Source organism: Zootoca vivipara, chromosome 9, assembly GCF_965207765.1.
Source record: "Zootoca vivipara chromosome 9, rZooViv2.hap1.1, whole genome shotgun sequence".
NCBI lineage: Eukaryota > Metazoa > Chordata > Lepidosauria > Squamata > Lacertidae > Zootoca > Zootoca vivipara.
In genome coordinates, this window is record NC_142592.1 from 37198596 (window position 1) to 37270684 (window position 72089).

The following is a 72089-nucleotide window of genomic DNA, read 5'->3' on the forward strand; positions in this document are numbered from 1 at the left end:
TGATTTTGCATTTCAAGGGACGGAAGGTTGTCTTTGAAGTCCCCCATTGTGTCTTAATTTAGCAGTTTATAGCACCTCTGTCAGTATGAAGCCTGGTGAAAAGTTCTAAGGGACACAGCTGAAGTCCAGACACCCTAATCAACAACACAGAAAATGCAGAATATTTGTTGCTGCTTACACTGTATTAGTAAAGATATTAACACATGCATGCTTATGAATAGAACTCTCTTATTGTATAATTCTGTTAACACAGCATTTAACATGCAGATGTGTGCATGTGGGGTCTCTCTGCTCGGGTCTGCAAGAACAGTTAAATGACTCCAGCTTGCTGTTATCCCAGCATTTTGGGGGGAAAGCTGGATTATTATTTTTCAGCTAAGCCACCTCATGTTTTTAGTAGCTGTGGCTGATGAGCCAAGTTTGTTGGTCTTGTTTGAAGCTCCTCCCCGGGGGTGCAGAACAGGAAGAGGTGGAGGTCAGAGGGAGCTGCTGGAGTTCCTTGGTTCGTGTCTGCGTCTGAGTGAAGTTGCCATTACCCTTTTACTATGTGTGTGTCTTATATTACAGCAATGCTGCACATCAGTGGCCAAAGAGAGGGGAGAAGGGAGGAAAAGCCTGTTTACACAGACTGCAAACCGCCTGGGGAATAATGCAGGAAAGGAAGTGAGCCGGCTCTCTGTCTGACTGCTCCAACTTCCTGCTCTCTCTCTCTCACTCTCGCACACACACCAACCGGGGGTGGGGGGTGGGGGGTGGAAGAGAGAAAGAAACAAGGGGGGATCAGGATCTCATTACAAGAGCAACAGAGCGTTTTCGAGGACTGTCAGTATGGAAAACTGGGGGATTTTACGCAGCTCCCTTTAAACCTGCGAGGAGAGATCGGAGAAGCCCACCAAACTCCGGGTATGTAAGCTTTTTTAAAGTTGGGCAGAGTTTGGAGTGGGGAGGCAGAAAAGGGCGAGGGGCAGACAGGTGGGAACTGCATGGGATGGCGCTCAGGCGGTTTCTCTTTCTCCCCCCACCCCATCTTCCCTGATAAAAGGCGAAAAGTATCGCGCCACGGGTGGGGGGTGGGGGAGATCCCTGCCCCGCCACTAGGCATCCGGTCGGGGCTGCCGGGGGAGGCGGGAGAAGAGTCCCGGGTGCCGGGAGCGAGTGGCCGCTCCAGAAGCCCCAGTTGTAGCTCTTTGCTGTGGGGCAGAAGTGCCATCTGTCAGGGGGGTTGGAAAATGTCTGAGAGGGAGCAAAGTGGGTTGTGGAGGGGAGGGGGGGAGAGAATGGCGAGACGTCGCCCTTTCGGACTGTGCGAGAGAGAGGGAGGGCAATGGGAACTCCCGGGATGTGGGGGGCAGAAAGGAGTCCCTGGCTTCTGCAGGAGGGCAGCCCAGGAGGCGCGTGTTGTGTCAACTACTTGTTGTGCATATGGCAATGTGTAGGAGTCTCCACCTGCCGTTGACAAAAAAAAACGCTGGGGGGCGGGGGGGGGCTAAAGATGGGGCTCCCTTTTCGAGCGGGGAAGAGGGGTGTGAGGAGGGGCGTCCAACTTGGCTGGAGAAATGGGAGTCTGGGGGTGCTACTGCGCCTCTCGAAGCGCGCGCCTGCCCGTGTTGGTGGCGGTGGGGAGGGGTCGCCTTAGGTTTGGGGAGACGGCGTGGGGGCCAGTGCCTTTGTGAAGCGAGTGAGCTGGAAGGGGCGCGCGCCGCCTGACAGGCTCGAGGAGACGAGAGTTAATCTCACCCCGAAGGCGCTGCGTCGCCATGAACCGCTTTAGGGGTGTGCGAGGGAGAGGGAAAGACACGAGTTTGTATGTGCGCCTTTTATGTGTTTCCACAACCTGGGAGCGAGGTGGTGGTGGCGGCGGCGGCGTCCCTGCTCTTGCTGCCACATGGGCCGTTTTATTAAGACAATGAATTTGAGTGTGTGCGCGCAGAAGGAAGGAGCGGGGCGAGATGGGGGCCGGGGGGGGGGGAACCGCACTCCAGACTGTAGCCCAGAGGAATTAGAGCAGTTTGCTTAAGGGCAGCGCAAATTGCTGGGGGCTGCAAGGAGAGGAGGAAACGGCCAAGGGGCTTTGGAGGAGGAGGGGGGAGGAGTGTTGGGAGAGTTTCTGGCTTGTCTGGAAACAGCAAGACTAATTGCCATGCGCTTCCGGTTTGAAACTGGCAGCAGACAACATCTTGAAAATGAGTCACTGCAGCTCACAAAGAAACTCTGTGGTTTTCTCCTTCGCAGGTTTATGTATTTGCTCTTTTACAGTTTCCTTTGTAGTTTTGAGAGAGAGCGAGAGCTGGAGAGTTTCCTTCACTCTCACCCTCTGCCTCCACCAAACCCCCTCCCCATTCCATTTTTATATTTTACACCATCAGTTTAAAAAGGGGTGGGGGTGGGGGGAGACTGGAGAGTTGTTTTTGGATCTGGCTGTGCTGAAGGTTAGAGGGACTCTGATGCTGCAGGAGGAAAAAGTTCCCTGAATTTTCCACTGGCTGCAGGAAGAGAGCCCATTTAGTCATGGCTAAGTAATGTCTGCACACACCAACTAATCTCATTAGGAGTTTCCGTTCCCTAACACAGGAGGGTTTTGTGAAGCCCTCTCAGCTTTTCTGCCCACTACTGTTGCAAGCAAGACAAGTTACATCTTTATTTAGTCAGGGTGGGGGGGTGGGACCTACTTAATTTAATGCAGCATCTTTTTATCATGTGATCTTGAAAGGCTTTTTAAACGACAAAGGACACAATGGTTTCATTTTAATGTTCCTAAAATAAGGGCTTTACCCTTTATTTTGCCTTTTTATACTTTATTGGTTTTAGGGCTTTGTTGTGGAATATTTGAAAATGGAGTCTACTGTATCTTATTAGTTCCCGCCTCCTTCCTTCTATCTCTTTAAGTAAATAGAGGGTGATAAAATGTTTATCTAAAAGCAAATATATGCTAACTGCATTTGGCCAAATTATCTTGCAACCAATGTGTGCAATTATGTGATTATTTTAAAATATTATATGACATTTGCATCTGAACTTGTTTTTGTATTGAAATAACTTTCGTACCCCGAATGCAAATGATTGGAGGCTGTCCTGTCTAGGGCTGAATGCGTCTGTCACATTCCTGTGTACCACTATCAAATTTCTAACTGATGAGGTTACCAGGCATCTGGGAATTTCCCTAGCCATAATTGCATTAATACCCAAAAACATTTTATCCAGGATTGGGACCCTTTGGATACCAATGGAGAATATCAGGACCATTGTGTGTTTGAAAAAAAGTGTAATAGGTATTGGTTTATTGCACTTTTATTTTGGTTTTCCCATGTTCCTGCAAAACCTGATATGGGATGGCTTAGAAATTCAACAAAAGAAAAAAATAATTGGTGCCCACAGCGGGAACATTATTGGATTGAATTTTGCTTGTAGAATTTCAGGTGGCTGTAGAGGCTAGGAGTGCTTTCTATCAATACCGGCAGTTGTTGGCATCCGTCTGCCTTGGGAGACAATGGAGGGATGCACCTTTGGGGGGTTAAGTCAATTACATTTTCTGTGTTCACTTCACTATTTACCTTTGAGTAGTGGCCTGGGAATTACCATCCAGGCTTTTGTAACTTCAAGGACTGACTGTTGTAGTATTGCTGAACATGGATGCCTTCAAATAATGTTTAGAACAGGCATAGGCAACCTTGGCTCTCCAGATGTTTTGGAACTACAACTCCCATGATCCCTGACCACTGGCCCTGTTAGCTAGGGATCATGGGAGTTGTAGTTCCAAAACATCTGGAGAGCCAAGGTTGCCTATGCCTGGTTTAGAAGGTCTAGGTCAGGCACCCCCAAACTTCGGCCCTCCAGATGTTTTGGACTACAATTCCTATCTTCCCCAACCACTGGTCCTGTTGGCTAGGGATCATGGGAGTTGTAGGCCAAAACATTTGGAGGGCCGCAGTTTGGGGATGCCTGGTCTAGGTACTGGACAATGTGATAGCTCATCTCCTTCCAGGAACAGGTAGGCATGGCCATATTCAACAGGCATTTCGGCACTTTGCTCAATCTTGGGCTGCTAGCACCTATGCAAAGTGCTGGATTTGACCTTTAAAATCCTACATACAGTGAATACTTTATCAGTGTCTGCTGTTTTCTGGAGAAGTTATGCTCAGACGCTTATGATCATAGACGTTTGATGAGCGGTGGGATGGAGGTACAGCCTTTTGAATAGTGGTGCATAAACTTCAGAATAGAGACAACCAACTTTGCATCCTCCAGATGTTGTTGATTGGACTCCAACTCTCATGAGCCATGGTTGACTTGTCCAGTGTTCAGTGACGATGGAAGATGTAGTCCCAACAACATTTGGAGGGTACCACTTTGGCTCTAGAACATTATTCCCAAAGAAGCACAACTCCAGATGGGTGGTTTTTGCAGGTGTATTCTGCAACATGTCATGATGCAATAATAGTGGTGGATTTATAGTGAACCATCCATATATCAGGGACCCAGGTGGCGCTGTGGTTAAACCACTGAGCCTAGGGATTGCTGATCAGAAGGTCGGCGGTTCGAATCCCTGTGACGGGGTGAGCTCCCGTTGCTTGGTCCCAGCTCCTGCCAACCTAGCAGTTCGAAAGCACGTCAAAATGCAAGTAGATAAATAGGAACCGCTACAGCGGGAAGGTAAACGGCGTTTCCATGTGCTGCTCTGGTTTGCCAGAAGCGGCTTTGTCATGCTGGCCACATGACCTGGAAGCTATACGCCGGCTCCATCGGCCAATAATGCGAGATGAGCGCGCAACCCCAGAGTCGGTCACGACTGGACCTAATGGTCAGGGGTCCCTTTACCTTTACCTATCCATATATCATCCCTCTTTTAGGGCCGGACAATATATCAATATATTGTCTTATATCGATATCAAGAGCAAATAATGATAACCATTTTAAAAAATTATATTGTGAATCGTGTGTGTCCTTGTGTGCGATAGTCAAAAAGCATGATACAGTGGTACTTCGGTTTAAGAACAGCCCTATTTACGAACTATTCGTGTCCCAGTTTGTGAACTTTACATAGCTCTAAGAACGGAAGCCGAATGGTAGAAGGGCACCGGCAGTGGGAGGCCTCATTAGGGAAACCATGCCTTGGTTTAAGAACAGTTTCGGTTTAAGAATGGACTTCTGGAATGGATTAAGTCGTAAACTGAGGTACCACTGTATTGTGAAAATTGGGAAGCCGACGCTTCTTCCTGCCCTGTGCAGCCGTTGCCATTGCTAACTCTGCCTCAGTTGCTCTTCTGTGCCTTCTGTAGCAGCAGCAACAGCAGCAGATTGACGCAAAATTCGCTCTTTGAGAAATCGTGTGTGCACTGCAGGGTAGCTCTCTGCCTTAGATCTCTGTCTCCCCTGCCTGCCTCCTCAGCGGCAGGTAAAAATCGTCCTTGGAGATATTGTGTGCATGCGCATGCATGCAGCCTAACTCCGCCTGAGCGCTCTTGTCTCCCGAGCAGGTGGAGCTGGACAGTCTGCAAGCAGGAAATTCCCTCCACCAGAGATGCCAGGCTCTTGCTGAAAGGCAGGCACCAGGCTGGTAAGTGACTTAGGTAGAAGCATGGCTTCTGGAATCTGGAGCCACTTTCCTCCTCCTGTTCTCACGTAAAAACATAAACTTGGGTAACAGGAAAAAGAAAAAAGAAAACACGCTGCTCAAACATAAGAACCACTTTCCTTTCCCCCTCTTTCCCCTCCTTTTCTGCTGTGCTTGTTTGATGCAGGTGGGTGGGTGGTTGTCTGTATACACCTAATCTGATTAGAACCCAGTCAAAATAAAATGTGGTATATCTACACCAGGCTTCCTCAAACTCGGCCCTCCAGATGTTTTTGGCCTACAACTCCCATGATCCCTAGCTAGCAGGACTTGTGGTCAGGGATGATGGGAATTATAGTCTCAAAACATCTGGAGGGCTCACCCTGCATGGGGACCACAAGGAGGACTTCATCTGTTGGTTATGGGCCAGTCAATATGGAATAAGCCATTCTTACAGATATTTGGATCCCAAGGTGTTCAGGGCTTAATACTGTACAGTGGTACCTCTACTTACAAATAACTCTACTTACAAATGTTTCTACTTACGAATGGAGCTCCGTCCGCCATCTTGGATGCGGTTTAGATAGGATTTTTTCTACTTACGAATTTTTAGATAGAGTTGCTTCTACTTACGAATTTTTTCTCCCAATGCATTCCTATGGGATTCGACTTACAATTTTTTTCGACTTACAAATGTGTGTCCGGAACACATTAAATTCGTAAGTAGAGGTACCACTGTACCTTGAATTGGGCCCGGAAAATAATTCGCAACCAGCATAGCTGTTTTTAAAAGAGGGTAATATTATTGTGACCTGTTGCTTGTAGGTACCGCATTAGCATGATTGCTGCATTATTTTATACTAGTTGTAATTTCCGGAACATCTTCAATGGTAGACCCATGTGAAATGCATTATAGTAGTCCAGTAGAAATCCAGCTGCTTCTTGTAGCATTGGAAAATTTGCCTGGCATTGCACAAGCGCATTTTAAAGTTACCTTTGGAGGCATAAGGACTGCACCCTTTTTGAGTGATTTTTGGCTGGCTGGAATGTGTCCTTGAACTTTGATAATGTTTCTTGCTTGCTGGCATAGATGGAGGGTAGAGAGCTGTGAAGATGGGCATAGAAACCTCTGACTTTTATATCACCTGCAATGTTAGGAGTATTTTTAAGCATAAACTGCAGAATTACAATCATTTCACACAATTTGGGATTAGAATTTCCTGATTAGAATGCATGGATTTCAGGGAAACCTGAGTCCTATAACATCTCATAAATTAAATGGTTCAGGCAGCATTCTTATTTATACTTACTGGTAAGTCCCATTGATCTTTCTGTAATACATTGTAATACTAAGTAGGCATATACTGTATGATGGACCACCTTTTGTTTATTGGTATTTGTACCAACTTATAAACAAAGGAATTAACTTCAAAGATTACTGGTTTTTCCTCTGTTTTTAAATGAGAACCTGGTTTTAATTTGTTCATGATTTAGAAATATGCAGCAGGGCTTTCGAAATATTTGCTGGCCCAGGACCAAAGTATTTAGGAGAGGGCATGCCTACAGAATGGGGATGCATACAGAAACAAACCCCCCAAAACATGATGCTGTGTGTGGGTTGAAGTGACACTTTGAGACTAGGAGACAAGTGGCTTTGACAGTTGTAGCTAAAGCTGAGGGGAAATAGCTTTAGAAAAGTTTTGTATTACAAGATTGGCATGAATCAAGGTGATTCTTATATTAATTTCCTGGTTTGCTTATTTGGATATTCAGATACATGTGAATGTAAATGATGTAAATAATGTAAATGTAAATGATGTAAAGGATGTAGATGTACAGTGGTACCTCAGGTTTCAAACACTTCAGGTTACAGACTCCGCTAACCCAGAAGTAGTACCTCGGGTTAAGAACTTGTACCTCAGGATGAGAACAGAAATCGTGTGCTGGTGGCGCGGCAGCAGCGGGAGGCCCCATTAGCTAAAGTGGTACCTCAGGTTAAGAATGGACCTCTGGAACGAATTTAGTTCGTAACCAGAGGTAGCACTGTATAGCTGATGTTCGGGGAGGTGGTGATAGGGTTTGGCAGCATGCCCTCACTTATCCTTACATGTTTGCTTACACCAGAGGAGACTCGTGTCCACATAAGGCTAGAGAGATCTGGTACAAATGTAAGAACACTATGAGAATGATCTTTTGAGTAACCTTGCACTTTTGTACCGCTGCTGCCTCCTCGCCTTTCTTCTTAGCATGAAGCAGTCTCTTTCCTGGTTTGAGTTAAACCATAGTTTATCATTTTGTCTCAACTGGGGAAACTATTTTATATGCTTCCCCTGCAAAACAGGATTGAAAAGCAGAGCTGGATCCTAGTTTCTGGTTCTGATTTATAGGGCAAGCACAGCTATATCTCGCTGGCTTGAATGAGATGGCAGAGTATGCGTTGCCTGAAGCCAGGAAAGGAAAGAGTTCATCATTGCACAGGATGGTAGGAGGAAGCAGGTGTGCCTGAAGCGGCTTAAAAGCTGATTCTCATAACACCAACTGTGGTGTGGCGTTATGTCTGGACTACCCGAAACAGGTGGAGTCCTTTGCTACTAAGTAGACTATCTGCTCCTAATTATGCATCTTGAAGGCCTAATGTACATGGGATCAGGAAGTGCACAATTTATTCTGATAGATTGCCAAAATGCGAAGAAACCAGCTGCACACTTGTATGTAAAACATGGTACTTGTAGAAAAAAATAGCTTCTTAGAGAGAAAAGTATGTTGTTAAAATAATCAATGTTCTTCAATCCATGTGTGCCATGGTGTGCTGCTAGATATCTATCTTAGAAATAAGAGAGAGAAAATAATTTCTCCTTGAAACGTAAGTGATGAGACACAAGGCACTTACGTATACAGTGGTGCCTCACTAGACAGATTTAATTCGTTCCACGGGTCTTTTCTTATAACGAAAAATTCGTCTAGCGAATCCCATAGGAATGCATTGAAATTTTTTTTGACATTTTTTTGCCCATAGGAACGCATTAATTGAATTTCAATGCATTCCTATGGGAAACCGCGATTCGCTAGACGAATTTTTCATAAAACAAATTCGTTTAGTGAGGCAACCTCCACTCGAAAAATCCTTTCGTTAAGCGGAAATTTCGTTAAGCAGGGCATTCGTTAAGCGAGGCACCACTGTATACTATAACTTCATGCTCCATGATTTCCTCAAAAATTGTGCAGTCAGTTGTCCTGTAGTGTTTCATTCCCTTCTTTGCAATTCTTAAAAAAAAATAGTTTAACTTACAATGCTATTGTGGGTCCAATTCACCACTATTAAAACAAATAAGAAAGCAAAACTACCAAATGTCTAAGCTAACTGGCATCCTTTCTATCCCCAGCAGTGTGTCGAAATAGAGTGTGGTACGGATGATCTCAGGGCAGCATTCACTTATGCAAAGACTTCTGCTTGTACAACAGGGTTTGCCTCCCTATTGCCCCCTATATCCCCCCCATATTGGCTTGGGGTTGGGGTTGGAAGAATCCTAATAGCAGCGCAGAGGGGGAGCCGTGGTGTAGCTAGCCGCTCAGGTGCCTGGTGCGGGGGCGTGTCCTGCAGTCGGGGGCAGGGCGATCCACCTGTGGGGGTGGGGCAAGCCTCTCTGACACTTGGAGCCTCTCTGCCGCCTCCCCTTCGGTTATAGTGCGGCTGAGGGAGAGGCAGTAGGCAGGCGCAAGTCCCACGCTGCTGTTTCAGGCAGCGCGGAACCTGCAGGCACCTAAGCCACCACGTCACTCCTAAAAAGTTTTGTGAGCCCAATTTGTTTTTTTGAAAAAAAACACCTCATTTTGTCACACACCCCTCAGTGATGACACCCCCCTCACCCCCTTCCTCCGCCACTGAGGGGTACAGGAGTGGGCATTGTTACGGCTGGCAAACTGGAATGCTTGTGCAGATGGAACAACTGGAAGAACACAATGTTGAATTTCTGCCCTTAGAAGTTTGCCTGTATCGTAAATTCAGTTTTTATGAACTTGCACCACTTCAACAACACCAGAATAGAGTCCCCTCTGGTTTTGTACTTTTTTTTTTTGACCTATACATTTATCTTTGTACCAAAAACATCCATCACGAGAGGGACGAAGGGGTCCTTTGGACACCAGAATTAAATTTTGCTGTAGGGAATTAATTATTAATTAATTGATTGGCTTCATCTTGGTGCAGGAGCAATGCTATACAGTGATGCCCCGCAAGACGAAATTAATTTGTTCCGCGAGTCGTTTTATATTGCGAAAATTTCGTCTAGCGGTTTTCCAATTTAAACAAATCAAAGCAAAAAAAAAACGTCTTGCGAAGCATGGCCATAGAAAATTTTTTGTCTTGCGAGTCAACAAAAAGATCGCAAAACGCTTTCGTCTTGCGAGTTTTTCGTTGTGCGAGGCATTCGTCTTGCGAGGTACCACTGTAGTTGTAAAATTTGAAGCAAAGGAGCTCATCATGGCTCAATAGTTGAGGACATGTTTTGCATGCAAAATGTCCCAGGTTCAATCTCTGGCATCTCCAGTTTGTGCTGGCAGAGACCAGAGCCTGGGGCACCAGAGAGCTCCTGCCAATCTGGTTGGACGACACTGAGCTAAGTAGGGACCAACGCTCCTATGTCCCTTTCAGTATCACCTCCTTAGCCACATGCCCAAGGAGAGTCTTAACACAGGCAGCTGTACTGTTCCACTATAATATATAAATACATATACTCACACGCGGATACACCCATATACCAAAGAACAGCAGTACGTAGCCTTGATATCCATTTCTTATTTGTAATTTTCTTTTAAAAACAAAGACTCAGTTAGACTACTGGAATACTTTGGATATTTATTCTGAGCTCAGTTTCTCATCTAAGCATTTTTTTGCTTCTGTTTGTTTCTCCCATTAACATTATGGGGTCAAATGTGCCCCAATAGCTTTTGTGTGAGACTATCTTTCGGAATGTGATATACCAATACATTGCCCCCCTCCCCTGTTCAGCTGAGATCATTTAAAAAAAACAACCCGTTTATTTCCAGCCAGAACTTTAAAGGGACTCGGGGAACTCCAATCACAGATCAACACTGTTAAAAATGATGGAGGATCATTAACTGATGGAGGGGCCTGTATTCAAGAGAAACCTCTGAATCTCCCTCTTGCCGGGGGGGGGGCAATGTATACCCTCTGGGTATCAGCTGCTGTTGACAAAGAGCAATATCTATCTGCACTATGTCCTGCTTATGAGTTTTCTATAAGCTGGGCTATATGGATCTGTGGCCTGATACTTATTAGAGCAATTATTATGTTCTTAATGGTTCCAAACAAGGAACCGTTTGTTGCCCTTGCATGGTTTAGGGAGCCAGGGTTTGCTATTGGATAATATTTTAGATCCTGATTAAAAAAAATAAAATAATCTATGGCTGCTTGGAGTAATGCCATTACAGTTTAACTACTTTAAAAGTTAAAGCAAATCAAGTTAGCTTGCATTGCAGATAATGCATTTGAAGAAGGGAAATCAGCGTAGAGCAGAATTGTTAAAACCCCCCGAGATGTCCTGAAAAATCGACTGGTACGGGCCTCCATAATTCTTATATTTACATTTCCTATGCTTAATTGTGGTGTCCTTTGGGTTAATTTGTGTTGGGACTACTCCAGGATACGTTTCAACTGATTCATGTCAAAAGTAGCCTGTATATTTACACTATACACACCCTTCACTTCCGTAAATGCTGACTCATGGCTTAGCTGTAGTGGAGCGCTGAGCACTTTGCAAAGTGGTTTGTTATTTATTTTTGCTTTTGCCACGTTTAATAAGGGCACCGCTTGCATGCCAGAAAGGTATCTGTTGGCCTTGAGCTCTTCTCTGTCATTGCAAGCCACGCCCAACGATGACATGCTTGCTTGGAAACGCATACTTTCCCATGCCAACTCTTGGTTTATTCTGCTGTTTTCTGCGGTTTGCTCCTTCACTATTTTGCACAATAAACATATCGCATAGATTTGAGTGATGATGCATGTTTATTTTATTTGAAGCTCTTTTTTGCTTTAATGAATCAGCTAGTATTTTGGAGACTTTAGAGAAAGACAAGAGCATATCTGTTCTTAAGAATTTTGTTTAGTTATGTATGACTTCAGAATTAGTCATGATTTAGAGTGGAATGTCAAGATGTAGGAACAGAAAGTCAAGCTTAATAAGCATTGAAATAAAACACTAAAGCACAAACTGTTTTAAAATGTATATACAGTAGTTTGGATTGTACAGGTTCTTTCTTGAGAACAGGATTAATTTTGATGTTGGGATACACTTTCTCAAAGTATTTGTTCAAGTGCTGACACTTAAAAACTCTTCCAGCTATTGATGATACACATATTTGTATGACGGGAGACAAGGTGGGGGACATATGTAGCAGATGGATAAACTCAGGCTAGTGGAAGAGTTATCAAAAACACAAACACTTCAACCTGTTCCCATGAACACAAATTAATGGACGTAGCCTGGAAAAAGCTACACACTGACTAATAGTCAAATATGGTTCAGTTTATGTACATCCTGTACCAGCGGCACTCTCATCACTACAGAATACTGAAACGCAGCTGAACGCTAGAACAGGCAGTTGCAGGATGTCTTAGCAGGAGGAGAAACAAGGAAATGGAAGACACTCCAAGGAACTGGAAAACAAGTATGGAGCCAACATAAATCCCAATTAGGGTGCCATGTCTTCCTTCAAGCCCTTCACAGCAGGCACCAGAACTCTAAAGGACGCACATACAGTAACCTAGTTTGGAACAAACCAGTGCAATATTCATTTGGCCATAGGTCAGAGAAACCTGTAATACATAGTACAGTAACCTGCTTTGAGACATTATGGAATTGCCTTTCTAGGAATGCTTTGAAGAAACACTGGGCATGAATTTGCTGCAAATTATTTAGGCATAGCTGCCAAGTCCGGATCGTAAAGATCCGGGATCGGCAGTGCGCGCATGACCGGAAGTTGCGTGACGCGACTTCCGGTGGCGCTTCGCCCTTCTATGGGCACCAGAAAATGGCGGCGCCGGAAGTCGCTTCCACGCATGACCGAAAACACGTAAAAGCGACTTCCGGCGCCGGCGCCGCCATTTTCTGATGCCCATAGAAGGGCGAAGCGCCACCGGAAGTCGCGTCACGCAACTTCCGGTCATGCACGGAAGCGACTGCCGGCGCCGCCATTTTCTGGTGCCCATAGAAGGGCAAAGCGGCACCAGAAAAATGGCCGCCGGGAAGAAGCGAATTTAAGGGACAATGCCGGGATTTTTCGCCAAGCGGGAGACCGCCGGGAAACGGTGAGAAAAAAGGGGTTTTCCCGGCGGATACGGGATACTTGGCAGCTATGTATTTAGGTATGAGAAACCCAGAACTTACAAAGCACATCACTACTAGCATATAGTTGGTTTATTTGCGGCTATTAGACCCTGAATAATTTATTTTAAAATTTGATAACGTGCATGTGTGTTTGTTTCCTCGAGCGTGTTTATTTGAGTTTAATGTAAGCTTAGTTCTTTTGCACATAATGTATTCAGTTTTATATTGTTTTATCCCATGAGCCCCTCTGCTGAAACAGGCACAGTAAAGCTTGTTGTAAAACCAAATAAGGCTTACAAGAGGTTTCTTTTACGCACGGAATGGCGCAGGAATAGATATTTATCTGAAACCTATATTACATTTTTATAACAAAGGATCTGCCGTTTTCCTCAAACTTTGTCCCTTAGTGTTAACGCTGCATATTAATACATCTGCAAAACAGATTTCTGTTACAGTAAAGGCTTCTCTTAAATGCGATGACAGTATCGCGCTATAGAATCTGTGCATGCTTATTTATCATTAGCCTGCTCAGCACAGAGTGGTTTTACCCATGTGTGTCAAATCTGCAGTTCTTTTGCTATTGTTTTCTAGGCATGTAAGTCCTCGCTACGCACATAGACACCCATGCAGGGTGGGTGGGGAGTTCATATCCCGCCATTTCTAGTATGCTGTATGGAAATGATTTACCAGTGACTAGCAGCTGCCTCCCCCACTCCTGCGAGCGTGTTTTTGGAATTAATGTCTCTGCATGTGCACCTGTATGGGTGCTAAAGTCTATGACACCTAAGAAAACACAAAGGTTCTATTTACTGTGTTTCAGTGGATTTCTATTCCACTCTTTTATCAAGTTCTAAGGTGGCTAACAATCAAATGCAACAAAGCTTAACATAATACCAAAATATGTGGTAATCTGAAGGCCGTACTTCAGCAAAATAAGCAAACGTGTAAATATACCCTGATTTTTTTACCTTTCTCCCATACCTGTCTGATTTTACCTTTTTGAGAATCTTTCTTCAGAAAGAATTTACCATTGTGGAATAGTTAGGCTATGGTAATTTCACAGTTTATTTTAACTATCTGGAGCACCTTTCCCCAAGGAAATTTGGAAAAATTCCTTAGTAATTATTATTTCAAATTAAAACAAATGTTTTTGTTTTTTTTACAGAGGTGGTGCATAATTATAGTGGCGAAATGCTGAACAACTCAGTCAGTCCAATTAATTCTTTGCCAGAGACCTACGCAATTTAGGTTGGCAGTATGGGTGAGAGCCAACTAAGTTGTGCCTTAAGGTCATTGGTTTCAGTGGGTCTACTGTGGGTATGATTAATGTAGGATATCACTTTATACTGCTAAGTGTAGAAAACTTCAATTCTTTCTCTCAGTTCTACAGCAATATGTCTTTTGTGGGTTGCATTCCCCTATAAAGTACATAGTCAAGGAGTCGGTGTGTTTGTAGAAGCACAAATACCCAGATGAAATCTATGCAAGGAGGGGGTGCCACATCTCGATAAATGCTGGGGAATGCTGCGTAAATGAAACTACCTTTGAAATGATGGGGCAACTCCTACTTGACCAAAGCATTGTGTGTACATTAGAACCCCATAGAGCTTTGGCTCATGGTTGAGGTGCTGCGTGTTATTAGTGCAAACATGGAAAACAGGTAAGGTACCAGCAAAAGAAGCATGGCATATTAAACTGTTGGAAGATGCGGAGCTAGCAGGGATGACCACTAGAATAATAAATCAAAATGACGAAAGATATAAGGAGGACTGGATATTGTTTATTGAATATATGGAAAGTATTATAAGCAAACAATCTACCTAGCAGGATGGTAAGATTTTCAGCAGTGTAAGAAATAGCTATAGTTTATAAAAGTGGTTGCGATAGGGTGCATCAAGAAAACACAGGAGAAAGAGAAGATAAAAGGAACCATGGAAGGAGAGGATAGGAAGCCAGCTAAGTATTTTGGGGTGTTTTTGGGGTCAACTCTTTGAAATCATAAAATTGCCACTTCTTTTTTTACTTCAGAGTTCCTTCAAACAACTTTTGTTTTCAACTCTACCAAATTGTTCTAGAGCACAGCCAGGTGCTTGTACCCATTCCTACACTATTTATTAGGACTTGCATGACCTGATTGGATGACTGTTGCAGGGCTAGCCAACAGAGTGACCTCAAGGTGTTGTACTCCGACTCCTATCATCCATAGCCAGGATGGGCAATGGTCAAGGATTGTGGGAGTGTAGTCCAATGGCATCTGGAAGGCCACAACAGGTCAGCTATGCCTGCTGTAATGTTCAAATGGGTGCTGAGAAAAATGTGGACAATCACATGAAGAGAATTGTGTTACATTTGCTTTCTTTCTTTGTAACATGTTTAGATAGCAGGAAGTTCTTTATTAAATTTCTATATTGACCTTCATCTATGGATCACAAGGCTGCTTACATATCCTATAAAACATACCATATTTTCCTGCTGTGGGTAGTTAATTACCTCTTAGGCATAAACATATTAAAACTTTTTACTTGAATGCATTATCCATCCCCATTATTGCTTAGATATCTGCATACTTTTGCATTTTGTTGAACTATATGTTCAAAATCTTCCCCTTTATATTAGAGAATTTCAGCTTCTGGTATTGAACTCTGTTTAAATGTGAATTCAGCTATGGCATGACTTCATTGTATAGCTTGTATATTAAAGGAATGTCAGAAGAATTGCAAGGGGCTTGTTCTTCTTTTAACACTTCTAGAATAATTTGAGCAGAGGAGCATATGAATTTTGTACAAGCTATGCCTGGAGGTGCAGGATAAGGCTGTCTGTAACCTGAGAGCTGTTATGATGTGTAGTGCCCGAAGTGTTGAACTAAGATTGGGGAGACACAGGTTCAAATCTTCATTCAGCCATGAAGCTTACTGGATGACCTTGGGCCAGTCACTATCTCACAGCCTAGCCTACCTCACCTCACATATAGAAGGACCTTGTATGCCGCCTTGAACTCTGTGGCAGAAAGGTAGGATACAAAAGCAACAAATGAAAAAAAAATCCTATTGAGAAGACCATCAGCTGTAGAACCCCTTTGTTCTCTTGTATTCCTGTGCTCAGGAGATCTACAAGCATCAAGTCCCCCTACTCCAGAAGCAGAAGAAGTTTTGTGTCCTCTTGTATTTTGTAGTAGTAGTAGTAGGGGTTTTTGGGGGGGGGGCAGCTGGCTCTAGCAACTTGTTAGCATATTCCTAGGCCTGTAACCTATGTAAACTCAGTGTTACCTATAATGCTTCCAAGTTCAAACAAAACTTGTAGGACTCAAGGTACTGAATACTGTATTCTGAACAATTCCTTCATGACAAATACCTCATGAAGAAACTAACGGTTTCTTCTGACCTATAAAATATAAACAAAACTGTGGCCTATGCCCTTTTTCTGTCTGCAGTTGGTGTTTAATGAGAGATTAAACTTCATTTAAAAATCCGGCCAAATAGGATTAGATTCATGTCCAAACGGCCATGTACAGGTGCCCAAGTGCTTCTGTGTGCTCAGCAGGGCTCTTTGAACTTTCCCTTCTGAATACTGCACCTTGTTCTTCATTGGGCCATATTTCAGAGTGGCCTTTGTACAGGGAGCTGTGTTGGAGAGGGAGATTCAGGTGTGTGTGCTCCTGTTCATGCCTGCAAGCACTGCCCATAACATTTTCCATCATTTCTATAGGGAAACAGTGAATGTGTAACACAAACCCAAAGAAAGAAAACCTCCAAGGCTCACTTCTTTAATCGAATCAAAGATGGATTTTAGTTTTGCAGTACTAATACAGAGCTATTTGGCTTCTTGCAGTGCAATCCTGGCCATGTCTACTCAAGTTAAGTTCTGTTGAATTCAATGGGGTTTAGCCTCAGCTAAGTGGGGTGAGGACTGCAGCTTTAAAGACTAGCTAGCCCATTTGTTGTGTGAGCTTGAGTAGGCAGATGCAAAACGTCTGAAGCAGTGTTATATTAGGTTTGTTCACACGTTATGCCAAACATAGGTGCGAGCTGTCTCTATACAGGTACACCTGCTCGTGTGAAAGAGTATATACATTTGTTGATTTGTGCAGCTCGGATGTCGTGTACACAGGTACACAGACTGTACACATGTTGAACATTGTGTGTAAATCACTTTATGAGTGTACAACTCAACTATTTGTGTACACTCGTTCAATCCCAACAGAGGGCTTTGCAGTGGCAGCCAGGAATATAAAACTTAAAATGCTTTCATGGGAATTTCCCCTTTACATGCTTTAACAACCCTTGGGTTGAGCCTCCAGTGACACCAGGGATGTTATCTATACTTGAAAAGTACAGCCTACACTCTGTAATATTTCTAGCACTGATGGATAGACTTGTAAAAATGTGTTGCCCCATTTAGCACATTTACTGTCAGTGTTGCAAGCCACCTTCCTGGTGAGAAAAACAGTGGGGAGGAGATTCCAGAGGGGGTGGGGAAGATAGAAGCTTCAAAGTCTATTCGAAGTATAGATTTGTCAGTGAGGAAGGAGGGTAATAAATATTACTCGGGGAACAACTGAGCAGTCATATACAAGTAACAGTTACTGGTTTCTGTTTCATCCTGATCACATCTAAGTTTTCCATGTTTAAAAAAGGGGTAGCCATCTCAAGTTTTATGTAAGTCAGCAAAATAATTACGGTATCTCTCTGCCACATGGACATGAGAAGAATACAGCAGAGGTGCATATGGAAAGAATAAAGATACAGGCTGGCTTTGAACCTGGAACCAAATGCTGTGCCAATATGCCACAGATGCTCACCACATGAGTGGGGCAGGAAACAAGATGAGCCTGTGCGCATTTTTATTTCCATCCCATGATAGATTTTTGGAACCAGTATAGATTTACGGGTCTTTTGGTTACCCTTTGAAACAGGATGGATTTTAAAAGCCTTAATGAGGAGGAACTAGCAACATTCCCTTCCTGCTGCTGAAGGCAGTTCCTCCAGTGTAGGAAGAATAATCCGTGTGCAGGCTCAAGCTTTTATGTGTGGCTTGCATTGCTCGAGGAGACCTGGAATAGCAAGGATGCATAGAGTAAGAAAAGAAGCAAACATTCAGCATCCTATAGCAGCGTTTCTCAACCACTGTTCCACGGCACACTAGTGTGCCGCGAGACGCTGGCTGGTGTGCCGCGACGTGCGACGACGAGAAGGGTGATTTGCATTGTCACGTGCCTGGCGGCCGCCAATAACCATAACTGACCCGCCGGAGAGGAATATTGCTCCTCTTTCCCAAAGCTCAGTGCAAACGAGCCTGGCGGCCGCCAATACACACCACTAACCCGCCGGAAAGCAATATTTGGCAAGTGTTTCTTACAGTCATAATTATAATATAGGGCGGCACAGAGTTAAATTTTTTAACTTTTTAAATGGTGGTGTGCCTCGTGATTTTTTTCACGGAACAAGTGTGCCGTGGCCCAAAAAAGGTTGAGAAACACTGTCCTATAGGGTGGTATGTGGGGCAATTCTTGCCGGACTGGGTTTGCTGCACATCTCCTAAGGGATGACTCATTAAGTGTGTGATTATTTTTGTTAAATTAAGTGGTATAACATTTTTACAAATAAAAGTACTGGTGCAACAAACCTCAGTAGAGCAAAAATGAGCTGCTAGGATGCTGTAGAACCAGGACACTCACACAGACTCCACTTCCACCACCTCCCGGCCAACAGGGATCTGGTATAGTCAACATTAACAAGGCTGACCATCTAACTGAGGCGCATTGTTGGAGGTGATATTGCAACAAATATAGCTATTGAAGCTATCAAAACCTTGACTGAAACTATCTGGAGGCAGAAGAATTCAAAAGGTGGTAGGGGAGAAGAAGAAGAAAAAGGAAGAAAAACTAAAAGGAAGGGATGAGAAGATAGTAACATGGAGGGGGGGAAGCATAACATTTAGAAATACCAGTGAACAAATTTCAAGCATGCCTATGAGATTAAGGGAGAGGGGAAATGTTATAGCTAAGAGGAAAGTATGTTCAATGTTGAATAGGGCAAGTTTAAACTGGCAGAAAATATAAAAAAGAAAATTTGACAGGTACTTTAATTGTCTTTAAAAGCAGCTCTTCACATTTTGGAACATTGCAGCTTTGACTATGGAGGGCAACTCAAAAGCCATCCAGTACCTCTTTGTATATTAAATCAAAACTCAAGTTACCCCTAACATTGATGTATATGAGCAGAGCAATACAGGGGCATTTCGTACATACGTAAACTGCTTCATCTTTGACACCTGGTTCTTCTGCCCCTCTCATCTTTTAAAAGTGTTATGCAATAGGGGAACTGATGAATATTTTGAATTTCTAGGGTTTAATCCAGGGGTCAGCAGACTTTTTCAGCAGGGGGCTGGTCCACTGCCCCCCCCCACCTTGTGGGGGGTGGACTATATTCCTATGCCCCACAAATAACCCAGAGGTGCATTTTAAATAAAAGGACACATTCTACTCCTCTAAAAACACGCTGATTCCCGGACCGTCCATGGGCTGGATTTAGAAGGTGATTGGGCCAGATCCGGCCCCCGGGCCTTAGTTTGCCTAGCCATGGTTTAATCTCTGCACTAGCTTTTTAAAGACATAGCATGGGATTTATAAGATTTAAGTCTCATACCTAATCACTCATTTTTCACAGCAGTTTCCCTGAAAGGATACTGTGATGCATACATACATACATGATTGATGGGCTCTAAAGTGCTACAGGCAATGCATTTAACTTCTGCCTAGAGGAATTCAGTTCAGCTTGAAAGTTTACTGTCTTGCTTAATCAGTTGCTCCAACGAAAGACAATATTCCAAATAGCTCTGGAACCTTTCTGTGTTGTTGCTGGTTTTTTGAAGCCATCTTAGAAAACAACAGGAGTTGTAAAAAATTCTTTAATGTTTCCACTGGGTGGTGCTGCAGGAATTCCTACCTTTTAACTAATATCTGGCTTTCCCAGAAAGAAGCCTCTGAAATATAATAGGAGGAAGTCCTGATTTAGATTATACAGTGTCATCATATTGGGGCGGGGGGGGGGGCATGAGGATGCACTGACTGGGAAATGATGCAGTTCTGGGTATAGAAAACAGGATCATCAAATATTGTGTCAGTTACCAAAAGAGAAAGAGAGAGGGAAATTTGCTAAAACTCAGTGAAATCTTTCCTAAAACCCGCAAGAGAATTACTGGTTTAGATGAAAATCTGCATTAATAATAGAGAGATGTATCTGCTTAGGACTCATTTTATTTTGTTATAAACCAGTTTTTAATGTTATATTTTAAATTGTTGTGGGTAGTAAAATCAAAATATAGTAGTTATATACTGCACACGTTACACATTTCCTTGCAAGTCCAACTTTTAAGAACAGTTGAATTATACAGCGTGTCCCCTCCTCTTGTATTTTGTAAAGCACCCTGAACATTGATAGTGAGATGAAGATGACAATTTGAGCCATCACCCAGCAAAAATCAGTATCCAATAAAGAATAAATACCCTGTGACCTACGATGCTTACATGAAAACTCCCATCGGATCCACAGACTGCAGTGGAGTTACATGGGAAATGCCCCCGTCCCCAAATCAAAATGGTAGCTATTCATTTGTAGTCAGCCATTCAGTGTGAAAATAAATGGTCCCTCTATTTGCTTTCCTTTAGGGATCTCATTACTTACCTTAACTATTTATTCACTACTGGAAGGCTTTGTCTTGCAGAGGGTGTTGAAAATATCTGAGAAATTATTATCATATGCCACAGTTTCCCATTCAAAAGAAACTACTGTGCCATTAATACTCCCGCTTCCATACTATCAAAGGAAAATCTGTATTTTGGATAACTGTCAGGTACATGGGTTTTTTAAATATGCATGTACCCACAGCAATAGTATTTGCTGCTGTACAAGGTGAGAAAACGCCAGAACAGGAAAGATCCAGGAACCAGCATGGTCTGAGCAGTCTGCATTGTTGACTTCCTCTTGCCGCAGTAGGAAAGCCCTACCTTTTCCTGGGGATATGCTTTCCATATGCTTGTATGAGATTGTATCCAACTGGGAATATGGGCAGCTGTCTTGTGGACATGTCCTTATTGTGACATATAGATATTATGCAACTGCCACAGGATGCATCACATATATGAAGAGGTGTGTGTGTGTGTCTGTGTCTGTGGAAAACACTCCATGCATCTAATAAAATGAGATTTTGCCCATGAACACTTGCATATGCTCAATAAATCGCTTAATTTTTAAGGAATCACAAGCCTCTTTGTTAAGTTTACATAATTTTCTTTTTACAGAATAAGCATTAATCCTACTCAAGAGTAAACCCCACTGAACATATTGGACACAACTAATTTGGATCCATTAATTTACCTGGGTTTACTCTGTGTATAAATCAACACAACCCTGTATGTTATTCCCATCTGTTCCAAATTGAACATTTTCATACTAAAAACCTAGTGCAACTCTGTGAAGAAAAATGTATCCTTTTTTTCATTATTCACCCTCATGTCATTTTTCCCATTCTCCACCCCACCCCAATTTCATCTCTTAATTCATAAAATCTGTAAGCCAGATTTGTAAGATCATTTCCTCTGTGCTCGTTTGTCCAGATCAATAAATGTTAAAGGGAGTGGCAAATGCTATTGAAACATCTGCGCAGAATATATATTCAAGGAGGAAAGCAAGTGTCTGAGCCATACTTAAAACTATGTTTCTCTACTGAGATGCTTCAAGGATGAGAAATAGGAAGTGGTTGGGGAAAACCCAGCATTTCTGCCAGATGGGGAAAACTTATTTACTTAGATAAGTGATCAAACATTCAGCAAAGGACATTTGGCTGATAATTTATTTTGGGCAGGCATCCCCAAACTTGGCCTTCCAGATCTTTTGGGACTACAACTCCCATCACCCCAGCTAACAGGATCAGTGGTCAGGGATGATGGGAATTGTAGTCCCAAAACATCTGGAGGGCTGAGTTTAGGGATGCCTGATTTTGGGGATGAGGAACCTGTGGCCTTCCGGATGTTCCTTCAGTAGCACCTTAAAGACCAACTAAGTTTTTATTTTGGTATGAGCTTTCATGTGCATGCACACTTCTTCAGATACACTGAAACAGAAGCAACCAGACCCTTATGTGTATACAGAGGGTGGGGTGTGGGGATGATGGGAATGGGTGATGGGCTGATAGGAGTGGTAAACCTGTTGATGACTGTTAACAACTGTTAATGACTGCAATTGGTCTTGTGGGGGGGAGCAAGGGCTGAGGTGCTAAGGAAAGCTTGATCATGTATAATGAGATAAGAAACCTATGTCTTTGTTCATTCCAGGTGGCTCAATGGTTTTAAGCTTGCTAATGAGTTGCAATTCAGCAACTTCTCTTTCCAGTCTGTTTCTGAATTTTTTCTGTAATAAAACAGCTGCTTTGAGATTTTGTATAGAATGTCCTGGGAGATTGAAGTGTTCTCCTACTGGTTTCTCTGTCTTGTGGTTCCTGATGTCAGATTTATGTCCATTTATCCTTTGGCGTAGGGGTGAGCTTTTTCTAAGCTTGGCTTTTAAGTCTTGGAAACACCCTAGTACATGATGTTTTTGCATATTGATGCTAAAATAAAGGGGGAAGACATGCTCCATTCAGTTACACATTTGTAAGCTTATTGGCATTAGGGCATCAGGCTCCATGCAAAATTTGAGTTTTGTTTGATTAGTTTGAAGGTAGTAAAATTGTCTGTTTTCCCCCTTATGTAGCCCAAATGAGAATGACAAACTCGGTAGAAGCTGGATTGGCATTTAAGGTGTTAAAAGAAACCTGCGGTGCTTTAGCAAAATAAAGCCAGAGCTGAGATTACAAACAAGGACAGATGTAGAAGGCCAGGTTTCCTCTGGTCGTTTTCCCCCTGTTTCCTGCCTGCAGCCTGCAGAAAAAGAGGAAGCAAAGTGCTAAGGAAGCTAACAATGCCCCACGTCATTCAGCTGGGGGGGGTAGGTGGGGGAAGTTCTGCTAGACACAGTCGAGATCTAGCAGCGATAAATGGATATTCACACACTAATACCCGAGGGCTTTTTAGAGCGCTTGGAAGAGGGAAAAAAGAGTGAAAAGTTGTGTCCTTGGAGAGATGTGCACATACAGACACTCATGCACACAGACAGACATTAGACGTGCACTAGGTAGCTGGAGAAGTCATATTTCCTTTTGCAGATGTGCATGTAATAATGGCTCATTGCATCAAAGTTAATTTACCTGCCCTGGGCAGATCATGGTGGGAGGAGAGTGTCTCCTGCCTCCCCCTTGGAAAAGTTTTGGCTGGGAGCATGCTGGGCATGTCTCTTCCTCACATGGCTAGGATGGGGAAAGCTCCCTCACCCAAGGTATTTAGCTCTGGGACCTCTCCTTGGGAAAAGGAATTCCTCAGCCCAGGTCTGTGGCGGCTGGAGGGAGAGATGCTACAGAGGCACATCTACAGCAAGCCTATTCCAGAGAAACTAAGTTGAGAAACTGCAGAATTGAGCTTTGCCCTGAGAATCACTGTAGTAAATCAGTGAAAGTAGGTCTAATATAAGCTGGGCCAGCCCAAAGGCCACCACCCTTCGTGGGAAACCTTTGGGGGACAATGTGCTAGTAGTATGCAGGACCAAATATCTCCCCCACCCCACCCCATGTGAAATCAGGGTAAGCAATGAAACATTCTAGCCACAAGTGTGAACAAATCTGCATAAGCTTAATGAATCCTCTCACATACCTGGTGTATGTTAGCACCTCTAATTTGGCCATTTATTGCCCCTTGAGAGCGGATGGATTCAGTCCAGGAGACATGTTCCACTTTAATTTTTAAAAATGCAAACCCCGGTTTGCATTTCCTGATATATCCAAGTTCAGCCCTTGCTGGAAGCAAAAGTTGCCCATTAAATCGTGTGATCTAATTGGTTAAGGTGCCTGTGTGGCAGGAGGTCTAATCGCCATGACTCATAGCAGCTCATACATGTGCCCTTTTATATTTAACATCACCTGTGCCGGGGAGGACTTTGGTCTTTAAAATTTGCAACCTGTGCAAGGCCAAAATCCCCCCCCCTCTTTACCTTCTGTTCTGCTCAATTCACCATGTCATAGTTGTGGCATCCCCAGGCTTGGTGGCCAGTGCAGTGGAACTGGTCACACTGCCCTAAATCTGTCTACCTCTGCCCATCCTGGACATTAACAAGATCACTTTGCAAATGTAGGGACTTAACCCACTGTTCAAGTCTTTTCCTTATAACTAGAGTCCCAAGTTCTTCAACTTTTGGGACATTTCCAAAAGGCAGCTCCATGCTTCTCCTTTTAAGATGCTCCGACTCCATCAATCATGATGGGAGCACACGCCCCTCTTCTCCAGCCTTGGTTTAGCACCCCCTCTTTACCCTTCAACCCCCGCCCTTGCTTTCAAACCTGTGTTTGTTTGTTTGTTTTTTGTGGACTAAGAACTATTCCTAACAGGGCACACTGGCCGGTGTCCTTTTACAACAGTTAGGTTCATTTAGTCTCTCTTCAGTTCTGCTGGGTTTAAAACCTGCTCCAGAACTCCATATTAGGCATATTTACCTCTCTCCATATGTAATGTTGGAACTGTTTAAATGTCCTACCCAAGCAGTTTGGAATTGATGGCCCAGGCATCCCCAAACTTCGGCCCTCCAGATGTTTTGGACTACAATTCCCATCATCCCTGACCACTGGTCCTGTTAGCTAGGGATCATGGGAGCTGTAGGCCAAAACATCAGGAGGGCCGCAGTTTGGGGATGCCTGGGATAGCCTGTGTAATGTATAACAACCAATAATTTCATTTTAAAAAATATACTCCTTAACCAATGCTTCAAGCCACAAAGCTATGTTTGCTCTGTCATCTATTCCATGTCAAGAAATAGTCTAACCATATCAAATCGAGTGATTGTTGCTAATTCACCCGAGCAAATTGGGTAATGCTGGTATTTATTGGCTATTGCTAAACTCCCATTAAATAAGCAAGGGAAGCGTTGGATGTTTTTGAAAAAGTAATTGTGTCCATTGCAGTAAAACCTGGTGTGCACTAATCTCCAATAAAGGTCCCCAAATGACACATGATATGGGTTTACATGCGCATCAGTATAAACATGCAAGCAAATCTAGGAGCAAGCCTCAGCCAGGATCTGTGGGGCGAGGTGCCACAGAGGCCTATATGGCTGTGGGTCATGCCTGGGAAATGCAGCCTGGAACCTGCCCCCCCCCTCTCCAGGGAGGTTTGCTGGTGCCCATCTATTTCACAGACTTTTCAGGTACGATGTTCTGACAAATGGACCTTGCATTTTCTTTTCAATTTCATTTATTCATCCCTCCCTCCCTTGCATTTATAACCTGCCTTGCTTCCAGGATGATGCCCATACATGCTATTTCCAGAGGGTCACCCATCCAGTTACGGACAAGACCCAGACTTTCTTACCTTCACCCAGGTGGTGGCCTCATGTACCATCAGGCTATATCCTAGGACTTCTAAAAGTGTGTGTTGTTTTCTGCTGTGTTACAGCCAATTATTGTATCATTGGTTTATTTGATAACAGGATTTTAAGCCATTCTGTAGAACCTTCATGATTGAAGAATAGAACAGAATGATACGGAATCAGAATACAGTAAATATCTGGATAGCCTACCATCACAAGGGAATCAGTTTTCCTTGTTTACGTGCAGTTTAGGAGGACTGCAGAAATCTCTGCAGAGCAGCTTTAAAGTGGCACATTTTCAGGTGCTGTGTGCAGGGAGTGGTGAATCATTTCATGATATTCAGGCAAGCTCGTAGCTACTGTAAGAGGTTGAGCAGGGAGAAGCAATTTATATGCTGTCCCCTTAATATAACAGATTAGAAGTATAAACCATTAAGCATGAAACAATAATATTAGCTACAAGTGGATCCAGCAACAAAACGTTGCAGTAAGAAATGTTCCTGCTCAACTGCTCTGGCCCTCCTCCACAATATTTCAGACCGATTTCCAATTTGGCATTTGTATTTTGGGAGTTTCCCCATGGTGGGCTGAAATTAAAAAGCTTGATAAAAACCTGAAAAGGGTAGCAATTCTGTAATGATGGCTTCCTGGTTCATGGCAGTTGTAGTTGGTCATTATATCTGAACTGGTCAGACTCTAGTTACTGCTTCCTTTTGCTTCCAAGCCAGAGAGGCATTGTGTGAGTCCCCATCTTCCCCCTCACCCAGATGTATTCCAGAGTGTTGTGAGGACCTCAGAGCAGGTTTGGGGCATGTGGGTGGAGAATTCAGTTGAGTGAGCAGAAGTCATTCTATTTGTGAAATGACTTCTTTGGATGCTGCTTCACAACTGGAAAGCCAGTTTGAAGCACCTATTCCAATTCTTGTTTGGAGAAAACAATGGGTTAAAGCAGGGATGGGAGAGATCTGGCGCCCTACAGGATGGAAGCCACAGATCCCCCCTCATTGTGACAAGGCCATTTTATTTTTATGTATTCCTTACCAAAATCTATGGCTGCGCACCCACTAACTACTGTAGTTTGTAGCACGAAAAGGTTGTGTTTTCCCCCTCAAACCAGAATTGTTTGTGCACATCCTCAATATGCAGCTTTGCATCTAGATTGATTCCAGATACAAGGGTGGGTGGGGTTACTTGATAAGCCTTCCCTAGATTCTGTTATCCACACCTTTTGTTCCCTGTACATGCCCCAGGGGGAATGAAGAAGGAAATGGTGATTGTGATCTTGGTTTATATACTCACCCACAACAAAGTTGGTCAAGTGTGGATACACCCCTCCCCCCCAGCTGTATGGACCTCAAACATCTTTTTACTTCCGTTTTCAAATGGACACACCATTTGGATCAATCTGCAATAAGCTTTTGTTTTTGCAATGAAACCAGTTTCTCAATAAGTGCTTTTCAGAGACAAAAATATGCAATAGATCTATATTGTTTGTGGACTACATAAAAAAGTACTTGTTCTCCGTTGATTCTTCGATAAAATGTTGCATGTACACAGCCTATGATTGCTTCATGCATGTTTACAAATTAATATGTGAATGTAATAACATAAGATGGTTAACAAGAATCATATGGGCAAGGTGCATTTTCAAATAGTACCTTTTAAAAAAATGACAGGGATTTTTCTTTGAAAGGATCTACCAGCAAAATGTTAAATGGATGCATTTATACAATTATCCTGATTTTATAATACACCAAAAAAGGACTTAACTGGAAACACTTTAAGATGTGCATAAAAACATTGTGTAACATAATGAGTGCCTGAGCTTTACAAGTGCCAAAATATACATATAGTTGAGCCTAAAAATACATTTTACATACTTATATGAGTTTCCTCATGAGTATGGAATGGCTCCCCATGAACCTGTGCCCTGTCCCACAATGAACTAAGAAGTGTTGCATAGATGGGAATTACAGAATAGGCAGGCAAGCAAGCAAGCAAGCAAACAAACAAACAAACAAACAGAAAATGAAGTGTTAAATCTGTGGTGTGCTTCAGACGGAAGTGAACTGCCCTGCACGGAAAGTCATGTAGCCACTTTCACTAGTTATCCAGATTATGTTCTGCCATAATGAGATAATAGTTGCTCATATTGATTAAGTGGTAGAGAGTTTGCATGCCTGCCCATAGTGAACTACTTTAGAGTTGAGGAATTAAGAACGGGACAATTCCAAGCTGAGGGCCCCATAGGGTGGCCTTTGTTCTCATATTGGTGAAATTGGAATAGTAGCAACCCATCTCAGAGGAGTCTTTGATTCATATCTTGTGATGTGGCAATATTATGTACCCCATGTCTTCCACAAGGCTGTTGCTATGTGTGCACACACCTCAGGTTAATAAACCTGTGTCTGTACGTGAGTCTGCATAATGCAGTTACAAAATTTCTCAAAAGAATTAAAACGTTTAATAACATAGAATGTGTTTTTCTAGTAAAGAAAGAGGGGTTTTTAAAATTCTGCTTATAAGGCTGCACTAAAGCCTGATCAGTTTGCAAACGGAATCCTGTGGCATGATTCCTTGTGCACGGCTTCATCTGGAACTATGCAAGGAAGAGTTTGAAATTATTCTGTGCCAATGTGGAAGAGTTACAAGAAGACTCAGAAGTTGTGTGCCACCTAGTGGCAGATACAGAAAATGTGCACATAAGACAGCTTTATAAAAATAAATATTTCAAAATCTACAACAGAGCAACACCTTTATTGGGACCAGAGAAAATGTCACAAAAGTGTGGCAAGCTTCCAGGTTCTCCTGAATAACCTTCATTAGGTAATGTACACAAAGAAGGGGGAAGCAGGGAAGTACAAATATTAGGCTTAATTAGTAAGTCTTGCTGTTATCATTTGATATTATAATGCGAGGTCTGGTTGTATACCTGCCTGGAATCCACATCGGATGAAGGGTAATGTGTACATGTTTTAAACATGTTTTAACAAGGTGCAGCACCGATGTACTGAAGATCCTAAGTTAAACTATAATATTGCATAATTCTTTATCGTTTTTAAAAATAAAATAAAAAACAGTTATTTTCCTATCACTGCTCAAACTATTTGCTTAGACTTCCTTGAGAAATGCCTTAAATCTTAGCACAGAGATGATCGGCATGTGTATCTGTCTGCCCAGGTGTGAAGGGTGAAGTCCCAAAAATGTAATGGCAAAAAGGAAGAGAGGCTATGAAAAAGAAATATTACAACAATATCCAGCTCAGAACTAAGCCCAGCATTTTCTAAACAAAGTAAACTGTGAGGAGTTCTGGAAACAATCTGTGACTTTTTCACTTTTATGTGTATAGGGAGTATTCAGACATGTATTGTCCCTATATAGTAGGTGTGTTGACACCAGTCCATTTTTACAAGAACATCACTGTAACTTTGATGTTCTCTGTCACCATAGTATAAAAGCAACAGCAGGAAAATGAAAACCCCAGAATTACAATATTATTCTTAACAGAGTCAGGAGAAAAATAAGATTAGAGTTAGGCAGTCCTTTTGTGTCTACACTTGGAGAGGGAGAGAGAGAAAGACCAGGCAATGGCAGCCTGGATCCCATTGACTATTGCAGAGGTAAGCAAGAGGGGGAGAGAGAACAATGGTCCATTGTGCAAAAACAGTAGCTTAATGGAAAATCCTTGGGACATTTGATATTCAGAATAAGATGTACCGGTATCTCAGTATATGCTAAATGTGAAAAATGATGTTTTAAAAAGGATGCCTCAATCCAGCATGGAATAATGCTAAAGCCCACTGAAATCAATGGGCTTCACTCTTTGCTGGGTTTAGGCTAGAATATTTTCTCTCTCTCTCTCTGGGATATTACTACAGGATTAGCAAAAAAATGATAATCTTTACAGAATAATTTCACAATAGGGTTTATTGGGATATTTTAAAATGCATTTTCTTCAGTATTTTGTACATCCATTTTTTTATTTATTTTGTACTTCCATTTTAGTATTTTGTACTTTCCTATAGCACGTGTAATTGCCCATATGATCCTACATAAGTGTTGTGGTTGAAACTAAGATGAGCAGGTTAGGCAATGTTTACATTGTCTCTCTCCCCATTTTTTTCTGTCCATTGCAGGCATGGAGAGTGCAATCACATTGTGGCAGTTCCTGTTGCAGTTGCTTCTCGATCAGAAACATGAGCACCTAATTTGTTGGACATCTAATGATGGTGAATTTAAGCTACTTAAGGCAGAGGAAGTGGCTAAGCTGTGGGGACTCAGAAAAAACAAAACTAACATGAATTATGACAAACTGAGCAGAGCGCTGAGATACTACTATGACAAGGTAATTTTAAAAATTCTATTTGCACAGTGCTTAAACAAGAAAGCAAAAAGTATTAACATGCTTGTTAAAGTTGGAGTGCTGCCTTTTGGCTAAAAAGAGCCTCGCAAGGCTGTTCACAAAAAGTTAACACAAATACAAAATTCAGACAGTAAAATACCACTTACTTACAAAGATTTCAGCCAGCCATATATATCAATAATATATTTTAAAGTCTTTATTTTTTTAAAAAAAAAACCTAAAACCCGAACGCATCATTTTCCTTGCCTAAATGCAAAAAGCAACCCCCTCAAAAACAGTGCAGCAGTAAATTCCCCAGCAAACTGCTGTCTTGAAGTAGCCACCTAAAGGCAGGGCAGCCTACAGACAGTTTATAAGGAGGAAGCATTGTCAATCAGATTGCACATATTATATTATGTTAGGCAGTTGCCTTTATAGAATGTCAGACTATTAGTCTGTCAGACCCAGAATTACTCTACTCTACTCTAACTGCCGGTGGCTCTCCAGCTTCTCAGGCTGAGGGTCTTTCTCATCACTTGTTACCTCAGGGCCAGATCTTATCTCCTCTAGCACATGCAGGCCAATTTTGACAGGTGGGTGGGGTCTGCCCACCTGTCAGTCACCTGATGTCACAATGATGTCAGACGATGGAGTCCCCACAAGCAGCCAATCCCAGCTGGCTTCCTGATCAGCAGGGACAGCAAGGATTCCTTTGCCAGTGCATATTTACGAGTGCACTTAAAGGCTCCCAATTGGTCATTGGCAGCCACATCGCCACCTGCCTCTCACCTGACACCACAAGGGGCTTCAGGTAAGACACAGGTGGGCATGGTTTGAGGGAAATGGACTTGTGGCCTAAGTAACCATGCCAGGCCTAAGTAAACCCACAAGCTACCTGATTTTTTTAACTGGAGATGCCAGGAAGCAAACCTGGAGCCTCCTGAATCGTAGAGGAGATGCTTCGCACTGAGCTGCTTTGTGAAAATACTAACGAATGTCACCCTTGGTTTGCTGTTTAATGCAGAACATCATCAAGAAGGTGATTGGGCAGAAGTTTGTGTACAAGTTTGTGTCATTCCCTGACATTTTAAAGATGGATCCTCATGCTGTGGAAATCAGCAGGGAGAGCCTTTTGCTGCAGGACAGCGACTGCAAGATACCTCTTGAAGGTAGAGAGCAACACAAGCATGGCTTGGCGGCCCTGAAAGGCGCAAGCCGTAATGAATATATCCATTCGGGGTTGTACTCCTCTTTCACCATCAACTCCCTGCAAAACCAGCCAGAAACTCTCAAGCAGATCAAAACAGAGAAGCTGGAGGAGAAACTGGAGAGCCCCACCCCTCTGGAAGAAGTCCGAACTGTTATAAGATTTGTGACAAACAAATCAGACAAGCAAGTCATGAGGCCCATAGTGTCCCTGCCATCAACATCCGAGGCAGCAGCCGCTTCTGCTTTTTTAGCATCCTCTGTCTCTGCAAAAATATCCTCTTTAATGTTGCCCAATGTTGCCAGCATCTCGTCGGCTTCGCCATCTTCCTCCCGGTCACCGTCTCTGTCTCCGAACTCACCCCTCCCTTCAGAACACAGAAGCATCTTTTTGGAGTCCAGTTGCCAGGATTCTGATTCCCTCGAGCCACTGAACCTGTCGTCAGGATCCAAGACAAAATCTCCTTCTCTTCCCCCAAAGGCTAAGAAACCCAAAGGTTTGGAGATCTCGGCACCTCCAATGGTTCTTTCAAGCACTGACCTCGGCTCTATTGCCCTCAACAGCCCAGCACTCCCCTCAGGATCCCTGACTCCTGCTTTCTTCACTGCCCAGGTAAGACTTTGACACTTGGACAGGGGAATCCTATGCATGTTTACTTAGACGTAAGCTCTGCTGAGTGTAGTGGGACTTACTCCTGTGTGTAGAGGATTGCCGCCTGAGTTCCTTTTAGTGATGCCCATGGCCTGCCCTTGGATAAAGTGCCTTTTTCTTCCAAGGACAGAAAGAAAAAAAGCAGCATGTAGTTTATTAAGAATGTATGAGTCCCTTTTCTATTAAAATGTTCCTTAGATTAAAAATACAATCAAGTTACTTTTTTTTAAAAGCAGCTATTACAAATAAAACACATACAGCAGGAGCAAAACTCAGGAGAGCAGCAGTCAGTAAAAAAGCATATGCAAAAGCATAGGCAAAATTGAAAGAAAGCCAGTGTGGCATAATGGTTAGAGTGTTGTACTATGACCTAGGAAACCATGGTTTGAATCCCCACTCAGCCATGAAGCTTACTCTCTTCCCTTAACCTACCTCACAGGGTTGTTGTGAGGATGAAATGGGGGTGGGGAGAACCATGTACACCACCTTGAGATCCTTGGAAGATAAAAGTGGCATGCAAATGAAATGAAATAAAATAAAATAAATAAAACACTGGAGAAATGAAAAGGTCTTAATCTGAATGACAGTAGTTTAGGCACCTCCCAAATCTTTTTGGGGTGTTCAAATAGGGGTACCACCACTGAGAAGACCCTTCTCAGTAATGCTCTGCCTGCCATGTAAATTTCATTCATGCATTAACAGCTTTCCAGGATGGACAAGTCACCACTTCCAGCTATCTGCTAGAAACCTATGCATACGTTCCCCATGACAAATCTTGCATAGCATTGGGGCTTTCGGGTAAATTTGCAAAGTGGAGGTGCTGTTGGGGGCATGGCACGCACATGCACACACACACACACAGCGAGAGAGCAATCAAATACATGTAAACCCACTATTGCCCATCTGCTCTCAGTTAGGCTTTTGCTTTTCTTCAAGCCAAATCTTGGGTGGGTGTGTTGATCTTGCTGGAGAGTGCAGCTAGGAAGCAAGAGACCACACCCCTCCACAACACTTAGGCTTGAAAAAAGCCTTCTAAGAAAGTGGACACTTTAGATGCCAGGAAATCTGGGTGCTTCCATGAACAAGAGGCCAGACTGTGGAATAGACCGTTAGCAGCTTAATTACATTTTGTAGTTTGCTGGCACCGTGGCCTTTCTCAAACAAAATATGAAATGACATGTTTAGGTCAAGCTGTTTTCTTTAATCATAAAGTGGTTTTGCAGTATTCAGAATAAAAAAGGCTGACTCCTTAAGGGCAGAATGAGTGTCTATGCAACTGTCTCTCCCTTTTGCATTAAGCATCAGATGGGCTTTAAGTCTGGAATCCTCTGTCACTGAATCCCAGGCATCATCTGCTTACATTATCCATTTGGTAACAACAGAAGGTTGGTGCTCTACACTAGCACTGAAAGGTACACATCGTGCTAGTGAGCCCTGGCTGCTCTCTTTGTTGTCTTTGGGAGCTTGCTGATGGAAATCAGTTGCAGTCCTCCTCTTCCATCTTGCAAGAGTTGTGTGTTATTCAGTCCAGCAGCAGTTCAGAAACTGCTATTTTAACATGGTAATGTGAATATGTGTTTTAAAGTAGCATTCTTTTAAGTATTAAGCAGCCTGGCCCTTTCTGGAAACAACTGAAGACACTTTTGTTTTGACGACCTTTTCTGGCCTTGATGAAAAGGTGTCTCTGCCTAGCTTTTAAAAACTAGCCTTATTAATACTCTATAATGTTGGACAAACTAATTCTCTGCAGGGAACACAGACACTGCAACTTAAAGCATCCATTCTCTAAGTGTTAAAACACATAATAACCTGGCTGGCATGTTAGCCCATCACATTCTAAATCTACCTCTTTTGGGGTTAAAGCCTCTTGGCTGGGACAGATGGGAATTGCAGCCCAAAACATCTGGATGGCGCCAGAGTAGAGAAGGCTGGCTTAAAAAAATGCTCTTTGCTCAAACCTTGTATAGAACAATAGGATTCTGACATTGTGCTGATGAGGGAGCGGAGCTTAGCCAAAATACATGTGGTAGAACAGTTAACACTAAGCAGCGATCAACTCGGTCTATGATGCTAAAAAAGGAAACCTACTTATTTTGGGTATGAAAGCCTGAGAGTTTGCAGTTCTTTTAAAAATAAATGACCTGACAGTTGCTTTCTGAGCTGTGGGCTGCTTGCAAAAGAAATCTCAGATTTATTCATGAGTCATGCTGCTGAAAATAGCATTTGAAAATCTACACAGGCCTAGCTAGGTAGATTTGGGCTATAAACTACTAACCTGGACCGAAGTTCCATGGAGTTCAACAAAATGCACCTCGGCGGAAACATGCAGAAGATTGTGCAGGAAGCTTCAGCAGGATGGCTGGGTTGGTCTGGTGCAGCAAAAGCATCAGTCTTCCAGCATGTTAAATGCCAATTCATAAATTGTGGCATAAGCTTTGAAATGGATTCTAGTCCATGAAAACTTGCTGTAATAAATGTGCCAATATTTAAGGCACCGCTTGGCTTTTTGTAGTTGTAGCTGTAAAGTGGCAACCCTATACAATTTCTTGGGGAGTAAGTCCCAGTGGCTAGGAGATTTCAAAGTTCTCTGTAGGAGTTGCATTCTGTGGGGTCTTATTCTGTCATCCTACAGTAAATATACATTTTATGGTAAATACACCATTTATGGTATAAAAATAGGTCCAGTTCTACTCTTCTTCAAAGATTAAAAGTGAGAACAATGTCTGATATTTATGGAAATATTTGTTGGCTTAATAAAATAAATAAATAAAAATTTGTGGATCATTGCAAGTACCAATTTCTTTTACGCCATGTGAGCTAATGATGGCAAGCAATGAGGAAGAACCATAGTTCAGTGGTAGAACATATTCTTAAGGGTCCAAGCTAAATCCTTCATCATGTGATAGTCAGTATGGAGCTGTCCAGAATATATGCAGCATGGGGGGGGGGAAGCAATATTCATACTTTTTTCTACCTTCTCTGTTAGAAAACAAAATGCCTTCTTATTCTCAGCTGGGCAGATGTATCATGTGATTGTGGCAAAACTAAACTGAGCATGATGAGGCAGTGAAACTGCTTCCTTATTAAGAAAAGAGGTACTTTGCTCTAGAGAGATGTCATATCCTACAAGGGACACGTTCAGCAACATTGACTTGAAGTGTTAATAAACAAAGAAACTTGCAGAGTAAACAAGCAGAGGAAAATAGAGTATTATGCTCAAATATAATAATAATAATAATAATAATAATAATAATAATAATAATAATTAAATAAATAAATAATATCAGCCAAGAGATTCTGCAATGGCCAAAAAGCAAAAATGAACTAAACAGTAGTGATTTTTGTCATGTATTCTGGAGCAAGGGCTGACTTAGTTTAGACCTGTACAGCTTTAGCACTTAGTCGCTATAGAATATGCAGAGTACCGTACATCAGTTTTGCTCAGTGCTTTGGACTCACACAGTAAAGATAGACCCAAAGGATTGCAAACATAGGAAGCTGCCATATACCAAGTCAGACCAGTGGTCCATCTACATCAATATTGCCTATGGTGACTGACATTGCCTCTCCTGGGTTTGAGAGACAGTTTCCCCCAGCCTTAGCTGGAGGCGCCTGGAATTGAACCCATGACCTGATGCATGCAGAGTAGTTGTTCTACCGCTGAGGTATGGCCCAATCCTTAAAGGGAATTGACAGGAGGAGTGTCTTGCAAATGCTTAAGCGTCCACACAGTGTGATAATAGGCAGATTCTATAGCAGTCCATGTGCTTTTGCTTACACACACACGGCTTTGGATCACAGAGTGCTCTCTCGTGTGAGATGTAGAACAACCCTTTTGTGAGTAGAAGGGCATATTTGGGCCCAGCTTCCTCTCTTTCTCCATCATTTTCTGCTCATAGTTCCCCTTTCCAAGAAGATGTAGCTAGAAAGAAGTTGCATAGGAACTCACCCAGAGAAAGCACAGTGCATGTAATTACAATTCTTACATCAAATCCCTGTTGAAATGCTAATGTTAAAAATCCCGAGGTTCAGAAAGGAAAACAGTTTCTAAGCACAAAAAGGCTATGGGACGAAGCAATGAGGAGGGGCCCCTGTAACATTCAGCCTGGCAATCTGAGTCAAGACATGGCTAAGCCAAAGAGCAGATGAACGTCGGAACACATGTCTTTGTCTTTTGTCTTGCAGACCCCAAATGGATTGCTGTTGACCCCGAGTCCACTGCTTTCTAGCATCCACTTCTGGAGCAGCCTCAGCCCTGTCGCTCCTTTGAGTCCTGCCAGGCTGCAAGGACCAAACACCCTGTTCCAGGTAGGTTGGAGCAATGACTCTGCTCTCTTAGGTGGTGCATTCTGGCCAGGTAGCCAAAGGAACCTTTTTGTGGCTGGGGATGGGGGCATTTCCATTCTGAAAAGAGATAACATTAGATGTGCAAAAACAATACCTTCTCTCAGGAAAGGAGCTTCAGTAACAGGGTGAGAGGCAAAGCAACGAAGGTGCCAAAAGGCAGGAACTGTACACAGTGCACTGAGGGAGGTTTACTGCTTCTCTGGAGTCAGCCTCCTAAAGGGGCAGGCGATTGTTATCACTAGGGCAGCAGCAGAGGTGGCTTCGGTTGATAATTATAAGCCAAGCTGAGATAGCTCAGTTGGTAGAACATGAGACACACAATCTCAGGGTCCTGGGTTCCAGCCCCAAGTTAGGCAAAAGATTCCTGAATTGCAGGGGTTTGGACTGGATGACTAAGTCCCCCCTCTGTCATAGTTAGTGAAAACACATGCGCCAGACACGATGATATCTTGATGAAGATGTTGACCCAGTGCGCTGCACCTGTGCAAATGGAAAAAATCCTTGCTAGGGATCATTAAGAGTGCAAAATATGGTCTGAAGCTCAACATAAAAAAAAACAACAACTTAAGATCCTGGCCACTGGTCCCATCACCTCCTGGCAAATAGAAGGGGAAGAAATGGAGGCAGTGAGAGATTTTATTTTCTTGGGTTCCATGATCACTGCAGATGGTGACAGCAGTCACGAAATTAAAAGATGCCTGCTACTTGGGAGAAAAGCGATGACAAACCTAGAAAGCATCTTAAAAAGCAGAGACATCACCTTGCCGACAAAGGTCTGTATAGTTAAAGCTATGGTTTTCCCAGTAGTGATGTATGGAAGTGAGAGCTGGACCATAAAGAAGGCTGATCACAGAAGAATTGATGCTTTTGAATTATGGTGCTGGAGGAGACTCTTGAGAGTCCCATGGACTGCAAGAAGATCAAACCTATCCATTCTGAAGGAAATCAGCCCTGAGTGCTCACTGGAAGGACAGGTCCTGAAGCTGAGGCTCCAATACTTTGGCCACCTCATGAGAAGAGAAGACTCCCCGGAAAAGACCCTGATGTTGGGAAAGATTGAGGGCACAAGGAGAAGGGGACAACAGAGGACGAGATGGTTGGACAGTGTTCTCGAAGCCACCAACATGAGTCTGACCAAACTGGCGTGCTCTGGTCCATGGGGTCACGAAGAGTCGGACACAACTAAATGACTAGACAACAACAACAACAACAACAATGGGGATCATTAGAAAAGAAATTGAAAACAAAATTGCCAATATCATAATGCCGTTATACAAAGCTATGATGCAGCTGCATTTGGAATACACTGTGTGCTGTTCTGGTCGCCTCAACTCAACTCAGAAAGAGGTTCAGAAAAGGGCAACCAAAATGACCAAGGAGACAGAGCAACTCCACCAGGAGGAAAGATAACAACAGTGGTGTAGGGCTTTTTTAGTTTAGAGAAAAGATGAGCAAAAAGGGACACGATAAAATGTGTAAAATTATGCATATGGATATACTTTGGGACATCCAACAAAGTGAAATGCTGGAGGATTCAGGGCAGATGAAACAAAGTACTTCTTCAGCCTGCCCACAGGAGGCAGTGATGGCCACCCACTCAGATGGCTCTGAAAAAATAGACAAATTCCTGTAAGCATGGTGGCTGCTAGCCATGATGGTTATGTTCTGCCTCCACAGTCAGAGGTAGTATGCTTCTGTATACCAGGGCCACACAGTGCTGAACTGGGCGGGCCATTGGCCCAATCCTGCAGGCTTCTTTTATGTTTTTGTAGCAGCTCTGATGTTTCAGCCAAAATATGTCAAAGAGACTGTACATCAAAATTTATCTGCGCATGGGAAAACATAAATCCCCCCCCCCAAAAGAATATGAAGATTTCTCAAGAGGATTAGCATGCCCTATCTGAGGCTGTGTTAAGGGAAGCTGCAGGAACAGTTTAAAATCACAAGGATTAAAAATGTAGAGAAAGTGCTCATGATTGCAGGGGCATCTTGGCTCCATGAGTCTAGTATCATGTGGGTTTTTTTTCCAATCCTTATTTTAAAAAGGGAGAAATTATACTGGGTATGAAAATATTAGCATTATCACCTGGAATCTGGCTTCCTTGGCTGACGCAGGAAAACTACACTTACCAATAACAGGAAGGAGTAAATTTATGTCAGGGAAGCACCTGGAGCAAGCAAGGAAGATGTAACTGCAGGATTACCATGCCGTTGAAGTGAGTGGGGGCTGAGATCACCAAATTCCTGCCACACAGGCACTTCTATGTGTGTCCGTAAATTCAGCCTATAAGAACTGTAGGCTTTTTATTAAACCTCTGTAGCAGCAGTGCTGTGGTATGCTATCTGCAAATATTCGAGTTTGTGTTGTGCTACCTTGCATTCCCATCTGCATTCCTGGGTTTAAGGATTTTTTTCATACAAAGAAGACAAGGATTTGTGATGAAATACGGGTATCTGGTTGCAATATATCTGCTTCTCATGTTCAGGTCAGAGTCCTGTTGCAAACGTCTCTAAAAACAGGTGGCTTTAATACTGTTTTTGTTGTTGTTGCCTACTACAGCCATGCAAACAGGCTTGCATTCTTTCATTCCACCGCTTAATAAATTAACAATTGTGTGCTTGTACAAATTGGTGTGCTCGAGGCATTCCCACCAAGTATAAATTCCCTCTTTGTCCTATTAGATGTTTTTCTGCTGAGTGTGTGTACTCAGAAGGGGGGGGGGAAGAAACCACACACACACCCTAAGTGACACTGGGTAGCGTTTAAGCAGAAACAGAAATTGGGGAGAAGGTGTTGCAGGGAAGGAGTTGTGGACTGTTCCCAGGTTGTTGATATACAATGCACCTTGTGCAAACCTGATTCATATCCAGTATATACTGTAACGCATTATGGGAAATAGTCCAGTGTTCTGTAGATCGTCGTTGTACAGGCTTGATCCTGACTCTAAAATGCACACAAAAGGAGAGGGAGAAAGGAAAAAAGTTTGAAGTATATACAGCACTAGATATAGAGTATTTGGAAGAAGACACTTGCCACCAAAATCTGGGGATGGACCACAACTTGTGCAGCACAGCTTCAAGAACTAGATTCCTGAAAACCCCAAATATTCAACTCCCCATATATCCTCCCTAACCTTCAACAACTGTTCTGACTTAGAACACAACCTGCTTTGCAGCAGTCCTCCTAGGGCTCTCTTTCGCCTCACACGAACTCCCTTATTTTTAGCCTTTCATAATTTTGCACACTTGATTAGAGCCATCCAGTGAGGATCAGACAGAAGCACCCACGACTTGCCCTGTAGTGAGAGCCAAGTGCATCCAGCACCTATTAGTGGTAACTGGAAGTGAAAAGGGGATCCAGATCCGTCACATCAAGGGCCCTTATTTGACTAACGTGTGGTTCAGAGAAAGGCCAAGATGACAAATCTATTAGCATAGGAAAAGTGTTCTTCCCAAGAACCAAATAAGAAGTGGCAACAGCCGCTGAGCCTGAACCTGATCTAACTCACCAAGGAGTTGACTTTTTTCTTTCTTTAAAGGGCTCACTGCACTCACTTCCATCTTCACAGGTAAAGCCTTTCCTGATCAAGGGTGCTTTGAGGGCAAAGTACAGCATTTCATATTGTGAGAGCAAGTTTTGTATCTGGGAGAATATGTGGATGGGCAGGGTGCTGAAATCTCAACTAATGTTCTGGACAGGGGTTACAAAACAAATTTTGTCTACACATAGGATGCAGATTTTCTCCTTCCAAAAAAATATTGAGATTTGGGGGGGGGGGCAAGCTTACACTCCAAGTAAGCTTGCTTTATCTTTTTTCATAGATCCTTTTGAGGACATATTTTATTTATTTATAAAGCTTAAGCCAATAGTGTGCTTTGGTTTACCAAAAAAAAAAAGGGCTGGAAAGCGACAAATGGGGCATTACAATGCTGCTCAGGTGACTTCAATAAACTTATGCATTGGGGGGGGATGCAGGTGCTGTTACAGAAAATAAAGACACGCTACTCTGGCACACAAGCCAAAGGAATTGGACTGGTGAAACTATTTCTCTTAAGTTGGTATACAGGTAAAACAACTTCTATTTCCCAGCAGATGGGCGAGGAGAGTCCTGCATCCAGCTTACTTCACTGGATCAGGTTAATTGGCAGAGCCTCTTGAGGAATGCAATTAACTTACTCTAGGTTTGAAAGCTTGCAGTATAATTAGGGCAATGAGAGACTTGTTCAAAGCTGCAGTTCACTCTGCAATAAAGGTCTAAAACAATAGCAGGGAAGCACGGCTGGAATTCACCAGCATCTCAAACATCCCACTGGCTGATGTCGCTTTGCAGCCAGAATCCATACCATTGTTTGTATGCATATTATTTGCCCAATAGTTGCAACTGAGCGGTTCTAGGGAAGAAACTGGGGCCCTTCGTGTCAGGCAGTGCACAAACACACAAAGAGAGCTCATTCTGAAGAGCTGGGACTCTCACAAGACACGGCAAGTGAAGGAATAAAGACACAAGGCTATGATTGATTGCAGAATTAATGTATTAAGCAAATCAGAGCATTTTGCATAATTGCAGGAAGGCTGAACACATATATTACAAATGTCTCTATTTACAAAAAACCTATTAGGCTGAGTTGCTAGAGGTTCATTTCTTCTTCTGCCCCCTACCCCTGAGGGTTTCCTGAAGTTAAGTATCTGACTTGGGTCATTGCATCTTGTTTCTAATGCCCATGCAATTAAATCCATGCACAGCCTGCCATTTCACATGCTTGGTTGATTATAGCATATTACAGGACAATTACATTTTTCTAGTGTACCTTTAGCAAAAACTAACACCCTCGCTTCTTTAAAACAGTACAGGACATTCGGTTGTAGAGTAGAATTAGAAGAGTGCCATGGAGGGGAAGAGCTTTCGGCCACATTATTTTTGGGTACACATGCTCCCACAGTCACTTTTTCTACTCAAAGAAGTGTCCCTATTTACATCGGTGAAACAATAAAGACTGTGCCAGAATGGCTGCTTGGGCTGCAGTTAAGATGCAGACTGTGCTTCTATGAGGGTGCAGCTGGAACGAAAAGTGGATGGGATACCCTTCTCTCTCTCTCTCTCTCTCTCTCTCTCTCTCTCTCTCTCTCTCTCTCTCTCTCTCATGCCCCTTACCCCTCCCCACTCATTGCCATCTGCATGAAATTAGGCCAAGGGCTGCAAGTGGCTTAAGAGAGCACAGGTTGCCCATACATCTTAAAATTATTTGGTAAACTAAAAAAAAAACATTTATGGTTTAGTGCAGGCATCCCAAAACTGCGGCCCTCCAGATGTTTTGGCCTACAACTCCCATGATCCCTAGCTAACAGGACCAGTGGTCAAGGATGATGGGAATTGTAGTCCAAAACATCTGGAGGGCCGAAGTTTGGGGATGCTGGTTTAGTGTCTAGTGTTATCTCTGGATTGAACCTTAGTGCACATCTTAAAGACAATAAAATATTTCTCGTTTGTTCCCCTTTTGCAGTTTCCAACTCTGCTCAATGGTCACATCCCAGTGCCAATTCCCAGCTTGGATGGGACTTCTTCTCCAGTTCTTCTGTCTCCAAATGCTCATAAATCCTGATGTCTCAGCAAATTAAAGGACTCACTCACAAACTGGATTTTACACAGCCATTCTGATGGGTTTCATTTTTCTGGTGACACTGGGAGGACATCATGAAACCCTCTTTTACTATGGTTTGCACTTTTCATTACATGAATGATCTACTTGTATGATGTTTATTTAGCATTTTTAAACAGTGTTTTTTTTATCAGAATCTGTTGTGCATTAAAATGAGTTACAATTTTTTTATATATCCTTGCTCTCCAAGTGTTGAACACTGTTAATGAAGTACTTTTCTTAATAGATTTCAAGACAATTATCTAAAGGATGTGAAACTTTTTAATCCTGTATTTCTGCATATTATGCACCATGCTTGTATAAACTATAACCGGCTGTGCCTTCTTTTGCATAATGTTATATAAATGATTTATATATTTTCCAGTATTAAGGTAAAGATTGAAAAGGAACCAAGTATTGAGCAGCCCCTTCCCCATACTAGTATTTCAGTATTACCCTTGCGGTAGGCCATATGGTGCAGTGTATTCATGTAATTTTGAATTAAGTGCTTTCCAGTTATATAAAGAATCCTCCTATTTCCTTGCTGAACTGTGGGGCCATAATAAATATTTTGGCCAGTAAGTGTGTTTAAGAATAGGACACTATTTAGATATAGGTGCTTCAATTCTTCTCTGTGATAAGAGGAACATGGCCTTAAATATTTACAATGTATTTTAGGGACATTCTTAAATTAAGAAGATATAACCTTGCTCAGTGCCACTCATTTTCATGTATTCATTGATTGAAGAAACTTTAACCTGATCTTCATTTTCCTGACCATACTCAAGGTATTGTACCTCCCAAGTTAATTTTTCCAGTACTTTGAAGCCAGTGGCTCCCATTTCACATGGCCAAAGGCTTTAAAAAACTAGGCAGTTTTTGACAATTTTAAGAAGAGTTTCTAGCCCTCATGATAACTTTTTTTATTTTTAAAAAAGGCGGTGAGTGAGTGAGACATAACAATACAAAGTGTAATGTGTTCAGTAACAGGCTAGTATAGAAAAAATACTACTGAACGTTGTGATTTAATAACACCAAGGTGTTTGTTCTCCTCAGAAAGCTAAAATACTTAAGATGGAGAAATAGAGCTCGTGTCACTTTCTAGAATATCATGACAATAGTTTCCTGAAGATGACATACAACGCAAAAGCAGAATTAAATAAGTCTGGGTGGCATTGTATAAAAAGAGCATTGTGTCCAGGAGCTGTATTCTGGAAGTATCTCATGCATGCATATTTTATGAACATGTTAACTATATCTAAACACTGAAAATATTTAGATTAAATGAAACATCCCAACCTATGTCATGTTCCCAAAGTTCATTTGAGAATTTATACAAACTCCAGTTCTACTCTACATAAAGCCTACTTTAATAAGTCAATCTAACTTGAAAAGTGCTGGTTCCATGATTGAGAAAGAGCTAGACACTCCGGCAGAAATAATAAACTGTTGGTCTTCCAGGTTATGAAACTGAAGCCTGTGTGTGCTTTTAAATAAAAAATATGAATAAGGAATACTGTACTATAGCTGGTTCCCACTGCACTTTATATCCTCAGGATTGTACTGCAGTGAGGTATATCATTTATTCTTTTTGGAACAGCATTTGCTATCTGAAGAGAGAGCCACTAATCCTGCCCTCTCCATGTTTTCACGGTATTGTATACACTCCTCTACATCTTATAGCAATCCTCTTCCACCTCTGCAAGAGGCATCATTTCCAACTGCCAAAGCTATCAAGCTCTCTAAATGGAAAGCATATCACTGCTGAATATACTCTCACACACTAAATTATATTTGCCGTTTATAGTGGGATTTGGATAGCACATTTTAACACACTGATCTTCCATAGGGTCTTACATTGCTGTCTTCCTGGTGCTTCTACAATTATGTTCCATGTTTTATGTTCCACAATTATGTTCCACAAAATTTCAATATTGTGGTTTCCAGTCTACCATTTGTTGCAAGCAATCAAAACAGCTATTAACGACCTCTGTCTTCCAGCTTTATAACATAAGGCATCTTGTAGGTATAGTGTATGCTTAAATTCTGGAGGAGGATGGAGATTGATAAAAGAACTCCCCAAATCCTGATGTTTTAATGATTAAAGACAAAGCATAATCTGTACAACAGGGTTGGCCCTCCAGTTGCTGCTAAACTCCATTATCCTTGACCGCTGGCCATGATGGCTGGGACTGATGGGAATTGGAGTCCAGCCACAAGTGGCAGGTCACAGGTTCTCTATCCTGGCTTTACACTTTTCTGTGTTTGGTTATATAAAGCAAGCATCCACAAACTTCGGCCCTCCAGATGTTTTGGACTACAATTCCCATCTTCCCCAACCACTGGTCCTGTTGGCTAGGGATCATGGGAGTTGTAGGCCAAAACATCTGGAGGGCCGCAGTTTGGGGATGCCTGATAAAAAGCAAGAACTATCCCACATCTCAGCAATTTTAACAGGGGAAGAATAAGACAAAATTATTTCTTTTTTCCAGAGCATTCTAACATACCAACTGTGAGACCGGTGATTTCCGACTAAGAAGGTATAAGGGGAAAAAGCAAACACAGACCAACCACTCTGTGCTAGTTCTCTCTCTCTCTCTGGTGGCAGGACCAAATATAAGTGTGCTGACAGTGCAAGACTTCATTCTTCCACTTTTTCATCAAATGCAGGCTAGGTACTTTAGTGAAGTCCCTTCCAGGTCAAATGTACCAAGATTTAATGAAATCACCTGCCCTGTCTTTTCTAGCTATTCTTAAGCAGCATTATGATGTCAAAAGATTTTCCTTGTAGAAAAGTTATAACTGAAGCAGCCTTCCGTTTGATTTTCATAAGAACTGGGATCTCACTCTTCCTCTGCAAACAGCCATGGTGCTCTTACTACTTGATGTGATCCGCTCTGTATCCCTCTTTAGCCATTACCTGCATGAAAGGAGGAAGTGAGTAGAGAGGGGGCATGCTTTTACTCTCTCCCTAACTCTTGCCCTGCTAGCATTGGTTACTCTTAAGTTTAGATGCAATTGTTTCAGAGGCTTTTCTACTCATGAAAGCTCACTCTTTGATTTAGACTCTTAGAAGAGTTCTTAAGTTGCAAGGGGAGCTTCTACAAGTAAAAAAAGAAGAAGTAAGAATGGACCTGCAATCCCTTTGTATTCACTCCCCTGAACTGAAGAGGGCTTATGAGTTTTGTAAAGACCAGAAAATGTACATTAAATAATAAAGTGCATACCCAAACCAACTTTAATTCTAATCTCATTTCCTTAGATACAAGTCAGTAGAAGTCATGCTACTAAGCTTACTGCTCTTTCTAAATGTCTAGTGTATTTCCAAAAGCCTCGAAATGCCGCACTTAATTTTGTGTCTCTGCTAAGGCCCATGCTGTTTAACTACCATGTGCTGAAAAGAATTGGGTTTCTCTAGAAAAGGAGTTTGTCCTACAATGAAACAAGAGTGTGAAGTCTCATTGGATGATGGAATATTTATCAACTAACTTATTAGCAGCCCTATTTACTTTTTACACCTTCATTGGGGAAACCCCCCCCCAAACAAAAGATGTAATAAGATATCAGAATTTTGCATGGTTTGTGGCAATATGCTGCAGCAGAAGAACAAGAGCAGATCAGCAGCTCCGCTTAACACACCAACAAATTATTTCTGCAGCTATGCTGCCATTTTGTGCAGCAAAACACATAAAAGTGAATGGCACACCTACCTCTTCAAATGTTTAAGGATACAGGTGTGCCTATGTGCTTGCTGTGTAAAACACCAAAGTACACTGTGCACTCATGTTTTCTGCAGAAAGTGCGGAGCTCTCATTGTCTGGGCTGGATAGAAGTATGGAGGGAGACACAAGAACAGCCACAAGAGGATGCGGTTTTGCATTAATGTGTCAAAGTGGATGTCATTTAATAACATTCATTGCTGGCGCTCCATTAAGGTTGTTTGTTTGTTGTTGTTGTTGTTTAGTCGTGTCCGACTCTTCGTGACCCCATGGACCAGAGCACGCCAGGCACTCCTGTCTTCCACTGCCTCCCACAGTTTGGTCAAACTCATGTTCGTAGCTTCGAGAACACTGTCCAACCATCTCATCCTCTGTCGTCCCCTTCTCCTAGTGCCCTCAATCTTTCCCAACATCAGGGTCTTTTCCAAGGATTCTTCTCTTCTCATGAGGTGGCCAAAGTATTGGAGCCTCAGCTTCAGGATCTGTCCTTCCAGTGAGCACTCAGGGCTGATTTCCTTAAGAATGGATAGGTTTGATCTTCTTGCAGTCCATGGGACTCTCAAGAGTCTCCTCCAGCACCATAATTCAAAAGTATCAATTCTTCGGCGATCAGCCTTCTTTATGGTCCAGCTCTCACTTCCATACATCACTACTGGGAAAACCATAGCTTTAACTATACGGACCTTTAACTATACGGACCCTCCATTAAGGTAAAAATGTGTCTTTCTCCCTTCTCTTGGGGATAATGTACATCGTTCAGAATCATGCAAGCTAAGTAAAGCTGTGAAAGTAAGTTGTATATAACTCTTTTCCCACTCACATTATGCAAGGGCTTTGCCCCTCTGAGTGAAGTTGTTCGCCATAACCTTTAAATGTGCTCCATAATTCAAGTTCTTTTATACAAGTTAACACATACTGTGGTCCAGAGAAGGTCAAGCACATGAGAAAACTCTTTGCAATTACAAGTTGCATTTCTGAAGATCTCCTTTAGTGGCTGGTATGATGGACTGAGCAACGTAAAAACAGCCTAAAATATACATTTAGCTATCCTCCTTTCCCAACACAAATGTCCTCTACACTTCAGAAGTCCTTTGATTATTTTAATACACTCTTTACATTTGTAAACATTGGAATATCTACTTAACCTACCTCACAGGGCTGTTGTGAGGATCAGTAATATTTGTACAATTCTTTAGGAAAAAAATAAAAGATTACATATGCAGCAAGTAGCATTATTAAGCATAAAGCAGAACACAGTAAATATATGAGAAACCCTGGATTGTTACATACAATGTAATGAGCAATTGAAACATACTATTTGATTCCTCCCCCCCTCCTTTTATGTGTAACAATAATTCTCTCAATCCCCTCTCTGCTGGCTGTGAGGATTTTTGTTTTGGAACCTTCTCTATCTCATACCTGCATTTTAACTATTGAACGTACAATTACATTTCCGGTACTTTATACTAAAAAATTCCTCCCGCATTCTTTCCACCTGTTCACCATCCATTAATGAGAAAAGAAAATGTATTTGAAAAATTAGCCAAGTGAAGAGAGATTTTTGGTGAAATTCCCATGAGCAGGGGGCAGGCTTTTTGTGACTCTTACCTTACCTCTGAGGTGGCGAAGCGCAGGGGAAGCCATCATGAGGTAACTGCTTCGATGGGGCCTTTTCAGATCAGAAAGCGTAGGTAGCCAGGGAAGGTACAGAGTGCTGGAGAATTGTTTACTGGAAAGAAATATATACACCCACAGCCTCCTCAGAAAGAAAAGATCAGTCAAAAACCTGACACTGACTGAAATTCTAAAGTGCTCTGAGAATGAGGCAGAAAAACGGAAGCCTCTTTTAACAGAGCAAGAAAACTTTTGAGAAACTGGAGGGCAGATTTTTCAGCACAGCACTACTTTATGTACAATAATTAATGAAAAACTTTGTCAAAACAGAAGCATCAGATTCTTTAAAACTAAATTGTAACCAGACCCTTTGAGATGACATGCATACTAGTATCAACAGGAGCAACAGCATTTTCCTGAAAAACAAAGGGCAGCTCCTGAGGTAAAATGGACATTCAAGAGTCTCGGCTTTCATTATAAGAACTGTTGACCCCTGAAGACTGACAAGTCCAAGTATAAAATGCAAGCAGCTCAATAAGAAACAATAGGAAGGGAAACAGAAGTCTAAAAGTTTGTTTTTCAGCTCATTTCGTATAAAAGTGTATCTCACTATTTCAAGTTTCTCAAGTACACAGAATGCAAATTGGCATCCAATGTATTAAAAAAAATTGACACATACCTGTAGATTGCAAGCAAATAAAATAGGTAGGTTAGACTTATCTCATGGTGTATTTATTTTCAATTTATTTGCCTTTGCTGAAACTGACCCACTTTTTATTTTACTCCTGAGGTAGATTTTACCCTTGGTAACCAGAGACTGAACCATTTTGCATTGTTTGGTATGAAACACAGAATCACAGAATTGTAGAGTAGGAAGGGACATCTAGTCCAACCCCTGCAATGCAGGAATCTTTTGTTCATCAGACACACGACCCTGAGCTATCCCAGCAACTTAATGTTAAATTGGAATCTACTGTTACTTTTATTACTGACATAAAGTAACCAACACATAACCAGATACATTGAATTCACCATGCTTTGTACAAAGCCAGTTCATGCCTTGGATTTAGAAACAGTGAACACAACAGAAGAGTATGGCCTGGATCAGACAACATGTTCCTGGTTTAATAAACAATTGTTTATTAAAAAATTTTCTGCAGCCTGCATTGCCTTGCTTACTGTTGCCCATTCCACCCTCCACTTGCATGTCCAGCTTAACACAATAATTCCTGTTTTTTCAAGCCACAGTTTGCTGAGCCAAGGTGTCTGAGTGCTCTGGTCTGAGTGCTCCCAACAAACCAGGATTGGACACAGTACTTTTCTAATCCAACAAAACATGGCACGAACCAGACCTAGGATTCCTTCAAGGAGGGATCAGAATGCAATAATGCATGTTTGCCAGGCGTCTGTCCAGAACATCAAGTCCTTTCTACATCTCATCTACATGAACAAACTCGTTTACGCACAGACTTCACTGAATCAATTTAGTAGAACGCTTGTCATAAAACATTCAAACACAATTGGGGATTTTCCATATAATATTTATACTTTCAAAAGTACAATATTAATACAGGTCCATCAGTTAGAAATAACAGCATTTTGTTAGCTCTACAGGGCTTCTTTAACGTAAAACCAGCTTACAAATGCTGAAAAGCAGCAGTGGTCCAATAGTCACCATTACACATGAATTTGTCATCTCTTCCAGAAAATTAAAAAAAAATGTTCCCAAATTCAATTTACTAGTATCATGAAATATTAATAAAACATCCCCAAACATGCCACAATCACTATTCACAAATAAAGTTAAAGGAACATACAAAATATTTTTTTCACTTAATACTGTTAAATAACAATAATAAACTACAAGATTTCCTGAACAGAAATGGTAGGACCCCTGAATGTTTTACAGTGAACTTCAGGAAAAAAAATTAAGTTATCTATGACTATTTTCATGATATACCAGCCAAAGATTTACATAACCATTTCAAAATATACTAATAAAGATTTACAGCCTCTTGAAGATGCACTAAACGAATAGGTCCAGAAAGGGGAACACAAATGTTTAAAAATACTGTTACTATCACCAGGAGGTATTTATGATACTCACTGAGATGCATAAGCTTAGTAGTAACATGTTGACTAGCTCCAAAAAAAACAGATAACATCTAAGATTTTTAAAACCCTCTAAGTTCTCATGCTTTAAAAAGTGATGGACTTCTCTAGTATGGACTTGCATTTTTCCAGTGGATTTCCAGAAAATATGTTGACACAAAACAGCCATGAAAGCATGGGGTAGGGGGTTGGGACGCCCGGCTCCCATCATTTTGTTTTTAGTCATTCAATAAACATCAAGAATAATACCAAATTTCAATCTGTATGCCAATCCTCACTAATAGACATGGAACCTGATAGCATGTAACAAAAGGAACTGTTTCCCCCCCACTTCTTCGGATCAACGTCTGTACTAAGTGCTTTGAAAAAAGGTCTTTTGTAATAAGTTTTGTTACTTTACATCTAATATTAAATAAGAAGTTGAAGGGCCATGAATTTAAGAGCATTAAAAGACAAATTTACCTATTTAACAGTCAAGAAAGCTTTGTTTACATTCCAGGAAACATTGCAGTTAAAAAAAGAGAAAAGATAAGATATAAAACTGCAGCAATAATTCATGGAGAAACAGATGCATTCACATATTATATAAAGCCGCTGCAATTTCTGCAGGCGTTCAATTGTTTGTTAACTATACAGACAGTAGTTATTTAGCAGCAATGATTCCGCAATAAATAATGCACTGTGTTTCTCAGTCCTGCACAAAAATTGCAGCTACTGTTACATTAACAGTTGTAACCTACTGGCTCTAATGGCAGAGGAGACCGTAAAATTGACTGTACAAAAATTTGTCACACTGTGACAACAAATATAAAAACATAACCAGCAGGTCAGAAATAAAAAGACTGCACTGTGAGGAGGACAGTGTAGACAAACAAGGTTTCAAGTCCACCAAGGGAAGGAACTGCCTTCAGGCCAGAGTCCTCGATAGGTGCAAGGCAGCCTTGGGCTTGGAAACTGTGTGGCCGACTTCTAGAAGAGCATGCTTTGCCTTCTGTTCTTTCCATGCCCTGAAACATAAAACATGGATTGTATAAAGGAATCTGAGCAAAGTTTATGGCTCCTACCAACCATTGCAGCACATGATGTCAGAATGCTTGCATCGCAACAGAAGTGCAAAGAAGCAATGCAGTTTCTGTATGGCTTTATCCCTATAGCAACCCTATCACTTCTTCGTGAAATGAACCTGCGCAGGCATCTCCAAGCTACATAGTTCCTTGCTTAATTCGTAAGCAAAAACTCCGTACTTTCAAAACGCTAAAAAACACACCACATGATTGAGAAATCTAAATAATTCCAAGTATTCATTTACAAGGTGTCGATTTTACAGTTTCCTAGCCCTCCAGCTACCGCAGACCTGAAAAACAACCAAAACAATTCTTTGACGCTTACGTACCCGTCTCTGGATAAGTGGAGTTTCGAAAGCCAGGATCTTTCTGAAGCTGAATCTCTTTCAGAGTGAATATTGACGCACCTGAAAAAATATAAAGAAGTGTCTTTTCCTCCACTTAAGAGCCTCTCTTCTAGAAACATACACTGTTCTCAGAAGCTGCAATAAACCACAATGACTGCCACATGGAGTGAGAAAGAAGCAAATACGGGGGGGGGGGGTGAAGGAGTTTGGGGGGAGTGCTAGAACTACTAATGGTGCTCCTAACACTGAAGAGATTAGGGAATCAAAAAATGAAAGGGAGAAAGGAATAATAAATATTTTCCCCATTGCTGCCTTCAAATGCAGCAGGACAAGAGCAGGGAGACCTAAGAGCCTAAGCTTTATTGACCCTGATAGATGCAAGGATCGCATATGTGAGAGAAAGTTCTGTCTAAAGTTTGGGTGAAGTGTCTACCAGACTCTAGTAGACACAACTTTTTGGCTCAGTGCTGCCTTAAGAGGCGTAAGTGGTTTAAGGAACAATCATCCAAGGAACATTCAGAAAGAAGGGAAGTAAGCTGTCACCTCACTCAAACAAATGCCCAACTAACATCAACGACAGAGTGGTCTGCTTACTTTCTGGCAGGGCATGTATCCTTGTTCCAAGACTTCTAAAATACGCATGCTTCATAGCTTCTTCTGCTGAAATCCTTTTCTTTGATTCATACTGTTAAAGCAAAAAGATTTTTTTTTCCTCCCAGATCATAGCTGAGTTTTTGTGCACATGCTTTGAGTAGGGATTTAAATGCAAACTCTTTGAGTGGTACTCAGAAACAGATAATAGCTGTGTTCTCTTTAGTCCATTCAATATTTCTGCTGTATTTCTTTTACCAAATGAAGTAATCTTCAAGCTTAGCACCAATACAGCTCTAATACTACAATCCTAAACATGTTTCTGCAGAAGCAAGCCCAATGAAGGTCAATGGGCTTTTCTCCCAGGTAAGTGGTTATAAGACCACAACATAAATGAGATACTCCCAAAGTGTGGATAACCACGGCTACACTACCTCAGTACTATGTCTAGGAAGGGCTTCGGCTGGTACACCAGTGGCAAGTCAAAGATGCTTCACATCAGAGAAGCCACCTAAACTTTCAAAGAGAAAGCCAAATTTGAATGTACCCAAAGCTAAACAAACAAACAGTCATGTAGAGGGAGTGCATCCCTGACTCCCAAGTCAGATGAAACACCTACACACAGTACTTCATGTTCATTGGTCCTTTTCCAGCCTATTATTGACTCCACACATCGGTTCAACACTGAGCAGCTAAAATTTGAAGGGAGGCCACCACCACTGCATAAAAGTGTTTCCAACAAGGGGCAAAGAACCCTTGTTAATTAAATCAAATACCTTTAAATTTCGGTTTGATTGGCCTGTGTTCTTGTCAATGTTTGAACTGATCACACAATCAATTTTGTACTCTTATCACCCATCAAGTAACCCACTGAACTCAATTTTCAGTGTTCATCTGAAAAGCTCAGTACAGATGTCTAAAGAGTAAAAAAAAAATGAAAAGCAGCTTACTTGAAGAAATCTTGCTATCAGTTCAATTCCTTCTGAGTCAAGCCTGGAAACAAACAAAACAAAGTTTAGCATGTAATAGTTAAGCATTCCTAAAACATTGCTTCAAGCAGAATCTAACAACTGAAGTGATGTGTTTACTGTGGAGAGAGAGCTTTGCAAATTTCAAATCACTCAAGAAGTGGAGCTAAATAAAAAACAAACAACTTATACACAAACAAGGACTATGGGACTCTAATTATGCAACTCCACTAACAATGCTCATCTGCCAATATGCCTATCCAGTACAGTCATACCTCGGGTTGCGATCGCTACGGGTTGCGCCTTTTTAGGTTACGGATGCACCGAACCCGGAAGTACCAGAACGGGTTACTTCTGGGTTTCGGAACTCACGCAGAAGCACTAAATCGCGCTTTGCGCACGTGCGGAAGCACCGAATTGCGTCACACGCATGCGCAGATGCAGCGCTGCGGGTTGGGAATGTGCCTCCCGCACAGATCACGTTCGCAACCTGAGGTTCCATCGTACATTGTTTTATCTCTAAAGCTAACGGCAGAATGAATGGGCGCATGCTAAGTGTGGCTGCCATCAAGGTATGTTGGGCAGAATTATTTTTTTAAAATGCATTATTATATAAGGCTACCTTCAGCCTGTGCTTAGACTCTGCCTCCACACACTCATGTAAGGCAAATACGATGAGAAAAACCAGGAAACATAAAACACATTCCATTATGTGCTTCGTCTTAAATTCGATAAAGCTTAAGTTCTAGAAACGAGTTCATTCCCACTTTATCATAAGGGACAAAAAAATATTTGTTATGATTTAGGAACATAAGAACATAGCAAAAGCCTGCTGGATCAGGCCAAGTCCAGCATCCTGCTCTTACAGTGGCCAACAGATGCCTGTGGGGAACCCCCAAGCAGGATCTGAGTACAAGAGCCCTTTCCCCTCCTGTGGTCTCCAGGTATTCAGAAGCACTACTGCCTCTAGCTGAGGAAACAGAGTGCAGCCATCATGGTTGTAATAGCCATTGATAGCCTTCTCTTCCATGAATTTGTCCAATCATCTCTTAAAGCCATCTAAGTTGGTGGCCATCGCTGCCTCCTGTTGAAGCAAGTTCCATAGCTTTAACTAGGTGCTGTGTTTTGTTTTTTTAAAGTACTTTCTTCTATCTGAAACTTCCCACATTTGGCTTCACTGGATCTCCTGGAGTTCTAGCATTATGAAATAGACAGGAAAACTTTTATCCATGCCATGCATCATTTTTATAAACCTTTATAAACCTCGCCTATATATAAACCTTGCCTTTTATCTAAACTAAAAAGTGTTATGAATGCTGCTACCTTCCTTCAAAGTGGAGTCACTCCACCCTCTGAACCTTTTCTGAACCTTTTCCAACTCCAAGCTATCCTTGTTAAGGCGAGGCGACCAAAACTGTACACAATATTCCAAATGTGGTTACATCATGGATTTATATAACAGCATTATGACATCGACAGTTTAATTTTCAATTCCTTTCCTAATGATTCCTAGTATGGAATTTGCCATATTTCACAGCTGCTGCACACTGGGTCAACATCTTCCCTGAGTTACATACTGTGACCCCAAGGTCTCGTTCCTGGTTAGTCACTGCCAGTTCATTAGAAGGCGGATATTTTACAAATTTACTACCTACCTACTACGACTGAATTAGCTTCAGATTCTAAATTGAGATTATCATGCTATGCACCTACACAGATTTGTTAACATGTTCCAGTGTCTCCAAACACAACATAAAATAACTGTAGTACCTTGGAGCATGGTTGATTAAAGGCTGTGGCTTGTATTTGGGAAAGTTGTAGTTCCTAAATTCATCACTGGAAGTAATGCCTGGCCACGTTTCTTGTGATGGAGTTCCTAAGTTGAAAGAGAAAACAAATTACACCCATACATGGACTAACAAAATGCAAGCAATAAAACATAGCATCTATACCCAAAGTCCCCCACCCTGCAATAAAGAAGAGATGGTAAGCAAGCAACTAAATTTTGGCTAAATTTAATAAAATTATAGATTAATTTGAAAAAAATAAAAGCACCTCTCTTTATAGAACACTTTCAGAAATCCTCTTAGAAAGCATGATAAACCCATAACTGTAAGCTAAGCAAAATCTATTTACCTAGAAGTCTGAAAATTAAGTGCAATTCGTCTTCAACAGTTGACCCGGGAAATAGAGGTCTTCCAGATGCCATTTCAAAAAATATGCATCCAACTCCCCTACAGACAGAAAAAAATTAAAATAACAGTTCAAAAATACTGATGTTTCCATTCTGGTTTCCAGTCTAGTTGTACTTAAATACAACTTGGCTTTCTTGACCTACCCATATAGTGCTAGTCATGCCAGTAAGAACAAAACAATGATAATATAAAATAAGGTAATGCATTATCTTTATTCTAGAAGAACCAATTGGTAAAAATTGCATGCATGGAATTTTCTCCACCTGATGGATCGCAATCAGTGTCACTACTGACATTTAGAGTTCCTAAATAGAGAAGCCTTTGCAGAGTTGATTTCTTAAGTAATTTGCTACAACTAAACCCAGGATAAAAATATATTCTTCTATTCTTTGCCTGCCTCCCTCCACCGCTGCTGTAAACTAAAGAAGTGCTTTGAAATGTTTATGGACACTCTGCAATATTACTGAGTTTCGTATTCACATGTAGGAGGTATAATTTCACTGGAAGCAAACATGGGTTAGTAATTGAGAAAGACATACCACATGTCAATTTGCGTTGAATATTCGGATGATCCAAGGAGAACATCAGGCGGCCTATACCATAATGTGACAACTTCATTGGAATAGGTCTTCGTAGGGACAGATTTTGCTCTAGCCAAACCTTCAATGAGAAAGTGTCACGTTAGTTTCTTGTAGCTCTTCTGAAGCCTCCTGGCATTCCATATTATATTGCATTGTGCTTCTACAGACATTCTGTGTGGTTCAGAAGATATTGCTGAACACACTAAGTAGAAGAATCAGAGCAAGGGTGGGGGGGACACGTGGCCCTCCAGGGGCTATTAAAGTCCAAACATCCATCAGCCCCAGCTAGCATGGCCAACGGCCAGAGAGGATGGAATTTGTAGGTCAGCAGCATCTGAATGTGAGGTTAGCCAAATTTACACGACTTGCTGAAATACGCATGCTTGGAAGTGCTTTTCTGCTCAGTATCCAAGGACAGGGAATTAATCATAGCTCTGAGGAGTGGCTTAATGCTTCCAAAGGGTGGTTTTTGAGGCTCCCAATAATTGTGCAGCCCCTGTGCTACTGACCGACAGGATAGAGCTGCTTAACCCAACTGAACTAAAGCTTAGGGGTGCTTGGGGGTTTCCCACTGGCATCTGGTTGGCCGACAGGATGCTGGACTAAATGGGCCAACAGCCTGATCCAGCAAGTTCTTCTTATGTTCTTAAGAGTAAGTACACTGTGGACATTTGAGCACATATGCACAATTAATTGCATGTGATTATATGAGAGATTTTCTAAAGAGTGAACATTTCCCACCCCCTCAGTGAAGCAAACCATTCACTCCATACCAAAGTCTGCTAGTTTTAATTCTCCTCTTTCATTAATTAGTAGATTTTGTGGTTTCAGATCTCGATGTAGCACTTTTCTCCTGTGACAGTATGCCAAACCACGTAGAATCTGGTATAAAAATAACTATAAAAGGAAAGAGAAGGAGAGAGGGAGAGAGAGCTTAATTCAAAATTAAACTTTCAAAACTGATAAGGAACCACTGCATGGTTGATTATCTGATCGTAACTGCCAGTCTCCAAAAGCAACATGTACACTGAAAACAAAGAGAAATTCTTCTATAACTGCAAGCTGTTTTCAGGTACCAGCTACCTTAATTGTTATTAGCAAGCTTATCCTTATCACTCAAGTGAATTCTTTTATAATACTCCTCTCTCATTGCTGCCTCCAATTACCTTCCCTTACACTGCAGTCTTCTATTTCAAATGCAGTGAAAAGGAGATTGCAGGTTAACCCAGCGACATGCTAAAGCAAATGAAAGGCAGCTCTGCATATCAATGTATCTTTAATCACATTTGTCATACTTTCCCCATCAAGAGAACTTCGATTTAGATACCACAACAGCCCCGTGCCAGTTTCCTTATGTTCCTTCCCCTCTCGCCTGAATTTGCCTCTTGAATCAACCCTTTGATATCCTCCATATTTTCCTTTTCGGTGTGTGTTTCTATGTCTGAGCAGGTGTCTGCTGCTGCTGCTGCTGCAGGTTCTTGGCTAAAGACAAAAGTGTCCTCATAGAGCTATTTCTTCATACGAGAAACAAGCACACTCCAGCTTATTATTATTCATCAGCTGACTGAGAAACGCGCACACAATACCTTGGCATATTGCCACACATTTCACTGCTGAATTCTGCCGTGGAACAGTTTGGGAAATGGTTTTTGAACAACAGCAAACCAAAAAAAGGTTGTGGTGCTTTTCTCGTGCTTTGCAAACCCTTTTTCCCTCAAAAAGGGTTTGGACAACTGTTATTCTCTTTGGCTCTCTTTTAAGGGTTTCATTACCGTACCACATTGGGCTACCCCCCCCCTTTTGCATTAATTCCTCAATGCTGGGGATAAGGAGAGCAAGATGTCCAATCAGAAGCCTACATTTGTTTGCCTCCATGAATATTCAGTATCAGTGTTTTCATGTCCCCAATCTACACCCACACTGTGGGTATTTTTTGCATCAAGAGACGAAGGTAAAAATCCTGCTCTGAGAAGATGACTGCTGCAGAACAGCAGCTATTAATCATTCGCAGAGCACTCTGAGTATATTCTATTTGTCACTGAATCTTGCCCTTGTTCCCAGGAGCTCAGGGCAGCATACATGGATTTTTTTTTAATCCTCCCATTCCTGCCCTATGAAAAAGGTAGATTAGGCAGAGGGAACTGCAGAGCAGGGCCTTGAAACTGGCCTTCCTACATATGAACTCAATGTTTTAGTCACAGCACCACCTTCATAATAACCCTGCGGGGTCATTAGTGGGCTCTTAACAATACCTAGAGATGCCAAAGATTGAATCTGGGACCTTCTGCAGACTGAGCAGATGCCTCACCACTATGCTACAATCCTGCCCCAAACGGAAGAGATAGGGAAGGATGCAAGCAGGTGGGCATAGTAGCTCTTTAGCAGACAAAGATTCTGAAGATATACACCTTTAGGCACCAGGCAAAAACATTCCTTTTTAGCCAGGTCTTTGGTTGACTGACAATGCCCTTTTAAATTGGGCTGTTCTTGTTTTTATTTTGATTATGCATTCTGTGTTTTTATATTGTGATTATATTCTGTTAGCCACCCTGAGACCTGCACATATAGAGTGGCATAATAATAATAATAATAATAATAATGGATTCAGATTTTTTAAAAAGTCCTGAATAAGCTGCAAGGGCCAAATATATGGCCTGTAGACTATTTCAACTCATTGTTAACCTGCATGTGTTAAAAAACAATGATTTTATTTCATCTGACATACAGTCATGAGTGTTGGATGGGTAAGTTGGAAGTCCGTTCGACTCCCAAATTGTTCGGAAACCAAAATGCGGCTTCTGATTGGCTGCAGGAAGCTCTTGCTGTCAATTGGAAGCCACGCTGGATGTTTGGCTTCCAAAAATCATTCAAAAACTGGAACACTCACTTCCAGGTTTCGATTGTTTGCGAGCCAATTTGTTTGGGAGCCAAGGCGTTTGAGATCCGAGGTATGACTGCATATGCCATAGCAGGGCTTTAGGTTATCAATCCAAGCCCCTTACAAAATATTAGCAGCAGCCTCAATTTTTAAAAGTTATTTGCTGCTCATTTCACCCTTTGATAAACCAGTCCACAACCCAAGGTTAAAAGGTTCAGTTTTTTCCTCCCAATGGAAATTATTTTGAGATCTAAATCAAATGGGTTAAAAAAATATGGGAGGATTGCTACACCAAATAAAATACAGTAAAAGGATCTATGAAAGGAAGGGTCCAGCAATGTTATAACAATTTGGGCATAAAATCAATTGGAACACTTATAATAGCCAAATTTTATGTCATTCTGGCATGCTATAGGGTCATCCACATTTACTCCATCAGTCATCAAGTAAATAACCTCCTGCTTGAGAAACGTAAAATGTTTGGTCCTCTGAAAGGCAAGCAATTACATGCAAAACTATGTAACTTGAATACTTGCCAGTTAAGAGGTTCTCTTCAATAAAGCAAAGTGCTTCTATGCAAATTTCACAGTGGTTTACTAATTAAACGTGCTTTCTAAATGGGGGATTACGCAAATAGGAATGCTCCCTCACAAATACACTGAAAAATATATAAATATTAAGGAGCACCAATTATGAAAAAGAGCAAAATGGTTGGAAAATAGCAACTATGACTTACCTTTACATTGTGCATACTCATAATGTTACCACAATCATCCATATACTGTTTTAAATCTTTGTCCTGTGAAAACAAAAATAAGGCTTTACGTTATCTACAATAAGGATACAAAGTTATGTTTATTCATTGCTACTTCTTAAAGTGTTTATTTCTTTAGAGCAGAGAGAGGTGCCTATTCTGGCTGGTGGACCAAATGTTTACAGTATTTCCTTACTCCTGGTGGGCCAAATCTGAAAGGTAGGCAGCTTCATCCATCATTATGACCTTGGGTGATGCTGTGCCTCAAAGCTCTGACTGCCATTGCACATTGCCTGAAATCCAGAGAAGTGTGACGCTCCTTGCAAAAGGCCTTTTTGGTTTTCAGAGTTTAGAATCTAAGCCATACAATCTAAAAGGCTCAGGGAAGATAGCTACAACCCTGCCAATCTATATCAGGAATATCGTCAGATTAAAACTGGAACCATTAATTGGTAGATTACTCAACTGAAGCTTAGTAGGACCAGTTTTGAATGGGTAGAATGAAGTATGTATACCCAAAACTAGTTGAAACCAAAACTGAGTTGTTCCAGAAAGACACTGATGAGCTAGCACAAACCAATACTTTGCAGGACTGATCACTGCAGAAAAGCATGGATGAAAGTCAATTGGTCAAACTCAGAAAAGCCTGGACGAGCGTGAAGAACTCCTGGTTACTTGCTACTGAAATATGAACAATTTAAGCACAAAAAATGGATCCTGAAGCAATCTCAAAGCTGTACCACTGAATCCTATTAATGATAGTCCCTTGTCTATCCCTTTCTGCCCCAGGTTGCAGACCCTATGAATCACCCTGTCTTGTCAGGTTTATCTTTGTAATTACAGACACTGAAGCAGCACAGAGACTAAGTTTTAGGAGGTCTCCACCTTGTCCTCATAGCAAATATATGATGAATTGCCCAACTTCTCTAATATAGAAAAACTGCATTTTCTAGCATGCCAATTAGGCACCCAAACACGAGAGTGGATTGTCTGTACTGTATATTCTTTTTTTAACAGTGGCAGCACAATGTAATAAAGGTAAGTCATACTATAAATAGCTTAAGGTAGTGCTGAAACGGCACTGCTCCTTGCCCCCCCCTTGGTGTGAAAAAAACAACAACACAACAGCTGGAATCCCGAAAACAAAGAGCACAAAACAACTGGATTTCAAAAAGGACACATTTGGGCTATTTTAGGACGTTAAACAGATCTGTTTCTGTAACAGAATATGAGGAAGATGTACATTTGCAGTACATACAAAACTTTAGAAGGTAAATGCATTAAGTATAACACACTCAAATAATATAAAAAAATTGTCCAGTAGCACCTTATAGACCAACTAAGTATTTGAAGAAGTATGCATGCACACAAAAGCTTATACCAAGAACAAACTTAGTTGGTCTCTAAGGTGCTACTGGACAATTTTTTTATTTTTATATATATTTTGACTGCGTCAGACCAACATGGCTACCTACCTGAATCTACACTCAAATTAAAGAGTTTTGTAGCAAAAAAACCAACCCAACAACCTTCCTACAAGTCATACAAGAAATTGTGGTAACGGAATGAATGAATTAACGCCGCTGCCTCCCACAATTCACATATACTGAAACAGTATTATTATACTTCCCTAGGGTTAAACAAATTCAAACAAGAAATATGACTGGGAAAGAAAACAACTTACCAGGTACTCAAAGACCAGAGTTAACGATTTGTCTGTATGAACAATATCATGTAGCGTAACGATATTTGCATGTTTTAGATCTTTTAACAATGACACTGCAAAAGGAGAACAGAATTAATAGCCAGGAGTGGTAAATAAATTGAAAAATTGAAGTGTACAGATATTAGCGTGTCAAATGGATAGTGCACTAAAAAATAACTCTGTCTGGAAAGATATATAATTTTTTACACACCATTATTTTAGTTCATGTGCTACGGATCCGGGCAGAAATACAATTAGGTTCTCCAGGTGAAATCAAAGGATCCAAAGGCCCAGAGTTTTCTCTGAGTGAGTGGGTTAGGCACACTTTTATCTGCAGGGGCTTGAAAAGCAGCGGCTTAGCCCCAGGGAACTACCTTGTGATGATCAAAAAGGGGGCATATGGAAGTCATGGGGGAGAGGAGAGGAGAGATAAAATATAGAATGAGAAATGCCACATATTTCAAGTGGTGGGGGGGCATGGTTTAGATTTGCTGTCACACCAAGATAACAGACTGTTTTACTATGACAGGGTTATGCTCAAGAGAAGCTGTTTCTCATGTCTGACACTTGGGCAAGCAAGCAAAAAGACGGCATGCTTCATAATTTATAACTACTGGGAATGTCACAAGATGCATTTCTGGCAAAGAAATATACGGGCAGGGCGCAGAATTCTGTGTCACATGAATTCAATTTGATCTACTGGCTTGTGGTAAGTCTCCAGGGTTCCAGGCAGGGTTCTTTCCCACCCCTACCTGGGGACGGCAGGTTTCGAACCTGGGATCTTCTGCATGCAAAGACGGTGTTCTGCCATTCCGCTATGGCCTTCTCCTCGGGTTCAGGATTTGATGCATTTCTTCACAAGTCATACTACTGGAGTTCCAGTTGGTGGAACCATATAAAATGCAAGAAAATAAAATAAGATCTGCTTACCTTCTCTAATGGCTGTGCACGGTGCCCCCTCTTCGTGTTCTAATCTGATTTCTTTCAAAGCTACCAAGTTTTCAGTCAGCTTACTTCTTCCCTTATATACAGTTGCATAGGTGCCCTGTATAGCAAGGAAAATGACAAAATATATACACTCACAAAAATTGTTTGAGAGTTCTTCTCCAGCTATAGAAAAAAATGCAAGCCAAACTTTGAATTTTTACTTTAAAAATCATAGAATCATAGACTTGTAGAGCTGGAAGGGACAATGGGGGGTCATCTAGTCCAACCCCTGCAATGCAGGAATCTCAACTAAATAATAAATGGCAGGCAGCCATTCTGCTTAAAAACCTCCAGGGAAAGAGAGACCACCACCTCTTATGGAAGTCTGTTCCACTGTAGAAAAGCTCTTTCTGTCAAAAAGGCCTTCCTGATGTTTAGTCAGAATCTCCTTTCTTGTTAACTTAAAACTACTGGTTTGGGTCCCAGGCTTTGGAGCAGGAGAAAACAAGCTTGCACTATCCTCCATGTGATAGCCCTTGACAATATGAAGATGGCTATCATATCTCCTCCCAGTCTCCTCTTTATCAAGCTAAACATACCCAGCTCCCTCAACCATTCCTCATAAGGCTTGGTCTCCAGACCCTTGATCATATCTTGATTCCTCTCCTCTGCACACATTCCAGCTTGTAAATATCCTTCTTAAATTGCGGTGCCCATAACTGGACATTTCTCCATCTTGTCCATGCAGAGGACCTACCACTTGCTTGTTCCTCCTCTTGCTTTGAAGATAGTCAAAGAAACCTTTTTAAAAATCATTTTAATCTCCCTTGCAAGCCTGAGCTCATTCTGAGCTTTGGCCCACCTGACCTTCTCTCTGCAACATTTGACTACTCGTGTATGCTGTTCCTTCGTGATTTCTCCTTTCTTCCATTTATTATACATTCCCTTCTTATATCTCAGCTCATCTGTAAGCTGCTTATGCAGTTTCAAAAGGGGTTAAGTTGGCACTGTGGTCAACATCTGTGTCAAACAAGCACTTAAGCATGGTTAGGGCAAGTAGAGATAGTTTTCACTCTGAATAACAGAGGTGGAAAAGAGCCAATCAAGGGCTAACCATGGGATTGTTTAACCATGGTCAAGCAACTGTGAGTGTAACAAGTGTACCAGATCTCCTTTACATGCTTTTGGGGGGGGGGATTGAACACATAGGGTTGTAGCTAATGCTAGTGCAACTCAAGAGTAGACTGATGAAAATTAATGGATATGAGTAACTGGCACATTAATTTCAATGAGCTTACTCTGAGCAGGAATTAGTTTGATATAACCCAAAAATTTTGTTTTAACCAATTCTTGAAAAAAATGCAAAGGATGACAAAATCAAATAGTCCTCATCTATGAATCACTAGGGCCTAAAACAACAGCATTAAGGTGTAATGGTGCAAATAAAGGTAAAGGTAAAGGAACCCCTGACCATTAGGTCCAGTCGTGACCGACTGGGGTTGCGGCGCTCATCTCGCGTTATTGGCCGAGGGAGCCGGCGTACAGCTTCCAGGTCATGTGGCCAGCATGACAAAGCCGCTTATGGCGAACCAGAGCAGCACACGGAAATGCTGTTTACCTTCCCGCTTGGAGTGGTACCTATTATCTACTTGCACTTTGACGTGCTTTCGAACTGCTAGGTTGGCAGGAGCTGGGACCAAGCAACGGGAGCTCACCCCATCGCAGGGATTCGAACCGCTGACCTGATCAGCAAGCCCTAGGCTCTGCGGTTTAACCCACAGTGCCACCTGCGTCCCAATGGTATAAATACAAGAGTGCAAATATCATTAGTGTAAGAAGTCTATATTTTGTAATATAATGTTCCCTTAGGGCAACTCATGCGATGTATAACCAGGCAAAATCAGACCACATAACATCTCTATATGTTGAAGATGCCCTCACAAATCAGATGACTCAATTGAAACTGTCATGTCTGTCTCAAGCTTTCATGTGTTGTCAAGTAGTCATCTCTACATAACCACTGCTGAACATGACAGCTGTTAGGCATAGTTATTACAAAGGAAAATCATCATGCATTTAACAAACAAGGCACAGTTACTAGTATTCCAGCCTGCCGTATTGCTTATCCTGAACAGTCAAGGATTTTAAAACATAAATGAAAGGCAGTGGATATAATGTTGGTTGTAGACCTACATAGACTCTGTTGATTTCAGCAAGTCACTATCTATCACTGTCACTCTTGTGAGGGAAAAAACACAAGATTATAAAACACCTTGCACATTGAAAAAACGTTGATGTACTAATTCATTGATAACAAGACCCATTAATTCATTGATAACAAGGGCGTTGTAGGGTGGAATAGGATACATACCTCACCAAGCTTTTCCAATTTTATGTAAGTTTCCATTTTTCCAAATCCGATTTCAGACTGCAATAAAAGGGGGGGGGGAGGCAAAAGGCAAATTCATTTAGAACTACTGTAATAAGTGAGATACTCATGAAGAACTGTTCACCTATTGGAAAACAAAACTGAGGAAGTAATATTTCAAAGCAGGGTTGGGATAGTCTATACCAGGATAAAAACTAGGGCCTGGATCTGCACTTTCATTGGTGGACTTCCTGCCTGCACCTTCCCGTGACCAGAGGGAAGAGTCAGTGGAAGAAGATTGGAAGAAATTTAAAATTTATTTGAAAAATAATTGCAATATTGAGAATGTTTAAGATTTGGAAGCATATAGAGGTTGTAGAAAAGGATTTGTGGATTTTTTTTCTTTTTCTCTTTTTTAATATAGTAAGTTTTAGATATAAGTGTTAATTAAGTTTTGAATGGATTATGAAATGTGAACTAAAGGTAAAAATAGGTTAAGTAAGTTATACAATGAAACGCAGTTAGGAGGGACATGAGGAAGTCAACAATGTCAGGGATTTAGATATATAAACAGGACTTTTGTTTCTTTGTAATGTTGCTTTTCATTTTTGTATGTTATTCTTTTTGTATGTTTGTATTTTGTACATTTGTTGTATTCCACATGGGGTGTTCCCCATGTGGTTTGTTATTACCGTATGTGTTTTTGTTTTTCTGTTATAAAACCCAATAAATATATATTTTTTAAAAAACAAAACAAAATATTAACACTACCACAGGTGCTCTGGGAAGCAATGTGAAAGGAGAGTACTCGCAGCCCAGTAACAGAGCTTGTGCCAGGTCCTTTGGAACTGGATTTGCTAATTTACTGCAGAAGTCATCACGGGCCCTGATCCATCTCCCATCAAAGCAAGATATGAATGCATGACTAGTTATGCAAGAACATGGATGGGGAAATGTATATCAGAAGATGTATCCCATTCAAATTAATATATAGACGCTACCCACACTTTGACCTAATGAAATAATTTTTTTAAGAAAACCCAGCAAGATATATGTGCAATGCATGCAAGTCTGCTTATCCTATCGGACCTACTTAGCTGGACTGGGATGAGAGGCTGTGGTTTTTCTTGATTATGCCAGCAGCAGGTTGCAAAATCTTTCCTCATGTGGCCTGCCTTCCCACACACTTTTCTTTTCCCATATAAGACTCCGAGGGCTACTTCTTACACACGCTTGGTTCTTGAGAATGGATACCAAGGTACAAAATGCATACAACAAACAGACAAATATTCATTTATTTCCCAAACGTTTGACCATCGTTCATCACACATAGCAATCACAGGAGGGTTTCCGACATCCATCTAAAAACATGCATATATGGTTGGTAATAAAAACTTTTTTTTGTCAAATAGTGAAAATGTTAGAAAAGGTAAAGGGACTCCTGACAGTTAGGTCCAGTCGTGGACGACTCTGGGGTTGCGGCGTTCATCTCACTTTACTGGCCGAGGGAGCCGGCATCAGCTTCTGGGTCATGTGGCCAGCATGACTAAGCCGCTTCTGGCAAACCAGAGCAGCGCACGGAAACGCTGTTTACCTTCCCGTTGGAGCGGTCCCTATTTATCTACTTGCACTTTGATGTGCTTTTGAACTGCTAGGTTGGCAGGAGCAGGGACCGAGCAATGGGAGCTCACCCCGTCGTGGGGATTCGAACCACCGACCTTCTGATCGGCAAGTCCTAGGCTCTGTGGTTTAGACCACAGCACCACCCGTGCCCCCCAAAATGTTAGAAGTACAGATTAAAAACCTAAGACCTTGAACTACCACATTAAAATTCCTCTGAAGGCTTGGAAAGTTAAGTAAGTTTTAACTTGGTGATGGAATTCCAGAAGTGCAGTTGCCATCCACACCCCCAGGGGGAGAGAATTATATTGGCATGGTGCCACAACAGAGAAGCCCCTGCCTAGTATTGCTGACTAGCTTTGCTTCACCCACTGGTAGGCCAGGACATGAAGTACATATGCACGCAGAGGCATACACACACACATACACACTTTTGTAAACAGTCACTTTCCCGCTTAAAATACATGCAAGCAGTAGGCCAAGCCTTTTCCACTCACTTGATTTTAGAAAGACAATAATCTTGATGTAGGTTGCATGTCCTTCATGATATATGTGAGAGCTATGAGTGTTTTGTACTTCACCCAAGAACAACACGCTGCTAAAAAGCACCTCTTTCCCTAGTAAATCAAGAAGTTAGTTTCTTCCACCACCCCTCCATTTTACCACTGAACACCAGGGAAAGCCTGGCAAAACTGGTAATTTTCAGTGCCATTTCTGAAACTAACTTTCGCTGGGTAATTGCTATTCCTCCCTCAACCCAGTAGTGGGACTAGAGTCCTGCATTCACACCTCCTCTTAACTGCAATTTCTGTACTTGCAAAAAGTGCATTATTAAGAGACTTCAACACATTATCTTCAGCAATCCTGAATATCGCTTCTCCTGTGCACCGAAGCTATACATAACAGAGAATGTTGGGTTGCCTCAAAACTTTATTGCTGTCTCTGTTGGGGAATCTATTTATACATAAGTATAGACAAAGTAGAAATGGGAAGGAACTATAGTATGTACAAAGTACAGTCCTTAAGAAAAACAAAAAAAGCTACCAGCATTTAGGGAAGGTTTTACAGAATTTTGTTTTTAAAAAGTGGTACTAAATGTTTCTCACTATTTATGCTCCTATCACAAACCAGGTCATGATTCTAATCAACTTCCTAGGGAGCGAGCCCCAGTGACAGGCTTAAGATCATGTTGCATGTGGGTTTCTACAGTGCTCCATTTACTGCAGCAGAGAAAGAGTAGGATGGGAAAAAACAGGTGACCTTTCTGATAAAAAAACAAGAGTTTAAATTACTTAGTATATGGAACTAAAAACCATTATCAGAGACTTATTTGGGTGGTGGGGGAAGTCTGCGGAAATAAAACAATCACAAGGTCCTGTTTAAAAATCAGGCAAAAAGGGGGCCAGATAAACATGGCAACTGAATGCCCCCCACCAACCACACTTCAACCCCACTTCAGTTGGCAAGGATGGTTGGGATGGGAAGCTAAACATAGAAAGACAAATAGCAACATCAGTTCCTCGCACCCTCTTAGGCACTGCAAAACAATCCTGAACTAATTATCTAGAGCAGAATCTTGCAGTGGGATATGAACAATGCGAATGGTGGCAGCAGTGTGGCTGACACTCAGGGAGGGACTGGGCTGCAAAATCCCAGACACGCATGTCAGTGAAATGAAGTTGCAGTTCTAGTTACAGGTAGGTAGCTGTGTTGGTCTGCCGTAGTCGAAACAAAATAAAAAAAATCCTTCCAGTAGCACCTTAGAGACCAACTAAGTTTGTCATTGGTATGATCTTTCCTGCCTCTTAGCCCTGACATGAGGCCCTGAGGAGAAAGACACCAACCTTGGCCTATGGGTTGAAGCTCTCACTTTGTGTGGATGGGAAATGTTCGTGCATGCATACTGCTTGTGTATTTGCTTTTTACCCTTCATGTTCCCCTAAATAGGGACTACATTTGCAGCATCTGTTACCAGACTTTATTGGCAGGAGGAAGAATAAGCAGGAGAAAAAGCAAGTGTCACTGGGGGCGGGGTGAGGGGTAGCAGAACCAGCGAGGGAATGCGTTGCTGCTACCCTTTGCAAGGAAATGCTGTGTCCCCACATCAAATGCCATCAGACTACTAATCAGCTGAGGTAAGGGCTGTCTAGCATAAAGCAAAAGTCAGCAATTATCTGCAAATGGCTGATGAAACCATGCTGACAGACATTCAAAGCTATTTTCCCTACATGACTGGTTACTAATTGTGGGGATTTAAAATTCTACTAAAGTTCGCAGATATCTTTTGCTATTTATTTAAATGGAGCCAGCTTTCATTTTTCTTCTAATGACAAAACCTATTTTATAATCAACAGGGCTTATCTACTATAAGTCTGTTAACAGAACTAATCGTACTCATTTAACTCTCCTACTTAGTTGGGCCCCCAAAATGGTATTAGATATGTATAACATTTCCTCCTAACCAGCGTTGCTTCATAATGAGCATTCACCTACAGTAAAGGGCTGTTTCAACTTCATTTTTTAAAAATAATGTGAGGGTTTCACTATAAGCGTTAACAATGCAAACGTAAACAGAAAAAAAGAAACTCCACACAGGTAGACCCCAATGAAAGTAAATAAAAGAAAAACTCTACACACAGCCCATTAAATGACCCCAACACGGTCAAAACATCCAATTTAAACAACATAGGCAACTGCTGCATGAACGTTAAGTAGCTATTAGCTAAGATAAAAAAAGAATTGAACTATTCATTTCTGTCCTCACCCCACCCCCACGCCCTACCACCTCAAGGATGTTCTGAGATGAAAGAAAACTCAAATTAACATTGAGGCTTTGAAGACTTGGAATTAAGATTGGGAACTACTACAGTCATGAGATACCATCCTTGTAAGGTGCACCCTTGCAGTACAACCAATAGCTCTCAGTCCCTTTTTTACATTAAATATTGGAGATACAACTCACTGACTTGTATCTCACATCAGGCTAGCAGAAAAAGCATAGGCAGTGACCCTTTTCTGCAAGTATTCATGGAAAAGTAACTGTAAGGAAGATATTAGTGCAATGAACTGTCTTTTCTAGCAGGCCTTGGCATCCTATTAAGCAACTAGCAAACCTTCTATGGGCAAAAGGCACTGTGTACTTCGCAACATTCCTTTCTTCGTTCTAGGCAACATTTCTCCCTTATTGACAGCACCAGCATTGGCACCCATATAACTACTGTAACTGAAGCACCACCGTTTCCCCAATACTGGCATGTGCTTGCATAACATCTTACACTAATGGAAATTGAGGACTGGATTTAACTCTTGTTCAAGGCCCCAAAAAAGGGAGTGAAATTGTGTAATTGGATATATAGCTCACGGGACATATTTGCAGGTCACGCTCAGGGCCGTCTTGAGTATATCCGGTGCTGTGGTGCGAAGATCCCTCCAGCGCCCCGCCCCCCCCCGGTTTCTCAGAGTTGCCGACCTTTTTTCGGCGCTGCTGGCAGCTCTGCAGGGCTGGAGGAGGCGGGCAGCGGCTGGAGGGTGGCTCCTCCGGCGGGGTAGAGGCGGAGGCTCCGGGCGCGGCGTTGCTTCAGTGAGGCGGGCGAGGGTGGCGAGCTGATGCCAGGAGGCACCGCACCCAGCCTCCGCCTCTTCCCTGGCGCCCTCCAGAACTTGGCGTCCTGGCGCCCCTTGCCTCTATGGGCACGCTAAACCATGGGTGTGCAAGGAGGGAGTCACTGGAAACCCTGGAATTGTGCACTCAGTTCTCTTCCAGCACAGTCAAGAAAAAGACTTTGCTCAAATTGAACTACACTTTCCATGAATGCCAGGTTTCTGTCCTGACTGATAACAAACTCCGGTTAGCTTTTAACAAACCAGTTTCAGAAACCATGGTTAGAAGTTGCCTTGTTTTGAAACTGACCCTGTTTTGAAACCACAACCCCCGGTCTAAACAACATGACAATCAGACATTCAGGCTAAGGGAAACTAAGCATTGGTGAAATTCTTCCAGCCATGCGAGAGAAGTTGGGGGTGGGGGTGGGTGGGATATGTGATCATGAGGATCCTTGCACCTTCTTCCCCACTAGTGGATGTGACAAAAAGCCAATGGTTAAATTGGAATATATTTGACCACAGTAATAGATTACTAAAACATAGAAGGGTTAAAAACATTAGATTGCTCTTGCTCTTAAATGACAGATGAATTAAAGGTGTGCCCAGATGATACATTGCTACAAACACAACATTGCACTTGTCAGTACATGCTAAGCTGATTAAATATTTACTCCACTAAGCTAGGACTTTAATGCAAATGTTTTCAAAGGGAGACCATATAATTGTTACTTTATTTTTTTAAAAAAATAACAACACTTGATTCCCTCTGCTAACAGCAAGGTTTGTGTCATACAGTATCTGAAAGGCTAAGTTGAGTGCAGAGTTTCTTGAAAACAAAATTGCTGCACATTTCAAAAGAAGAACACAGCGGACTGAGCAGAAGGAAAGAGGCAGCATGTGCATTGCCCACAAACCCAAACACAGCTGCCAGATCTCAGCTTACAAGGAGCAACAAGTTCTTTTAAATGTGGAAGGGGGAGTGAGGGTGCAGAAAAGGCGTCTTGTAAGAGATGGTCCATTTTAAATGCACACTGTGCTCATTAGAGGGCACAATTTTTCCTACTACAGCTTGAAAAACAGGTTCCTACAAACAAGGACTACTTGAGACGGAAGGAAAAAGTATTCAAGCTATCCTATAAAGCACACTGAAATAGATTTATCTGAATGTGCCAAGACAGGTACAGAGCAGCCCTTCTAAAAAACACTTCTTTGCAGCTGGAAGGATCTTAAGAGAGCCCTAGCTTTTTCTTTGGCCTTTAAAATTGCTGTAACCAAATTTATTCATTTTCTATTCTTTTTCCATTTCACCCCCCCCCAAAAAAAAATCCAAGGCGGTTCGCAATCCACACAATTAGGAAGTTGCTATTTGTGAATCAATAACTACTGTTAAATATACACTTCTAACATCAACACACACCCAACATCAGATATAAACTTACTACTCTCCTACCTGCCACCATATGCAACCTGCCTCTACCTCTACAGTTTAGGATAGTGTCCTCCCTCTGCTGTTGCTAAGAACAGCTAATTTACTCCCATGAAAGCCTTACTGTCACCTTCCAAGTTTCCTTAGCTGTCTGTTCACTTTCCTCTCATCCAAGGGGGAAAACACTATACCAGAGCAACCCTACTAAAAGGAAGCTCTTCCTCCAAAATCTGCTCCTCTTGATTATCTCAATTGAAAATAATATTCCAAAGTCTTTGCCTGCAGTCACTACAACTTTCTGATCTTCTTGGCTTTTTATGGCTCACTCATGTGATTAAATGTTTGTGTTGGATTACTGCAAGTAATATTTTCAAAGCCTTCATGGAGATCCATTCACAATCTTCAAGAAGGCACCATGTCCTTATGTCTGGGATAACTTGTAATGTAAACAAGAGCTACCCTACCTCCAATTGGCAGAAGTAAGTATTTATACATAATATTTTCTCCAAGTTTAAAACAAAGCCAGCATGATTGCTATGAATAAACTCTATGAATAAAAACAATGTTCTTCTAGAAACACTTTTTAAAAAGTATTCTTAAAGTTCTAATCAGTGATTAAGCTCTCATTGAAACAATAAGCTTTGCATTTTATCAGCTCTTTCAATGCTATGATATTAGTGCTTTCAGCAGAAATTCATTTTAATATGGTATAGAAGGCAGACTGCAAGTGCTGCGTCTTCCCTTGTTTAAGGCATGTTTTTATAAATCACAGAATACTTATAACTAGGGCATTTAATAATTTATGACTCCTCAGGGACACATAATATGAGACGTTTTGAGTGTGAGGTGCCGGGGAAGAGCTCACAGTTGGGTACCATTGGCAGGAACCCATGATGCAGACAAAGCTTTGGCATCATCATTCCAAATAAAAATAAGCATGAACAAACCAGCAGGGGAAAGGGATGGTGATGATGTGGAGGACAATAATAACAGTGATATTTACAAAACAAATGCCACTACCACGATCAACCAACCCACCATCTAGCCCAGCATGATGTTCTTTTTAAATAAATTCTAAATAACGCTAGTAATAATTGTCTAGTAATTACATACTTCCCTGTACATATACCAAAGATATAAGTACATGAAGTGTACACAAAGATATAATTTATTCTGGCAGTTGTTAATGAGCTGACCATATTTTGGGTGATGTAAGCCACAGACCACTATGGCAGATGCACAAGAGGTCACTTAAGTGGTCAGGTATCTGTATCCTAAGTATAGAGAGAAGAAGAAGAAACTACTGGAACTGAGTCCAAAAAAGTCAAGCGATGTGAGAGACAGTAGGAGATGTGCCACACTGCTATGCAGCAGACCACAAACATTGCTAGTCACAATCAAATGCCACAACACATTTCAGGTGCTACCAGAGTATCTGTCAACTAGAAAAGGTAGCAGCAACTTACCAAGGATGCTCTGCGAGATCTTCTGCTCATTGGTTGATCAAACGGTGGACTGTTTATCTGTAGCTTTTCAAGATATCCATCTGGTATCCTGATGTCTGCAGGTAGTGACAAACGTTTGTTCAGGTCCTAAAGAAGTTAACAACCATTGTTAGAGGGGCACAGGTAATTAAACAAAAACAAAAACAGACACCAATCAAATACTGTATAGAGTTGATTCAAATAACATTTCAATGTTCGATAATTGAAAATGCTAATTGTGAAGGAAGCAGCATATATCTAATAGTTATGCCAAGCTTAGGTCTCAATTTATAAAGATTTTTTTATTTATTATTACGGTCGAGGACCAGTTCATACCAAGCTTAGGTCAACTTGCTATTAGACACGATCTCCAAGAACCAGTAAATCTCAAAACAACTTGTTTCCAAAGAGAACTGCAGTTGCATTACACATCTCAACTGCTTCAACGAAAAAAAAATCTGTACAGTATTTGCATTACTGCACAAGAGCATGTGCTTCAGAGTATGATCCCATACTCTGAAGTAACCCCATCAAACCCAGCTAGACATACACCCAAGTAAACTACATATATGGTTGAAATCTATTGTGTTCTATTATATATATGTA

At 41.7% G+C, this 72089-nt stretch overlaps 2 protein-coding genes across 5 annotated transcripts in view; one reads left to right on the forward strand and one right to left on the reverse strand.

Moving 5' to 3' along the window:
• The first annotated feature begins 438 nt into the window (after window positions 1–438).
• Window positions 439–43041, forward strand: ELK3 (ETS transcription factor ELK3). 2 transcript variants are annotated; one of them, XM_088651892.1, is made up of 6 exons: window positions 451–903; window positions 5475–5554; window positions 29480–29688; window positions 30710–31504; window positions 35729–35851; window positions 41393–43041. In XM_088651892.1, exons 3-6 carry the CDS (start codon window positions 29482–29484, stop codon window positions 41489–41491), a joined length of 1224 nt encoding a protein of 407 aa, XP_088508018.1. In that variant the 5' UTR covers window positions 451–903; window positions 5475–5554; window positions 29480–29481; the 3' UTR covers window positions 41492–43041. The 2 variants fall into 2 exon arrangements, with proteins under 2 accessions (XP_034983058.1, XP_088508018.1); XM_035127167.3 differs by lacking the exon at window positions 5475–5554 and having other exon boundaries at window positions 439–903.
• Window positions 43042–48385: 5344 nt separating this feature from the next.
• The window catches only part of CDK17 (cyclin dependent kinase 17), a 75932-nt gene continuing 52228 nt past the window's right edge, over window positions 48386–72089 (reverse strand). For all 3 annotated transcript variants that reach the window (XM_035126752.3, XM_060279710.2, XM_088651890.1), the window contains 13 exons: window positions 71466–71591; window positions 63354–63410; window positions 60986–61100; window positions 60035–60129; window positions 58333–58395; window positions 55492–55615; window positions 54677–54797; window positions 54079–54176; window positions 53713–53818; window positions 51925–51967; window positions 50978–51068; window positions 50366–50443; window positions 48386–49979 (listed from right to left, as the gene is read on the reverse strand). In XM_035126752.3, the coding sequence (XP_034982643.1) occupies window positions 49942–49979; window positions 50366–50443; window positions 50978–51068; window positions 51925–51967; window positions 53713–53818; window positions 54079–54176; window positions 54677–54797; window positions 55492–55615; window positions 58333–58395; window positions 60035–60129; window positions 60986–61100; window positions 63354–63410; window positions 71466–71591 (1155 nt within the window). In that variant the 3' untranslated portion in view covers window positions 48386–49941. The remainder of the gene's footprint in view (window positions 49980–50365; window positions 50444–50977; window positions 51069–51924; window positions 51968–53712; window positions 53819–54078; window positions 54177–54676; window positions 54798–55491; window positions 55616–58332; window positions 58396–60034; window positions 60130–60985; window positions 61101–63353; window positions 63411–71465; window positions 71592–72089) is intronic.

Excerpts from the sequence above, each read along its gene's own strand:
- ELK3 (XM_035127167.3), top strand. The coding sequence starts at position 29,482 with ATGGAGAGTGCAATCACATTGTGGCAGTTCCTGTTGCAGTTGCTTCTC. Across the intron at positions 31,505-35,728 it reads CTGCTTTCTTCACTGCCCAG|ACCCCAAATGGATTGCTGTT; the intron begins GTAAGACTTTGA and ends TTTGTCTTGCAG. Across the intron at positions 35,852-41,392 it reads GACCAAACACCCTGTTCCAG|TTTCCAACTCTGCTCAATGG; the intron begins GTAGGTTGGAGC and ends CCCCTTTTGCAG.